The sequence below is a fragment of the Homo sapiens genome, chromosome 1, assembly GCF_000001405.40.
Source record: "Homo sapiens chromosome 1, GRCh38.p14 Primary Assembly".
Classification (NCBI taxonomy): Eukaryota; Metazoa; Chordata; class Mammalia; order Primates; family Hominidae; genus Homo; species Homo sapiens.
In genome coordinates this window covers 222,085,356-222,157,444 of record NC_000001.11, presented here as the reverse complement: position 1 = coordinate 222,157,444, position 72,089 = coordinate 222,085,356, and the positions used below count along the sequence as shown (strand labels likewise).

The window sequence follows — 72,089 nt, the reverse complement described above, 5'->3', positions numbered from 1 at the left end:
CTTTAGGGAGATTCATGGCTTTAGTGGGAAGGTGCTGTAGACACACCTTGAGTTGCTCCTCTCAAGACTTATCTTAATCCTGTTCTGATTTGTAGAATTTGAGAGCCAAGCATGCACAAATGAACATGTATTTGTAATTTAAATTGGCATCAAGCCAGGAAGGCTTCCTGATGGTGGTAGTGTAGTGTGTGTGTGTGTGTGTGTGTGTGTGTGTGTGTGTGTGTGTGTTTGTGTGAAGGGGGGTGGGTGGGGTAGGGGATGGTAGTCAAGCCCTGAGAGAGGAGAGGGACAGGAGAGGGTGAGAGCCATCCTGTATCACTCCCAGTCTCCTAAGATGCCTTAAAAGCTGTGTGTCCGGGTGCTCATTATTTTATTCCCCACACCTAGCTCAGGGCCTGACACAAATTACCTAAGCTAAAAAAATAAAAAACCTTGGCTGAATGAATAAAATAACAAATTATAAGCCTGTTGTAACATGCCTAGCTCCATGTAGGGTTTTAGAAACACAGTGAAGAAGATTCTAAGCCTTGACCTTCAGGAACTCACAAATGAGTGCCAGGCACACACCCAGGACACCAACAGTGCTATCTAACCAGGTAAGTGTGCAGAGAGACAGATATAGGAGTTCCAGCCTGGGGGCACCATGGAGCAGGCAGCAGCCACCAGCCTGGGGGGCACTAATATTCTCCTGCATTTTACTGTCTCCTTTTCCGTCTTCCTCCTAAAGTTCCAAATTTTAGTCATTTGTGTTGACTGTTAAAGAGACACATTTCAAACATCAAAATTTTGCTTTCATTCAAAGTTGAGAATATTTTCTGAAGATGACTTCAGTTTGATCTTCTCCTTGGGAAAAGCTATAGTTAGCATTCATTTGAGCACTTATGAGCCAGGTACTGTTCTAAGATTCTTCTTTAATCCTTAAGACAAACTGGTAAAGGAGGTACTGTTACTGATGCCATTTACGAGTGAAGAAAATGAGGCAAAAATAATGTGGCTAAGTTACTTGCCTAAGGCCACCAGCCAAAAAGTAGCAGGCTGGGGCTTTCAACCTGTCAATCAGGTTCGGCGCCCACCCTTTTCAGCCCGTCTGTTGGATGTGTCTGTAAGACATTCTCCTAACTCTTAAGAGACTGTTCCCCCACCTTCCTGCCTTCTGGAAAAAGCTCAGAACTCTTTCAGGTCAGCATGTGGATAATTTTTGTTCTTTTCATGAACAGGCTAAACTCCAAAATTAAAAGAATGAATGCAATTTGGGACACCTGAGTATTGAGACAGTTCATACCCACAAATATATATGGAGCATCAGCAGTGTCCCAGGCACTGTGCCAGGCTTTAGGAATTCAAAAACAATAGACAGGTTTTCTCTCCCCCTGGAGCCAGCAGGAAGAGGTTTGGGAAAAGACCCTTGGGTAACATGAATTCACTCCTTGTATGCTACTACCTTCTTAGGTACACAGGAAGGCCCTGTCTATAACTTTTGGAGTGTGTTAAATTATTTATAAGAGCTTAAGTTTTATTTTTCTCAAGGAATTTTGAAACTTGAAGGAAAGTAAAAAATGTTCCCAAGTGGTTTCTTTCAAGTAGGCACAGGCATGAAGTATTAGGATAGCAGTAAGAACCGTGGGGGTCTAGGGATGTGCCATAGCGCTCTCCTGGCACCAGACCTTATTTGATCCACTCTATAAAATGCACCCAGGACTTTTTTTTCCTGAAATAAAACTTTTCCTAAACAAGAACATGATGTCTTTATTTTCCAAACAAGAAGGCAGATCTCAGAGTTCAGGAAAGGTACAGAGATGTGAAAGGAGAGGGGATAGTGGAAAGTCAGCGGTAACCCAGGGATGACTTTGGAGCCAGATGGAGTGGCTGGAAATTCTTGCCTCCGTCACCTATTAGCTTTTTGAGCATCAACTACCTTGACATTAAGTGATACAACTTATACATTTCAGAATTTTGGGAGATGTTTGAAATAATTTTTATTGAAGTGCTAGGACATAAGAGGGGTTTAGTGAATATCCAAATGAACTCTCAGTCTTTGATTTGACCCCATTTCTTCTTGTTCATTCCACCACTTTGGATAGGGAACAGTGATAAATATTTTCTTCCATGAGAAACCTGGAATTGGTAGTCAACTCCCAGTGTTAAGTTATTCTGGATACATTCCCAGAAGTTCTCCCCCAGGTAGGGTTGCTGGATAAAACACAAGATACCCTGTGGAACATACTGACAAAAGAAAAATTTTTTTAAAATTTATCTGACATTCAAGTTTATCTAGCCATCTCATATTTTTACTTGCTGAATCTGGTAACCCTACCACCAAGGCCTTAGTTTTCTAACTTCCCACTTTTAAAAGAGCTCATGGCCCATGGCTTCTCTTCTTGAGAACTTCTAATACCAAAACAATACTCTCTGGATTCCTGCCTATTTCCAGGTCTCCTTTCAGACTTCTTCCTTGGTGGATCAAAGTACCTCTGTTGACTTTGTATGTTTCTTTCCATTTCTAAGGTCAATTTTCTTTCTTTTCTCTCTCTCTCTCTGTTTTTTTTTTTTTTTTTTTTTTTTTTTGAGACGGAGTCTTGCTCTGTTGTCCAAGCTGGAGTGCAGTGGCGTGATCTCGGCTCACTGCAGCCTCTTGGTTCCCAGGTTCAAGCAATTCTCCTGCTTCAGTCCCCTGAGTAGCTGGGACAACAAGTGCATGCCACCATGCTGCCCAGCTAATTTTTGTATTTTTAGTAGAGACTGGGATTTGGCATGTTGGCCAGGCTGCTCTCGAACTCCTGACCTCAAGTGAGCCACTCGCCTCAGCTTCCCAAAGTGCTGGGATTACAGGCATGAGCCACTACCCCTGGCCACTAAAATCAATTTTTAACAGCTTTGATCTCTTAGAGCTCTCAGTCATATCCCACTTGTGCATTAGAGACATATGCTGGGATTTGTCAGCTTAAAAAGAGGGCAAATCCTTACCCCAGAATTCTTGATATGGGAATGGTTTGCTTTGGGGAAAAGAAGGCACAGACAGTACTTATTTGATATCCTCCAGACTGCATAATATATCCGTGCATTCTTAGGCTTAAAGTTGTTCCACCAACTCTTTCCTTGAGCAGTTCAGTTCATCATAATTGAGTGTAATCATATGCCAGGTACTCTGCCAATATCTGTGGAGACAAAGAGTAAGACACTGCACCACTCTCGAGGATCTCACTGAGGAGGAGGGGAGACAAAGAAGCGAACAGAGGATGCGATGCTGTGTGTGGTGCAGGCTCTGGCAGAGGAAGGCTGAGGACAGTGCAGGAGCACGGGGTGGCGCCAGGCCTGACACGGAGCGCCGTGGAGGAGCAGACTCTGTTGACTAACTGGTGAGATACCAAGTGAAAAAAGGTGGTAAATGCATTCTAGAAAAATGAAACCGTATAAAGGCATGGCTACACCAACAACCAGACGTAAGCCAGGGAACTTCGTTATTCACACTGAGATCCATGACTAGCTGCTCCGAGTCAGGTTTCCCACAAGTCTTATTATTGTTATTATTATTTTTACTTTTATTACCTGCTCCCAAAACAGAGACAAAAAGAAGAGAAGAAAAACTATTGAAATTGTATATCCTTATATCCTTTTTGTCTTACACTATATTATCTTACACTATAAATTATCTTACACTATAAGTTCTTAGAAGATGAGAAACGAAGAATGTGTATTTTAAAAGTACCTGAGGGTCAGAGAGAGACCTGTTTAAGGGAAATACAGGGAACAACGTGACAGGTAACTAGCTTACTCAAAGTTTCCTTGGGTCACAGCATTGTGATGTCATATCGTCAAATCAGAGTGACATAAGCATTACTATGACCAGCTCCTGCCCTTGTCACTTGCTTGAACTCTAGTTTCTTGGGAGTTGGTGGTGTTAGGCTGTTCCTCAATGTATACATCCATCCCAGGTCTGTGCCTCTTTCTCAAACATTTGAAAGAACTGAAATCTCAAGCCAACACTTAGTCAATCCCCTTATATCCAGCATGGATCATCACAAAGGATTTGTAGCATCTCTCTCTCTCTCTCTAAATAGATAGTCTCACTCTGTCACCGAGGCTGGAGTGCGGTGGCACAATCATAGCTCACTGCAGCCTCAAACTCCTGAGCTCAAGTGATCCTTTTACCTCAGCTTCTTGAGTAGTTGAGACTACAGGTGTGGACCACTACACCTGGCTAATTTTAAAATATTTTGTGGAGACAAGATCTTGCTATATTGCCCAAACTGATCTCAAATTCCTGGGCTCCAGCAATCCTCCTGCCTTAGCACATCCCAGCACGTCTCAAGGTGCTGGGATGACAAGCTTGAACGACTGTGCTCAGCGACATCATCCTTTAAGCCTATGTGTGGAGGGCTGCTGATGTGCAGGACACAATGATCGAATGGAGTTATAGTGACAAGTGTGACATTCCAAGATCTGTGACCTTGCATGGTCTGCTTCTTAGGAAAAGAATAGATGAAGACATGGAAAAGAAGATACTTTATGGAATGATCCAAACTCATTAGCAGAACATCCTGCAGCTGGAGTAGGCCCTGGAAGGGCAGAGTGCTGAAGTGGAGTTGCATGGGATTGGGCAAACTAACGTTTCTGAGCCTCAGTTTCCTCCTGTGTGCAATGGAGACTATAGTGCTTATCTCTGAGGAAGAGTTGTGAGGATCAAAGGGGGTAAAAATGCTTGCTCAATGCTTAGCAATATGTCTGGAACAGAGTTAGAACATAATTCATGTTAGAGTGCTTTATTAGAATAGTCTGAGGTTGCATATTCTTGAGCCTGTGGGAATCCCAGGTTCTGCACCCCTACTGAACTATCCCCTTTCTATTACTTAAGCCAGCCATCTGCCCTCCTTTTACCCCTGTCTTAGTCTGTTTTTTGCTGCTATAACAGAATACCTGAAACTAGATAATTTATAAAGAACAGAGACTTATTTCTTACAGTTCTGGAGACTGGGAAGTCCAAGATTGAAGGATCGCATCTGATAGGATGCCCTTCTTGCTATGTCACTCCATGGTGGAAGGTGAGAGGGCAAGAGAGAGCAAGAGTGGGCCGACCTAACTTTTATAACAAACCCATTCCCATGATAGTAGTGACATTAATCCATTCATGAGGGCTCTGCCCTCATGACCCAGTCACCTTTTAAAGGTCCTACCTCTTAACACTGTTGCACTGGGGATTAAGTTTCCCGTGAATGAACTTTGGGCACGCATTCAAACCATAGCAACCCCAAACACATGCACCCCCAATCTAATGCCACATTCAACATGTCCTCAAAGTCTCAAACTCCTAATCAGAGTAGTCTTCTCTTGAGGCCCAGATTATTTAATTTGACACTTCAATGTCCAGGAATAGAAGACTGCCTCATACAAGATGTCTTTGTGGAATGTCTTCTGGAAGGTAATTCAGCTGATTGATTGCAAGCACTGTTGTACATTTCATGTCTGTCGTGTCAAAAATATAGGGTCAGAATACATTTACACTAATTAATTGCACTAATTTTTAAATATGTGAAGTTAGGGCCACTTGAATGTATTATTTAGATTTATGTGCAATAGATTAAAATGGCATAATTATCATACTCTTAATTACAATTATATATATATTTTATACTTTAAGTTCTGGAATACATGTGCAGAAAGTGCAGGTTTGTTACATAGGTGTGAAAGTGCCATGGTGGTTTGCTGCACCCATCAACTCGTCGTCTACATTAGGTATTTCTCTTAACGCTATCCGTCCCCTAGCCCCCCACCCCCCGACAGGCCCCGGTGTGTGATGTTCCCCTCCCTGTGTCCATGTGTTCTCATTGATCAACTCCCACTTATGAGTGAGAACATGCAGTGTTTGGTTTTCTGTTCTTGTGTTAGTTTGCTGAGAATGATGGTTTCTAGCTTCATCCATGTTCCTGCAAAGGACATATACTCATCTTTCTTGTCGGCTGCATAGTATTCCATGGTGTATATGTGCCACATTTTCTTAATCCAGTCTATCATTGATGGGCATTTAGGCTGGTTCCAAGTCTTTGCTATTGTGAAGAGTGCCGCAATAAACATACATGTGCTTGTGTCTTTATAGCAGAATGATTTATAATCCTTTGGGTATATACCCAGTAATGGGATTGCTGGGTCAAATGGTATTTCCAGTTCTAGATCCTTGAGGAATCACCACACTGTCTTCCACAATGATTGAACTAATTTACGCTCCCACCAACAGTGTAAAATAATTCCTATTTCCCCACATCCTCTCCATCATCTGTTTCCTGACTTTTTAATGATTGCCATTCTAACTGGTGTGAGATGGTATCTCACTGTGGTTTTGATTTGCATTTCTCCAATGACCAGTGATGATGAGCTTTTTTTATATGTTTGTTGGCTGACTAAATGTCTTTTTTTGAAAAGTTTCTGTTCATATCCTTCACCCACTTTTTGATGGGGTTATTTGTTTTTTTTCTTGTAAATTTGTTTAAGTTCCTTGTATATTCTGGATATTAGCCCTTTGTCAGATGGATAGATTGCAAAACTTTTCTCCCATTCTGTAGGTTGCCTGTTCACTCTGGTCATAGCTGCTTTTGCTGTGCAGAAGCTCTTTAGTTTAATTAGATTCCATTTGTCTATTTTGGCTTTTGTTGCCATTGCTTTTGGTGTTTTAGTCATGAAGTCTTTGCCCATGCCTATGTCCTGAATGGTATTGCCTAGGTTTTCTTCCAGGGTTTTTATGGTTTTAGGTCTTATGTTTAAATCTTTAAACCATTTTGAGTTAATTTTTGTATAAGGTGTAAGGAAGGGGTCCAGTTTCAGTTTTCTGCATATGGCTAGCCAGTTTTGTCAACACCAATTGTTAAATAGGAAATCCTTTCCCCATTGCTTGTTTTTGTTAGGTTCTTCAAAGATCAGATGGCTGTAGATGTGTGGTGTTATTTCTGAGGCCTCTGTTCTGTTCCATTGGTCTATATATCTGTTTTAATATCAGTACCATGCTGTTTTGGTTACTGTAGACTTGTAGTACAGTTTGAAGTCAGGTAGTGTGATGCCTCCAGCTTTGTTCTTTTTGCTTAGGATTGTCTTGGCAATATGGGCTCTTTTTTGGTTCCATATGAACTTTAAAGCAGTTTTTTTCCAATTCTTTGAAGAAAGTCATTGGTAGCTTGATGGGGATGGCATTGAATCTATAAATTACCTTGGGCAGTATGGCCATTTTCACGATATTGATTCTTCCTATCCATGAGCCTGGAATGTTCTTCCATTTGTTTGTCTCCTCTTTTATTTTGTTGAGCAGTGGTTTCTAGTTCTCCTTGAAGAGGTCCTTCACATCCCTTGTAATTTGGATTCTTAGGTATTTTATTCTCTTTGTAGCAATTGTGAATAGAAGCTCACTCATGATTTTGCTGTTTGTCTATTATTGGTGTATAGGAATGCTTTGATTTTTGCACATTGATTTTATATCCTGAGAATTTGCTGAAGTTATTTATCAGCTTAAGGAGTTTTAGGGCTGAGACGATGGGGTTTTCTAAATATACAATCATGTCATCTGCTAACAGAGATAATTTGACTTCCTCTCTTCCTATTTGAATACGCTTTATTTCTTTCTCTTGTCTGATTGCCCTGGCCAGAACTTCCAATACTATGTTGAATAGGAGTGGTGAGAGAGGGCATCCTAGTCTTTTGCCGGTTTTCAAAGGGAATGCTTCCAGCTTTTGCCAATTCAGTATAATATTGGCTGTGGGTTTGTCATAAATAGCTCTTACTATTTTGAGATATGTTCCATCAATACCTAGTTTATTGAGTGTTTTTAGCATGAAGTGGTGTTGAATTTTATCGAAGGCCTTTTCTGCATCTATCGAGATAATCATCTGGTTTTTGTCATTGGTTCTGTTTATTGATTTGCGTATGTTTAACCAACTTTGCATCCCAGAGATGAAGCCGACTTGATCATGGTAGATAAGCTTTTTAATGTGCTACTGGATTCAGTTTGCCAGTATTTTATTGAGGATTTTCACATTGATGTTCATCAGGGATATTGGCCTGAATTTTTCCTTTTTTGTCATGTCTCTGCCAGGTTTTGGTATCAGGATGATGCTGGCCTCATAAAATGAGTTAGGGAGAAGTCCCTTTTTTTCTGTTGTTTGGAGTAGTTTTAGATGGAATGATACCAGCTCCTCTTTGTACCTCTGGTAGAATTCGGCTGTGAATCCATCTGTTCCTGGTCTTTTTTGGGTTGGTGGGCTATTAGTTACTGCCTCAATTTCAGAACTTGTTATTGGTCTATTCAGGGATTTGACTTCTTCCTGGTTTAGTCTTGGGAGGGTGTATGTGTCCAGGAATTTATCCATTTCTTCTAGATTTTCTAGTTGATTTGCGTAGAGGTGTTTATAGTATGCTTTGATGGTAGTTTTATTTCTGTGGGATCAGTGGTGGTATTCCCTTTATCATTTTTTATTGTGTCTATTTGATTCTTCTCTCTTTTCTTCTTTATTAGTCTGGCTAGTGGTCTATGTATTTTGTTAATCTTTTCAAAAAACCAGCTCCTGGATTCAATGATTTTTTTGAAGGGTTTTTCGTGTCTCTATCTCCTTCATTTCAGCTCTAATCTTAGTTATTTGTTGTCTTCTGCTAGCTTTTGAATGTGTTTGCTCTTGCTTCTCTAGTTCTTTTAATTGTGATTTTAGGATGTCAATTTTAGATCTTTCCTGCTTCCTCCTGTGGGCATTTAGTGCTATAAATTTCCCTCTAACCATAGCTTTAGCTGTGTCCCAGAGATTCTGGTACATTGTGTCTTTGTTCTCATTGGTTTCAAAGAACTTATTTATTTCTTCCTTAATTTCATTATTTACCCAGTAGTAATTTGGGAGCAGGTTGTTCAGTTTCCATGTAGTAGTGCAGTTTTGAGTGAGTTTTTTTAATCCCGAGTTCTAATTTGATTGCACTGTGGTCTGAGAGACTGTTTGTTATGATTTCCATTCCTTTACATTTGCTGAGAAGTGTAGATTTCCATTAGGCCCACTTGGTCCAGAGCTGAGTTCAAGTCCTGGATATCCTTGTTAACTTTCTGTCTCATTGATCTGTCTAATATTGACAGTGGGGTGTTAAAGGCTCCCATTATTATTGTGTGGATGTCTAAGTCTCTTTGTAGGTCCCCAAGGACTTGCTTTACGAACCTGGGTGCTCCTGTATTGGGTGCATACACATTTAAGATAGTTAGCTCTTCTTGTTGCATTGATCCCTTTACCATTATGGAATGCCCTTCTTTGTCTTTTTGGATCTTTGTTGGCTTAGTCTGTTTTATCAGAGTAGGATTGCAACCTCTGCTTTTTTTTTTTTTTTTTTTTTTTTGGCTTTCCATTTGTTTGGTAAATATTTCTCCATCCCTTTATTTTGAGCCTATGTGTGTCTTTGCATGTGAGATAGGTCTCCTGAATACAGCACAGTGATGGGTCTTGACTCTATCCAATTTGTCAGTCTGTGTCTTTTAATTGAAGCATTTGGCCCATTTACATTTAAGGTTAATATTGTTATGTGTGAATTTGATCCAGTCATTATGATGCTAGCTGGTTATCTTGCCCATTAGTTGATGCAGTTTCTTCATAGTGCCAATGGTCTTTACGTTTTGGTAAGTTTTTGCAGTGGCTGGTACCGTTTTTTTCTTTCCATATTTAATGCTTCCTTCAGGAGCTCTTGTAAGGCAGGCCTGGTGGTGACAAAAATCTCTCAGCATTTGCTTGTCTGTAAAGGATTTTATTTCTCCTTTGCTTATGAAGCTGAGTTTGGCTGGATAGGAAATTCTGGGTTGAAAATCTTTTCTTTAAGAATGTTGAATAACGGCCCCCACACTCTTCTGGCTTGTAGGGTTTCTGCAGAGAGATCCACTGTTAGTCTGATGAGCTTCCCTTTGTGGGTAACCCAACCTTTCTCTCTGGCTGCCCTTAACATTTTTTCCGTCATTTCAACCATGGTGAATCTGACGATTATGTGTCTTGGGGTTGCTCTTCTCAGGGAGTATCTTTATGGTGTTCTCTGTATTTCATGAATTTGAATGCTGGCCTGTCTTGCTAGGTTGAGGTAGGTCTCCTTGATAATATCCTGAAGTGTGTTTTCCAACTTGGTTCCATACTCCCTGTCACTTTCAGGTACACCAATCAAACGTAGGTTTGGTATTTTCACATAGTCCTATATGTCTTGGAGGGTTTGTTCATTCCTTTTCATTCTTTTTTCTTAATATTGTCTTCATGCTTTATTTCATAAGTTGATCTTCAATCTCTGGTATCCTTTCTTCTGCTCAATTAATTTAGCTATTGATACTTGCGTATGCCTCACGAAGTTCTTCTGCTATGTTTTTCAGCTCCATCAGGTCATTTATGTTCTTCTCTAAACTGGTTATTCTAGTTAGCAGTTCATGTAACCTTTTATCAAGGTTCTCAGCTTCCTTGCATTGGGTTAGAATATGCTCCTTTAGCTCAGAGTAGTTTGTTGTTACCCACCTTCTGAAGCCTACTTCCGTCAATTCATCAAACTCCTTCTCCATCCATTTTTGTTCCCTTGCTGGTGAGGAGTTGTGATCCTTTGGAGGAGAAGAGGCTTTATGGTTTTTGGAATTTTCAGCCTTTTTGCACTGGTTTTTCTCATGTTCATGGATTTATCTACCTTTGGTCTTTCATGTTGGTGACCTTCGGATGGGGTTTTTGCTTGGTCTTCCTTTTTGATGTTGATGCTATTGCTTTCTGTTTGTTAGTTTTCTTTCTAACAGTCAGGTCTCTCTTCTGCAGGTCTGCTGGAGTTTGCTCGATGTCCACTCCAGACCCTTTTTCCTGGGTATCACCAGCGGAGGCTGGAGAACAGCAAATATTGCTGCCTGCTCCTTCCTCTGGAAGCTTCATCCCAGAGGGGCACCCACCAGATGCCAGCCAGAGCTCTCCTGTATGAGGTGTCTGTCAACCCCTGCTGGGAGGTGTCTTCCTGTCAGCAGGCATGGGGGTTAGGAACCCGCTTGAGAAGGCAGTCTGTACCTTAGCAGGGCTTTAGTGCTGTGCTGGGAGATCCACAGCTCTCTTCAGAGCTGGCAGGCAGGAACGTTTAAGTCTGCTGAAGCTGCGCCCACAGCCACCCCTTTCCCAATGTGCTCTGTCCCAGGGAGATGGGAATTTTATCTATAAGCCCCTGACTGGGGGCTGCTGCCTTTCTTTCAGAAATACCCTGCCTAGAGAGGAGGAATCTAGAGAGGCAGTCTGGCTACAGCGGCTATGCAGTGCTGCCGTGGGCTCTGCCCAGTTCAAACTTTCCCACAGCTTTGTTTACACTGTGAGGGGAAAATCGCCCACTCAAGCCTCAGTAACGGTGGATGTTCCTCCCTCCACTAAGCTCGAGTGTCCCAGGTCGACTTCAGACTGCTGTGCTGGCAGCAAGAATTTCAACCCAGTGGATCTTAGTTTGTTGGGCTCTGTGGGGGTGGGATCCACTGAGCAAGACCACTTGGTTCCATGGCTTCTGCCCCCTTTCCAGGGGAGTGAATGTTTCTGTCTCGCTAGCATTCCAGGCGCCACTGGGATATGAAACTCCTGCAGCTAGCTTGGTGTCTGTCCAAATGGCCACCCAGTTTTGTGGTGGTATAGGCACCCGAGGGAATCTCCTGGTCTGCGGGTTGTGAAGACCATGGGAAAATCATATTATCTGGGCCGGATAGCACCATCCCTTATGACACAGTCCCTCATGGCTTCCCTTGGCTAGGGGAGGGAGTTCCCCAACACTTTGAGCTCCCCAGGTGAGGCGACACCCCACCCTGCTTCTGCTCACCCTCCATGGGCTGCACTCACTGTCTAACCAGTCCCAGGGAGATGAACCGGGTACCTAAGTTGGAAATGCAGAAATCACCTGCCTTCTGTGTTGGTCTCGTTGGGAGTTGCAGACCGGAGCTGTTTCTATTTGGCCATCTTGCCTGGGAATTATTGCCCAGGCATTATTCAGATTTATGTAAAATAGATTAAAGTGGCATAATTATCATTCTTTTAATTACAATTATAATACTGGCTCTCACCCAAGAAAAGTGGTTTGAAGACTAAATTATAATTCTCTTAAAGCTTGGCTTTTATCAACAGAGACATAGCTTAAACCTTTCCAATCATCTGTTCAACTGATTTCTATGTAGGCCTAGTATTTGAAAGGCAAGTGACAGTTTCAGTCACCTTTCTAGTAACCTTTCATATCAAAGAGAGACACAGATGTATAACACAGCATAAGGAAGGTGAGAAGAAAGCACTAGGGTAAAGAATTAAGTGAATATGCTTTATCATCTGGGTATAATATTCAAATAGCTGAGAAAATCTACAGATAGATCATCTTTTAAGCAAATATGATAAAAATTTAATGTAATAAAACAGACAGATTAGGGAATGAATAATTATATTAAAGATGAATGCTTTGCTTTACAAAACAATTCACCATAGGATACACAAATACCACTTTTCTTGGTATATTTAAAATGTGACTACTATTTAGAAAGTAATTAATACACAGATTTGCAGAAAATTATATAAAATAATCTAACTGGTGTAACTATATAAGATATGTATTTTATTTGCAATCCAATTGGAATTATGGATCAAGGATGGCCCTGAAAGAAAAAAGTAAAGAAAAATACGAACTTGGCATTGCCTAGATGGTAAGAATAGGAAGTTAGTATTGTTATTTTTGTGTCTTAAAAAATATGTGCAACAAACAAACATCACTCAATAACTGAGGAAGCTGAGATATTTGAGAGAAGCTGTTGTGATTCAGTTTGCAGAAGAAAAGACTGAGAAAACCTTTGTGAGATTCGGGTCAGTGAGGGCTTAATGCAGAGAAAGGCTACCAGCTGGGCCCCTTACTATAGTGCTCCGGTAATGATGACGGTCATGGCTGGAAGTGGTGGTGACATATATCAAGAACTTACAGTGTTCTAGGAACTGCGTTGGGTATTTTAAATAAATGATTTCTTTCAGCTCCCGCAGCAACCATTGAGTTGGGATAATATTGTTACCCTTTTCTACGGCTGAGGAAACTGAGGCTTAGGAAAGTTTTCCAAGACATCATCAGCAAGCCCAGATGTGTTGACTCCAAAACCTAGTGCTTTCAAACATTGTATAGAGAGTGTAGACATTTTATTGTGAGACCCAAGGAAGACTGTCCCAACAGTGAGAGATTCAAAATTCTAACACACTGCTAAATATTCATGGTAATATTTGTTGACAGAGAAAGCATACTTAAAAAGAGATTGGCTCTTAGTTGCCTTGGGTAATCTAGATGAGGATCAGGGTAGACATAAAAGGATTTTGCAACCTTCACATGTGGTGAGTCTGTAGCAATTAGTGGCTGCACCTCTATAGTAATTCTTTTATTCTTTATAAAATTTATTATTTTTTATTTTTGTGGATACATAGTAGATATATAGATTTATGGATTTATTTTGATACAGGGATACAGTGCATAATAATCACATTTGGGTAAATGAGGTAGCCATCACCTCAAGCATTTATCCTTTGTGTTACAAACAATCCAATTACACTCTTAGTTATTTTTAAATGTACAACAAATTATTGTTGACTATAGTCACCCTGTTGTGCTATCAAATACTAGATCTTATTCATTCTGTATAATTATTTTTTGTACCCATTAAACATCCCCACTTCCCCTCTCCCCCACTACTCTTCCCAGCCTCTGGTAAACCATCCTTCTACTTCCTATCTCCATGAGTTCAATTGTTTTAGTTTTTAGCTCCCAGAAATAAATGAGAACATGCAAAGTTTGTCTTTCTGTGCCTGGCTTATTTCACTTAACATAATGGTCTCCAGTTCCATCCATGTGGTTGCAAATGACAGAATCTCATTCTTCTTTTTGTGGCTAAATAGTACTCCATTGTGTGCTATTTATGTATGACATTTTCCTTGTCCATTTGTCTGCTGATGGCCACATAGGTTGCTTTCAAATCTTGGTTATTGTGAATAGTGCTGCAATAAGCATGGAAGTGCAGATATCTCATTATTATATTGATTACTTTTCTTTGGGGTAGAAATCCCCCTAGTAGTAGGATTGCTGGATCTTATGGTAGCTCTATTTTTTTAGGAACTTTGAAAATATTCTCCATAGTGGTTGTGCTAATTTACATTACCACCAGCAGTGTGTGAGGTTCCCTTTTCTCCACATCCTCGCCAACATTTGCTTTTGCCTGTCTTTTGGATAAAAGCCATTTTAACTGGGGTGAGGTATCTCATTGCAGTTTTAATTTGCATTTCTCTGCTGATCAATGATATTGAACACCTTTTCATATACCTATTTTCCATTTGTATGTCTTCTTTTGAGAAATGTCTATGCAGATATTTTTCCCATTTTTAAATTGGATTATTACATTTTTTCCTATAGAGCTGTTTGAATTCCTTATATACTCTAGTTATTAATCTCTTGTCAGATAAATTGTTTGTAAATATTTTTTCTCATTCTGTGGGTTGTCTTTTCAACTTTGTTGTTGTCAATCAACTTTGTTGATTGTTTCCTTTGAGGTGCAGATGATTTTTAACTTGATGTGATGCTGTTTGTCCATTTTTGCTTTGGCTGCTTGTGCTTGCGGGATATTATTCAATAAATCTTTGGCCAGTCCAATGTCCTGGAAAGTTTCTGTAATGTTTTCTTTTAGTAGTTTTATACTTTGAAGTGATATAGTTAAGTTTTTACTCCATTTTGATTTGATTTTGGAATGTGATGAGAGATGGGGGTCTAGTTTTATTCTGCATGTGTATATCCAGTTTTCTCAGCACCGTATATTGAAGAGACTATCCTTTTCCCAATGTGTGTTCTTGTCACCTTTGTTGAAAATAAGTTTGCTGTAGATGTATGGATTTATTTCTGGGTTCTTTATTTTGTTCCCTTGGTCCATGTGTCTGTTCTTGTGCCAGTTACCATGCTGTTTTGGTTATTATAGCTCTGTAGTATAATTTGAAGTCAGGTATTGTGATTCCTCCAGTTTTGTTTTATTTTTGCTCAGGATAGCTTTGGCTATTCTGGGTCTTTTGTGGTTCCATATACATTTTTTGATTGTTTCTTCTATTTCTTTGAAGAATGTCATTGGCATTTTGATATGGATTGTGTTGAATATGTAGATTGCTTTGGGTAGTATGAACATTTTAACAGTATTAATTGTTCCAACCCATGAATATGAAATATCTTTTCATATTTTTGTGTCTTCAATTTCTTTTGCCAAAGTTTTATAGTTTTCATTGTAGAGATCTTTCAGTTCTTTGGTTAATTCATAGGTATTTAATTTTATTTATAGCTATTGTAGGTGGAATTACTTTTTAAATTTCTCTTTCAGATTGTTCACTGTTGGCATATAGAAATGCTGCAGATATTTGTGTGTTGACTTTGTATCCTGAAATGTTTATATTCAGTTTATTCAGTTAATAAACTCAATTTGTTTATTAGTTCTAATAGTTTTTTTGGTGAAATCTTTAGGTTTTTCCAAATATAAGTTCATATCATCTTCAGACAAGGATAACTTGACTTCTTCCTTTACAATTTGGATGCCCTTTATTTCTTTCTCTTGACTCATTGCTCTAGCTAGGACTTCTCCATATTGAGCAACAGTGGTGAAAGTGGGCATCCTTGTTATGTCCCAGATCTTAGAGAAAAGGCTTTCAGTTTTTCCCCATTCACTATGACACTAGCTGAGAATCTGTCATGCATGGCTATATAGTGTTTAGGCATGTTTCTTGTATACATAGTTTTTTGAGGGGTTTTAATCATGAAGGGATGTTGAATTATTGAATGCTTTTTCAGCATCAATGCAAATGATCATATGGTTTTTGTCCTTCATTCTGGTGATGTGATGTATCATATTGATTGATTTTCATATTTTGAACCATCCTTGCATCCCTGGGATATATCCCACTTGGTTATGATGAATGATCTTTTTAATGTGTTGTTGAATTCAGTTTGATAGTATTTTGTTGAGGATTTTTGTATCAATGTGTATCAGGGATATTGGCCTGCAGTTTCTTTTTTTTTTTAATTTGTCTTTGTTTGGTTTTGGTATCAGGGTAATACTGGCCTCATAAAATGAGTTTGGAAGTATTCCTTCCTTCTCTATTTTTTCAGAATGGTTTGAGTAGGGTTGGTATTAGTTCTTCATTAAATTTTTGGTAAAATTCAGTAGTGAAGCCATCAGATCCCAGGCATTTCTTTGCTGGCAGACTTTTTGTTACAGGTTCAATATTGTTGTTTGTTATTGGTTTGTTCAGATTTTGGATTTCTTTATGGTTCAATCAGGTAGGTTGTATTTATCTAAGCATTTATCCATTCTTCTAGGTTTTCCAATTTCTTGGCATATAGTTGTTCATAGTATCCTTTAATGATCCTTTGAATTTCTGCAGCATTGGTGGTACTGTCTCCCTTTTCATCTTTGATTTTATTTATTTGACTATTCTCTCTTTTTTCTTAATCTGGCTAAAGGTTTGTCAATTATGTTTATTTTTTTAAAAAAACAACTTTTTTGTTTTGTTGATCATTTGTATTGTTTTCTTCATTTCATTCTTGTTCATTGATTTTTGTTATTTCTTTTCTTCAACTAATTTTGAGTTTAGTGTGCTCTTGTTTTTCTAGTTCTTTAGCGTATATCATTAGTTTTCTTATTTGACATTTTTCTACTTTCTTGATGTAGGTGCTTATAGTTATAAACTTCCCTCTTAGTACTACTTTCACTCTATCCCGTAGGTTTTAGTATGTTGTGGTTCTATTATTATTTGTTCCAAGATATTTTTCAATTTATTTCTTATTTTTTTCATTGACCCACTGGTCACTCAGAAGCATATTGTTTAATTTCCATGTGTTTGAATAGTTTCCAAATTTCTTCTTTTTATTGATTAGTAGTTTTATTCCATTGTGGTCACAGAACATACCTCATATTATTGCAATTTCTTGAATGTTTTATTACTTGTTTTGTGGCCTAAGACATGATCTGTCCTTGAGAATAATCCATGTGCTGAAGAGAAGAATGTGTTTTCTGCAGCTGTTGAATGAAATGTTCTGTAAATATCTATTAGGCCGATTTGTTCTGTAGTGCAGATTAAGTCTGATGTTTCTTTGTTGATTTTGTGTCTGGATGATCTGTCCAACACTGGAAGTGGGCTGTCTCCAGGTATTATTGTATTAGAGTCTGTCTTTCTCTTTCTCTTTAATAATATTTGCTTTATATATCTGGGTGTTCCAGGGTTGGGTGCACATATACTTATGACTGTTATATCCCTTTGCTGAAATGACCCCTTTATCATTATTGTCTCTTTTTATAGTTTTTGTCTTGAAATATATTTTGTCTGATGTAAGTATGCTACTCTTCATCATTTTTGCTTTCTATTTGCGTGGAATGTCTTTTTCTATGCTTTTACTTTCAGTCTTTATATATGTGTTTCTTTACAAGTGAATTTTTTTTGCAAACAACAGATTGTTGTGTCTTGTTTTTTAATCCACGCATTCATTTCATGTCTTTTGATTAGAGAATTTAGTCAATTTATACTGACTATGTTATTACTGAGAAGTAAGGACTTACTCCTGCCATTTTGTTGTTTGTTTTCTCATTGTTTTGTGGCCTTCTCCTCCTTCTTTCCTTCCTTCTTGTCTTCCTATTAGTTAAGATAATTTTCCCTGCTGGTATGTTTTAATTTGCTGCTTTTTATTTTTTGTATATCTGTTTTATGTTTTCTGATTTGAGGTTACCATGAGGCTTTCCAATAACATCTTATAACCCATTATTTCAAACTGATGACAACTTAACATTGATTGCAAAAACAATCTAACAAGCAATGAGAAAATCAATAAAAACTACCCTTTAGCTTTATCCCACCATTTTTTAACTTTTTGTTGTTTTTATTTATATCTTATACTGTCTATGTCTTGAAAAGTTGTTGTAGTTATTAGTTTTGGTATGTTCATCTTTTAATCTTTCTATTCAGGATATGAATGATTTACACACTACAATTACAATGTTATAATATTCTGTGTTTTTTGTGTACTCACTATTACCAGTGAGTTTTATACCTTCAGGTGATTTCGTATTGCTCATTAATGTTGTTTTCTTTCAGATTGAAAAATTCCCTTTAACATTCTTATAGGACAGTTCTGGGTTGATGAAATTCTTGAGCTTTCATTTGTCTGGGAAAGTCTTATTTCTCCTTCATGTTTGAATGTTATATATTATTTATTTAAATTTATTGATTTTTATTGATTTTCTCATTGCTTGTTTATTAGATTGTTTTTGCAATCAATGTTAAGTTGTCATCAGTTTGAAATAATGGGTCATAAGATGTTATTGGAAGTATATATGTGTGTATATATGTATATATAAGTTGTCATCAGTTTGAAATAATGGGTTATAAGATGTTATTGGAAATATATATGTGTGTATATATGTATATATAAGTTGTCATCAGTTTGAAATAATGGGTTATAAGATGTTATTGGAAATATATATGTGTGTATATATGTATATATACACATATATGTGTATATGTATATACACATATATGTGTATATACATATACACATATACGTATATGTATATATGTGTATACACATATACGCATATGTATATATGTGTATATACATATACGCATATGTATATATGTGTATATACATATATGTGCATGTATGTATATATGTGTATATACACATATATGTGCATGTATGTATATATGTGTATATACACATATATGTGCATGTATGTATATATGTGTATATACACATATATGTGCATGTATGTATATATGTACATATACACATATATGTGCATGTATGTATATATGTACATATACACATATATGTGCATGTATGTATATATGTACATATACACATATATGTGCATGTATGTATATATGTACATATACACATATATGTGCATGTATGTATATATGTACATATACACATATATGTGCATGTATGTATATATGTACATATACACATATATGTGCATGTATGTATATATGTGCATATACACATATATGTGCATGTATGTATATTGTATATATACACATATACGTATATACGTATATACACATATATGTATATATGTATACATATACATATATACGTATATACGTATATATACATAAACGTATATATGTATACATATACGTATATACGTATATGTACACATATATATGTATACATATACGTATATGTGTGTATACGTATACATATATACGTATATGTGTGTATACGTATACATATACATATGTGTGTATACGTATACATATACATATGTATGTATACGTATATATATACGTATATGTGTATATATGTATATATATACGTATATGTGTATATGTATACATATATGTATATATGTATATATATGTGTGTGTATATATGTATATATATATACAGCAGATATGCTATTCTAGGGCACTTTTTTTTTTCTTTAGCTTTTTAAATATGTCATGTGACTCTCTCCTGGCCTGTAAGATTTCCATTGAAAAGTCCGCTGCCAGCTGTGTTGGAGCTCCATTATAAGTTATTTGTTTGTTTTCTCTTGCTGCTTTTAGGATCTTTTCTTTATCCTTGATCTTTGGGAATTTGATTATTAAATGCCTTGATGTAGTCTTCTTTGGTTTATGTCTGTGTGGTGTTCTATAACCTTTTTGTACTTGTATATTGATATTTTTTTCTAGGTTTGGAATGTTCTCTGTTATTATCCCTTTGAATAAACTTTCTACCCATCTCTCTCTCTCTACCTTCTCTTTAAGACCAATATCTCTTAGATTTGCTCCATTGAAGCCGTTTCCTACATCTTGTAGGCATGCTTCATTTTTTTATCCTCTTTCTTTTGCCTCCTCTGACTGTATATCTTTAAATAGCCAGTTTTCAAGCTCACTAATTCTTTCTTCTGCTTCATCCATTCTGCTATACAAAAGAAGATTATACTGTACTGATTTCTCTGGATCTAATTGTTCTCTTGAGTGCTGGTGAATTTGACTTTTTCTTTTCCTCATATATACTTGTAAAAATGCATAGAATTTTTAATATTTTATATGTAAATAATGCTTCTTTTTGTCTGACTGAAGACATTATCAGCTTGAAATGCTAATTTTTTTGTATCACAGCAATTCAGTAACTAGAAGATTTCTTATCTGAAAGCAGTTTTTAGCCTCTCAAGAAAGAAACAGGTTAGTAGAAGAAACAGGCTATGCTTATTTTCTCCACTAGAAGAGCATTTTCCATTTGTATTAAGATTACATAAAACTAACCATTAAAAGTAGCTTATTTAAAAAGCAATTTATTTAAAAAGACAGTTAGTGTAGTCTGTGCCAACATAAACTCAAATAATTGACTCAGTTAACTGAGGCAAAATTTAATAGTGTTTAGCCTGAAAAACTTGTTTGGGAGTGGCCTGCTTTGGAGAAGGGGAGGAGTAATGTTAAATCCCTTTTTATGACTAGAATTTTTAATTCATTTTGAAGTAACCTGGTTTGTAACAATGATGCTTTCTGTCTTAAAGACATTAGCTCCCCGACTTCCTTTAGGTCACAATAATCCTAATATATCTTTTTCTGTCCTTTCAAATTTTCTCTGTCCTTCTGTTTTTGGTTGGTCTCTATTTATTTTTTATACAGTTTAACAATACAGGGGTGTCTCATTTTATTTTATGTTGATATATTGCACTTCTCAAATATTGCTTGTTTTACAAATTGAAGGTTTGTGGCAATTCTGCAGTGATAAGTCTCTTGGTACCTTTTCCCCAGCAGTATGTGCTCACTTGTCTCTTGCCACATGTTGGTAGCTCTTCCAATATTCCAAACTTTTTCATTATTATTATATCTGTTATGGGTATCTGTGATCACTGATCTTAGATGTTACTATTGTCATTGTTTTAGAGCATCATGAACCTTGCCCATATAAGATGGTGAACTTAATAAATGTTGTGTGAATTCTGACTGTTCCACAACTGGCTGTTCGCTCATCTCTCTCCTTCTTGGGCCTATTTCCTGAGATACAACATATTGAAATTAGGTCAATTAATAACCCTACAATGGCCTCTAAGTATTCAAATGAAAGGAAGAGTTGCACCTCAGTAACTTTAAATCAAAAGTTAGAAATGATTAAACTTAGTGAGGAAGGCATATTCAGAGTTGAGATAGGCCAAAAGCTAGGCCTCTTGTGCCAAACGGTTAGCCTAGTTGTAAATGCAAAGAAAAGATTCTTTTTTTTATATATATACTTTAAGTTCTAGGGTACATATGCACAATGTGCAGGTTTGTTACATATGTATACATGTGCCATGTTGGTGTGCTGCACCCATTAACTCATCATTTACATTAGGTATATCTCCTAATGCTATCCCTCCCCACTCCCCCAACCCCACGACAGGCCCCAGTGTGTGATGCTCCCCACTCTGTGTCCAAGTGTTCTCATTGTTCAATTCCCACCTATGAGTGAGAACATGCAGTGTTTGGTTTTCTGTCCTTGCGATAGTTTGCTCAGAATGATGGTTTCCAGCTTCATCCATGTCCCTACAAAGGACATGAACTCATCCTTTTTTATGGCTGCATAGTATTCCGTGGTGTACATGTGCCACATTTTCTTAATCCAGTCTATCATTGATGGACATTTGGGTTGGTTACAAGTCTTTTCTATTGTGAATAGTGCCACAATAAACATACATGTGCATGTGTCTTTATAGCAGCATGATTTATAATCCTCTGGGTATATGTCCAGTAATGAGATGGCTGGGTCAAATGGTATTTCTAGTTCTAGATCCTCGAGGAATCACCACACTGTCTTCCACAATGGTTGAACTAATTTACACTCCCACCAACAGTATAAAAGTGTTCCTGTTTCTCCACATCCTCTCCAGCATCCATTGTTTCCTGACTTTTTAATGATTGCCATTCTAACTGGTGTGAGATGGTATCTCATTGTGGTTTTGATTTGCATTTCTCTGATGGCCAGTGATGATGAGCATTTTTTCATGTGTCTTTTGGCTGCATAAATGTCTTCTTTTGAGAAGTGCCTATCCTTTGCCCACTTTTTGATGAGGTTGTTTGATTTTTTCTTGTAAATTTTTTTAAGTTCTTTGTAGATTCTGGATATTAGCCCTTTGTCATTTGGGTAGATTGCAACTCAGGATTAAGAAACTCACTCAAAACCACTCAATTACATGGAAACTGAACAACCTGCTCCTGAATGACTACTGGGTACATAACGAAATGAAGGCAGAAATAAAGATGTTCTTTGAAACCAATGAGAACAAAGACACAACATACCAGAATCTCTGGGACACATTTAAAGCAGTGTGTAGAGGGAAATTTATAGCACTAAATGCCCACAAGAGAAAACAGGAAAGATCTAAAATTGACACTCTAACATCACAATTAAAACAACTAGAGAAGCAAGAGCAAGCACATTCAAAAGCTAGCAGAAGGCAAGAAATAACTAAGATCAAACCAGAACTGAAGGAGGGAGAGACACAAAAAACCCTTCAAAAAAAAATCAATGAATCCAGGAGCTGGTTTTTTTGAAAAGATCAACAAAATTGGAAAAGGTTCTTGAAGGAAATTGAAGTGCTACTCCAGTGAATACACAGATGATAAGAAAGTGAAACAACCTTGTTGCTGATATGGAGAAAGTTTTAGTGGTCTATAGAAGATGAAATCAGCCACAATATTCCCTTAAGCCGAAACCTACTCCAGAGCAAGGCTCTAACTTGCTTAAATTTTATGAAGGCTGAGAGAGAAGAAGTTGCAGAAGAAAAATGTGAAGCTATCAGAGGATGGTTTATGAAGTTTAAGGAAAGAAACCATCTTGATTACAAAAGTGCAAGGTAAAGCAACAAGTGCTGATGGGGACGGTGCTGCAAGTGTATTTCAGAAGGTCTAAATAAGATAATTGATGAAGGTGGCTACACTAAACAACAGATTTTTTTTTTTTCAATGTGGATGAAATAGCCTTATATTGGGAGACAATGACATCCTGGACTTTTATAACTAAAGAGGAGATGCCAATGCCTGGCCTCAAAGTTTCAAAGGATAGGATGACTCTCTTGTTAGGGGCTAATGCAGCCGATGACTTCTAATGAAGTCAGTGCTCATTTACCATTCAAAAAATCGCAGGACATTTAAGAATTATGCTACATCTACTATTCCTGTGTTCTCTAAATGGAACAACAAAGCCTAATGACAGTATATCTGTTTACAGTATGATTTACTGAATATTTTAAGCCTGCTGTTGAGACCTACTGCTCAGAAAAAAAGATTTCTTTCAAAATATTACTGCTCAACAATGCACCTCATCCCCCAAGAGCTCTGATGGAGATGTACAAGGAGATAAATATCGTTTTCATGCCCACTAACACAACATCCATTCTGCAGCCCATGGTCAAGGAGTAATTTTGACTTTCAAGTCTTATTATTTAAGAAATACGTTTTGTAAGGCTATCAGTGCCATAGATAATGATTCCTCTGATGCATCTGCCAAGTCAATTGAAAACATTCTGGAAAGGATTTACCATTCTAAATGCTATTAAGAACATTTTTTATTCATGGGCGGAGGTCAAATTATCAACATTAACAGGAGTTTGGAAGAAGCTGATTCCAACTGTCATGCACAAATTTGAGGAATTAAAAACTTCAGTGAATGAAGTAACTATAGACATGGTGGAAATAGCAAGAAAGCTAGAATCAGAAGTGGAGTCTGAAGATGTGACTGAATTGCTGCAATCTCATGGTAAAACTTGAATGAGAAGTTGCTTCTTATGGATGAGTAAAGAAAGTGGTTTCTTGAGATAGAATCTACTCCTGGTGAAGATGCTGTGAATATTGTTGAAATGACAACAAAAGATTTGAATATTATGTAAACTTAGCTGATAAAGCAGCAGCAGGGTTTGAGAGGATTGACTCCAATTGGAAAGAATTTCTACTGTAGATAAAATGCTCTCAATCAGCATTGTCAATCAGCATTGCATGCTACAGAGAAATCTTTAGTGAAGGGAAGAATGAGCCAATGTAGCAAACTTCATCATCTTCTTTTAAGAAATTGCTACAGTCACTCCAACCTTCATCAACCACCATCCTGATCAGTCAGTAACCATTGATATCAAGGCAAGACCCTCCACCAGCAAAGAAGATTATGACTCACTGAAGGCTCAGATGATTGTTTGCAATTTTTTAATCAAAAAAGTATTCTAAAAATTAAAGATATGTACTTTGTTTATATAATGCTATTAGATACTTAGTAGACTATAGTACAGTATAAATATAACTTTTATATGTGCTAGGAAACCAAAATGTTCACGTGACTTGCTTTATTGCAATATTTGCTTTATTGTGATGGTCTGGATATAATCTGCAATATCTCTGAGGTATGCCTGTATTGTTCTTATAACTTGAGAATTTAGTTCCTTTATAATTAATGTATTAGTATATATGGATTTATATGTACCATTTTATTTTGTGCTTTCTTCTTATCCCACTTTTTTTGGTCTCTCATCACCAGCCTTCCTTCTTGCCTTTCTTTAGATCAATTGAAATCTGTCTTTAAATCAATCTAGATATTTTTTCTTACTGTTTTTCCTTCTTTATATTTTGAAGTTACATATGCCATGCTATGTTTTTTTAATGGTTACTCTAGCCATTTTAAAATATATGCTTAACAGAATCTGAGCTTATCTTTACTTACCTTGTGATACACAAGACATTTTCATGCTGATAGCTTCCTATCAATATATTTGTTTTTCTAGCTCAGTACTTTAGTTTGGTTCCTATTTTGTTAACTTTTCACATTAGACCTTATTATTTTGTTTAATATAGTTAATTTTTAGGATAAACCACTTATTTACCAATATTTTTACTTACTATCCATTTTTACATCACATAGCTTCCATATAGATAGTTTGCCTTCTATCTGAAATACATCCTTTAACATTTATTTTACTGATGTTCTATTGGTTATAAATTCTCTAATTTTTTCTCTAAATGACTTAATTTTGTGCTTCTTGAAAAATCAGTCTTCCATGCATATGCATTTGGTTAGCAGTTATATTCTTTCAGTACTTTGAAGCTATTGATTTTTTAAATTGCAATTGACAAGTCTTATTAGTCTAATTGTTACTCTTTTGTAAGTGATCTGTCTTTTCTCTCAGGATGCTTTTATAAATTTTTTCCTCTAATGTTCTGAAGTTTTTTTTTATTGTAAATTTACAGAACTCTGGGAAAGTTAGACTTCCTGAATCTAAGAATTGATATCCTTTAACAGTCTTGGTCATTATCCATTTGAATGTTGCCTTCTACTCAGTATCTTCTGTATTCATGTCTTTGGAAGCTCCAATTAGACTTTAGTAGACTTTATCACTCAGTTCTTTATATATCTTCTTCATATTCTTCATCTTCTTTTCTCTCTGTTCTACATTATGAGGAATATTTTTCAATCTCTCTTCCAGTTCACCAATTCTGTCTTTAACTGTGAAAAATCTCAGATCTAGTCTATCTAATAGGTTTTTAGTAACAGATTAATATATTTTTATTTCTTGACACTTTTGGTTTCCTTTCAAATTTGCTTCATTGTTCTATATAGTATCTGTTTATTGCCCCTATTTTAAAAGGACCATTTAATTAAAAATATTAAACACAATTATTTTGTACTCTATGTCTAGTTATGCCCAATTAAAAAAGTTTTGGTAGTTTGACTGTGCTGATTATTTTTTCTGTTGGGTATCAACCCCGGGCCTTATTTCCTTGTGTGTTTTGACCATATGATATTTATCTTCTTTTGGAATTTCACCTGTGGCTATTTTTTGAGGCCTGGATTAGAGGTTATTCCTCAGGAGAAAAATTACAACTGCTTTAGACATATCCCTGCACTCCCTTCTCTCCCAGGGCACTTTGAATTAAATTTCACTAGAAGTTTTTTGAATAACATATAATGCATGACTTTGGATAGAAAGACATTAAGAAACTTTTTGTTTATAAATTCCTAGGTAAGACTTTTTTTTTCTTTTTCTACCCAATGCTAGTTTTAAAACAGATGTGTCTCTTATTTGCATGCCAACTTTATTGCTCATTAACCTTTACACTCAAGGATAACGCTTTGAAATTATGCCCCCTCTTTTTTGGCCCTCCCATTAAACTTCCCTCTTCATCAGCCTCTAGGCTTATATTCTATTCCCACTTCTCTCTCTATAGTTCTCCAAGCAGAAGCTCAAAGGCTCTATATTTTAGCAAAGATAGTAAGGACAAAAGATGACCCTACTGCTCACTTACCTCCTTATGTGTTTGCTCAATTTTTCTTACTAGTACTGTAAGCTTAGCAATGTGTTTCTAAAGTGCATTTTTATTGTTTTTATTGAGAGAATCATTTGAGGCATCTTATCTGCCATGCTGCCAGAAACAGACACTTCTAACTTCTCTGCCAGCATCATGAAGAGAGTGAAGGAAACATTATTATCTTAGTGATATTCCACTTAGAGTTTATCCTTCTGTTTTAGTCCATTTTGTATTGCTATAAAAGAATATCTGGAATGACACACACTGGGGCCTATCAGAGGGTAGAGGGTGGGAGGAGAGAGATCAGGAAAGATAACTATTAAGCCCAAGTATTAACTGGGCTTAATACCTGGGTGATAAAATAATCTGTTCAACAAACCCCCATGAGATAAGTTTACCTGTGTAACAAACCTTCACATGTACTCCGAACTTAAAAGTAACCAAAAAAAAAAAGAAAAGAAAAAGAAAAAGAGATTTATTTAGATCATGGTTTTGAAGGCTGAGAAATTCAAGGGCATGGCCCTGGCTTATGGCTCACTACATAGTGGAGAATGTGAAAAAGACATGTGAAGAGAGGGAAATCTGGGGGCCGTGGCAGCTTTGTAACAATCCACACTTGCAGGAACTAATCCTTGCTTGCGAGAGCTAATCCAGTCTTGGGAGATCGAGAACTCACTCACTACTGTGAGAAAAGCACTAGGCCATTCCTGAGGGATCTGCCATCATAACTCAAACGCCTCCCACTTGGCCCCATCTCCCACTACCACCACCATATGGTGCTCAAATTTCAACATGAGTTTTGGTGGAGACAGACAAATCATATCGAAGCCATAGCACCTTTTCCTAATCAGTTCTCCACACACTGCCAGGTCATATCTGTGAGGGGAGGCCCAGAATAATTCTTTTCAGCTGGTGAATAAATTGTAAAATTTCAATGGTTAAGCTCTTGACTAAATAATACTTTGTGATGACTTCCGTTTTCATTAAACTTTCTTCCTGTGTGATCTCTAGGCAAAACACGTTTGTCTGACATTTAGGAAACACTGAATGAATAAATAGAATGACTAACTACCTTTTAAAAAATTATATTTGTTTTTAGTTACATATTACACTTTAGTCATTTTAAATTAACAAATAGAAATTGTATGTATTTATGGTATCAACATGTTTTGATGTGTGGATACATTTTGGAATAATTAAATGAGGCTAATTAACATGTTCATCGCCTTAATACTTATCAATTTTGGGGGGTGAGAACAATTAAAATGTATTCCTTAAGGAATTTTTAAGTACCCACTACACTATCATTAGCTATAGTCACCATGCAGTACAGTATATCTCCAGAATATGTTCCTGCTATCCAACTAAAACTTTGTATCTTTTGACCAGCAAACATCTCCCATCCTGTCTCCACCTGCAACCCCTGGAAACCACCATTCTACCCTTTACTTCAATGAGTTTGACTTTTTCAACTTTTACAGATAAGTGAGATCATGCACCACTTTTCTTTCTGTGTCTGGCTTATTTCCTTCACTATCATGTCCTACTTGTCCATCCATGTTGTTGAAAATGGCAGAATTTCCTCCTTTTTAAAGGCTGAAGAGTATTTCATTTTGTATATATAGAGAACCAGATTATTTTTAATCCATTCAATTGTTGATGGACATTTAAGTTGATTCCATATGTTGGCTACTGTGAATAACATTGCAGTGAACATGGGAGTGCAGACATCTTTAACATACTGATTTCATTTCCTTTGGATCTATACAAAAAGGGGAATTGCTAGATCATATGATAGTTCTATTTAGAATTTTTTGATAGACCTGAATTCATACTGCTTTATGTAAGGGCTGTGCTAATTTGCAATCCCACCAACAATGTGTGAGGTTTTCTCTTTCTCCACATCCTTGCCAACACTTGTTATCTTTTGCCTTTTTGATGAAAGCTTTTCTAACAGATATGAGGTGACAAAACCACATCTTATTATGGTTTAACTTGCATTTCCCTGTTGATTAGTGGTATTGGGCATTTTTTTCATATACCTATTGGCCATTGTTATCTCTTTTTTTGAGCAATGTCTATTTAGGTCCTTTGCCCATTTTTAAGTTGGATTATTGTTTTCTTGCTATTGAGTTATTTGAACTCCTTATATATTTTGGATATTAGCCCCTTATCAGACATATAAATTGCAAATATTTTCTTCTATTCTATAAGCTATGTATTCGCTCTGTTGATTGTTTTCTTTGCTATGCAGAAGATTTTTAGTTTGGTGCTATTCCATTTGTCTATTTTCGCTTTTGTTGCTTGTGCTTTTGAGGTCATATCTAAGAAAATCTTTGCCAAGATCAGTGTCAAGAAACTTTTTAAAAGTAGAGAAAGAAATGCGAATTCCACTCCAAAGCTTCATTTGCCAAGTTTTCTTAGAATGACTTTTACCAATTTATGAATTATTGTAAACAGAATCTATAATGGAAATACTGAAAGACTTTTGCCTAAAGTGGCATTATTGAATGCTGCTGTGATGCTACTGTAATGTAATAAATTATTAAATTGTTGCAAAAAAAACCAAAAACAAACAAAACATTTTTTTCTAGTTACAACTACCTTTTAAAAAAGCAGTTTCAAGGTGTCAGGCAGTAGACATTTAACAGGTTGCAGGTTGCCAGAGAAGTCCAGAAAACACACACACACACACACACACACACACACGCACACACGCACGCACGCATATATATTTTGCTATAGGGATGTGATTGCTATTACAGAAGAAAATACTTCATAGTGCATCTAAGTATAGTTGAAATCTTAATGATTAAAACTTTTTCAAACTTCTCCCTTTCATTTCCACTTTTCTTTCCAAACATACTTTTCTCTAAGTGAGATTATCATAGCAGCCTCTTGATGGCTGCCAGTATGTTAGGTCTCCATTGTAATGAACAACATTGCCAAAAATTGCTCAGTGCTTTAACTCCCTACCACCTTATGAAAAGTTTTTGCCTCTACTTGGTACCCCTGGTAGCTTTTTGACTCTTACTTATCCCTATACTGTTTAACTGCTTGCTGTCTTGACATTCCTTTATTTGTGTAGCCCGGATCCTGGCCTTGGCTCTCTGTCCAGCGCCTTTGAGTAATGCCTATTCCATCTGTGGGTCTCTTTAGTCTCTGTGCATCATCCCTGAGTGTTGCTTTTTGTATTCCTGTCTGTGTTTTGAAAGGCCAGATCTTCCTCCAGCCTCGGTGGCTCAGCACTGGCCACCAGAACTAAGGCTGAATACATCTGCCTCCTTCCCTGTAGGATCTGGGTGATTCAGAAAAGGAGAGAGGACAGTTTGGGGAGATGAACACATTTGCCTTGTTCACTTCTCTCATTCTCATTCCTGTCTCTCCTTCTAGGAACAGCAGTCTTTCCTGGGATGTGCCAAGGGATTCCAGAATCTCAAAGCTGAGTTCCTTTCATTTCACCCTGCTGATAAAGCTTTAAAGACCCAACTAGAATTGAGGAAGCTCAAGCTTAAATAAACAGAGGATTATCTTGTCTCTACCCCCTGCCTTTTTTTTTTTTAAAGCTGGAAACCTTCTCTGACATTTTATGTCCTTATCTTAAATCTCTGAAGGTATTTTAAAAAGCTGTGCTCCATATTGACCCCTTGTGATAGACAGAGATTTTTTTTTCTATTCATGAATTCATCAAATGTTTATTGAATGCACAACACCCTGTAGGCACTGTTCTGAGAAGAAGAACAGTGTGAATAGAACCAAGAAAACAAGCAAACAAATAAACAATACCTTGGCTCTCCAGGAGCTCACATTCTTGTGAGACAGAAAAAAATCAATAAATACACCTATAAAGTGATTAATTATTAATTACGTATTAATTGTTAGTAATTATTAATTACTAATGATTGCTGTGAAGAATAGAGCAGGATAATGGGCTAGAGAGTGGTGAGTGTGCATTAGTGTGTGTGCATATTGGCATATAAAGTAGCTAGAGAAAGGGTCCCTCATAAGGTGACATTGGAGGGGAGATCTGAAATAGGTGAGGGACATTCAGATGGCCGGGGAGGAGTGTCCTTGGCAGAAGGAGCAGCAAGGCTGAAGGCCCGGGGAGGAAGTGTTTGGAGTAGAACAAGCAGGCCAGTGTGGCTGCATGTGGCAAGTAAGGGGGAGAGTGGGAGGACTGTGGTGACTGAGGTAGCAAAGGGTCAGATTGCCTGGGTCTGGAGGTCCAGGAAGCCTAGGGCCATTTGTTTCACAGGATTTACATAATTTTTATATTTAATTGATAGAAACATCTGTATACTGCCAGAACATTTTGACCTCATTGTACCCATCAGAGTTAGCTGAGAAGTTCATTGAAATAAAAAGTCATGGGCTTCACTCCATGTATTAACTAAAAATCTCCAGTGGACTTGGGAATCCATATTTTTAGCAAGCTCTTCAGGTGATTCTTAGGAAGGCACATCAGCACTGCTCTGTAGACTGGCATTTGAAGATCACTGCAGATGATGAGAGTTTAAAAATGGCCTTTTGAGAATACCAGCTTTAAATGAAATCCATTGCAGGGAATATAAATGTATCCACATTCTGCCCTTTTAGGTAATGGCTGTAATGATTTGTTGTGGGGCTTGGGTTGGTATAGTAGAAGAGGTATGTGGATCAGAAGAGCACTGGAGCAAGAAGCTCAAAGTTGTAAACCTTTGAGCTAAGCTTAAGGTTTAACGGCTTCTTCCCATGATGCCAGTGGACATTATGAACTTAACAAGGTATCACAAATCTCTCTGAGCCAGAGGGCCAACCATCTTCAACATATTACCAGGGCCCCTGGGAGGCCCTGGCTATAGGGAGCTTGCCAGCAATAAAATATTTGCCATTCGTCTTTCTCATCCATTGACGGAAACGAAACAGTGCAAAGTCCAATATAGCTTAAACCAAGATAACAAAATAGAGGAAGTGAATTGTTCCTGTAGTAGGTTGAATGGTAATTCCCAAAGAGGTATTTCTATGTCCTAACCCCTGGGGCCTGTGAGTAGGTCTCATTTGGAAAAAAGGCTCCTTACAGATGTAATTCAGTTAAGGATCTTGAGATGAGCTCATCCTGAATTATGCAGGTGGGCCCTAAATCCCATGACAAATGTGCTTATAAGATACAGAGAGGAGAAGGCACAGACACAGTGGAGGAGGCCAGGTGAAGAGTGAGGCAAAGATTACAGTGATGCAGCCACTGACCAAGGAATGCGTGGAGCTACCAGAAGCTGGAAGAGCCAAGGAAGGTGTCTCCCCTCGAGGCTTCTGAGGGAGCATGGCCCTGCTGACACCTTGATTTCAGACTCCTGGTCTCTAGAACCCTGAGAGAATACACTTCTGTTGTTTTAAGCCACCAAATTTGCAGTAATTTTTTATGGCAGTCACAGGAATCTAATACATTTTCCTCTACCTTCTAACGTTAATCTCATGGCAATAGTGGTACCTTTACCCTGGCCTGTTTCAACCTTGACACAATTGTGGTCATACATTTTTTCCTTTTGTCTTTGAGCAGTCAATATCTTTTTATATGCAATTTGAATTTGTAATGTTTTCCTTCTTATATATCCAGAGTTCTTTCTTCCAGTTTCTTTCTTAGGATTTTCTTTCTTGTTTCATTTTGTCCAAAGACATGCTTCTACTAGTTTATTTCTAGAAATATACCTTTTATCAATTTCCCTCGTGGTTTTACGCAGTGGCTAATGTCTCCCATAGAACCCTTAGGAAAGGGACTGGATTGCCTTTGACTATAGGGTTATGGTTCTTTCATCCCTGGAGGACTAGGGACTCCAATAGTTCTCTGAAGCCACCTACCTTTTCCTGGAAATATTGCCAAATTATCAGTGGAAGAACAGAAACATCTGCAGAAATGCAGATGGTGACAGTGTTTGGACTTGTTTGGGGCCTAGTTTGGCCATAGCTAGCACACACCTCTGTCCTAATTTCACAGACTGACATTCAAGGTGGCCAGGTTTGGGCTGCAGCCACTCTTCCAACTTTCCAGACTCCTCTCCTGCAGCTCCCCTCTGCGGGTGCCTTGGCTCCATTGCTTCTCATATCTAGACTACCCCTTCCCTCCTGTCTACTCACCAAAGTCCTATTTATCCTAAACAGCCCATTGCAAATCTCATTTTCTCTTGGGAGATGATCTTGACTTCCCTTGGATCCAGTGATCTCTTACTGCTCTGGACTGGCTCATAACTATACAAACTTGGTTGGCATTGATATGGTCCCTTGGGTTGTTAATGTCCTTCTCACTCTTGATAGACTGAACTTTAGAGGTCAGAGGCATACCTTGCCCTTTGTATCTCTCCTGCACCATCCCACATTTAGTTGGAGCTCCTCCTTGTGGATTGAGCCAACCCCTGCAATGACTCTTTTCTCTCCTGCTTGGAAAAGGGCTAATCATAAAGACAGATGGTAGCCCCACTTTCTAGTTGGATTACAAACCTTGGTGCTCTTCTGGGAATGCCTAATTGTTCTTCACGGGTAGTTAAAGCCTGCTTTATTTGTTTTAGCACTAAATAACATCTCTGATTTGTAGGAGTTCAGTCAGGCAGCCAGCCATCGGGTAGACTGGGTAACTGGCAGTGGCAGCTCTCTACCACAGCCTGGACCAACAGCAGCCCCATGGCCTAGACTTTCTTACCTGTCCTCCTGCCAGCAAGGGTTCTATGGGTGCACCTACAATGACAGCTGGGTACTGACCTTCCACCAGACTGGGTGCTGGGGAAATAGAAAACACCAACACATTGTCCTTGCCCTGGAAGGCTTTGTTGTGTTGTCAGTCTCAACCCAAAGATTCAGGCTGATTGCCCCTGGACCGTCCTCTGCTTGGGCAAGATTGTGGATGCTCCCTGTCAGGTGGGGGTGGGGTGGGACAGCATGGAGGCCTGGGTCACATCATGGCATGGGCTGCGGAGTTAGAGGGACTGACTTCCACACTAGCTATTTGACTTCTGTGATGTGGATGTTCCTTACCTGTAGAATATAGAATTATAATAGCTGCTTCCTGTAATGATGAGGAATAAATGAGATCATGGATTTAAAGCACTGGAAAGAAATGTAGTCAATGGCAAGCCTTCAATAAATGGCCACATCAAAATCATGGTGTTCTCACATCATAGCCTCTTGGTCTGTGCCTGCCCCTACTCCCATCTGTCTGGCCTTTTGTACATTTTGTCTGTTATTCTCTCTGACTCCCACCCTTCCCCACGGCTTGCCAGCTCAGATATTTGAACCCCTTCTCTCTTTCCCTCTCTCTCTCTCTCTCTTTTTTTTTTTAAGAGACAGAGTCTTGCTATGTTGCCCATGCTGGACTCAAACTTCTGGGTTCGAGGGATCCTCTCACATCAGCCTCCTGAGTAGGTGGTACTACAGGCACATGCCACTGTGCACAGCTCTTAACCCTGTTCTTACCTCTCATAGCTGCATGCTCTTGTCCTAACTTCCGCAACTACCTTTTTCAGTTGGCATTATCTTGGTGACCCCTGCTTCTCTTCTGTCCAGAGGCCTGTCATCAAAAGGAAATGGTGACGTCTTTCTTCCATTCCACTCCTTCAAGAGTCTTGCCATTATGAGAAAGGTGCATCCACTTTAAAGTGGGAGAGCTTTGACTTAGGGTTTGGATTCCTTGTCAATATTCAGCCATGTCATCTCACAGCATCCTTAGAAAGGGAACAATTTTGGTCCATTCTGCCCTAAAAAATTACAGCTTAATACAATTTCTTTAATGTGTGTGAGCCAGTGATAAAAGTTCTAATCTCTGCAAAGCATGAGAAGTGTTAATACAGCTTGGGAAAATACCCGCACATCCTCAATTTCCTGGCATAATTCTGTCCCTTGCCAGCGCAGAGCTTATCTCCAGAAGGCAGTGGGTGCCAGAATGACACTTTTTAGACCAAGAAATGGAATATATTTTTTCTTTGCCTGCAGTTTCCTTTCAGTATTTTGGGGAAGCAATGGGACTCTCAGAGGGGAGAAACTTGATTGGTTTGGCTATCTCCTCCTTCCATGTCCTTTCCTGCTTGCATTTCTTGCAGTTTTACTAGTCGTTGGCATCCTATAGGATTCTAATTTTGAGAGAAAAAAGGAAAATGCTTGAAAAGACCTTCCTAGAAGGAAACTAAACTATGTAGCTGGTGAGCTGGACTCTTTAGTACCCAATTATTATGGTCACTCTCTCCTTGTATGTCCTATTAGGTTACTTAATAGGACTTACCTATACACGGGTTCAGTAAGAGCAGGGGCCATGTCTTATTTATTTATGTGACCTCAGCACCTAGTCTATTTATTGGGGAGGCATGTTGAGAGAATGAATAAATGATTGAATTAGAAATAGGTCCAAGAACAAGCTCGTCTTTAGCTTTAATTGGCTTTCCCATGTAATTAGGTGTTTAGGTAGGTTTTTATTCACTTACTAGACAATCTTTGAGCATCTCCTGTGTGATAAACACTTTGCCAAATGCAGAGGAATCAAAGGTAAGACAAGGCCCTTGTCCTGGAAGAACTTGTTATGAATTCTCCTGCTTTCCTCAAAACTATTCCAGATCTGTAGTGTTTTCCTTTAAAATGTTTTTCTATTAAAAAAAAGAATTAAAAATTCAAAGTAATGTAAAAATCCATGTACCCTGGTAACATTTGGTCGTACAGTATATGCTTTAATTTCCTAAAAATAAAGTATTATCTATAATACCGAAGTTGCCTATGTTCTCCTTAGTCCAGTTTTTCTCCCTTCCAGATCAACTACTGTAATGAATTTGTGGTATATTCAGTTCACAATTTTTATGCTTTTATTACTTAGCAAGTGAGTATATAATAAATTATATCGGAGATAAATATTTTTGTAAATATTAAGCCAAGGTCTTTAATTTTCATCTTTTAAATCTTAAATACTTGAAGCTGGCTGTTGTATTCAGGGCTCACAGTTATTTCTTCTCAGCACTTTGAAAGGCTTACTGTGTTCTTTCCATCAGCCAGCCCCTGCCTTTCTTCAGTTACGGAAAATTCTCAGCCTGTGTCTTTTTGAATATTGCTTCTCACCACTCCTCATATTCTCTCCATCTGGAATTCACATCAGGTGTATTTTGAAAACTCTCATTCTAGTATCAAGGCTTATTAAGTTCCCCCTTTCCTTCACATTTTTATACTTTTATCTCTGTGTTTGATATACAGGACAAATTCCTTAGTTGTATCTTCAAATTCACTACATCTCTTTCTGACTGTATCCAGCCTAGAGTTTATACCATCTCTTGCACTTTAATTCTAATTACTACATTTTCGCAATTTCTGGATTTAAAAATTGGTTCTATTTTATACCCATTTGTTCTTGATTCATATCTCCCTCTTCAAATGTTTATTTTAAAATTATTTTGATATTGCTTTATTTTTTATTTAATTGGGCATGATTTTGTTTTCCAATTGATGAGTGAATTATTTTTCTTAATATTCATTTTCTTCATGTACTTTGGAATTATTGACTGTAGGGCTCATCTTGAGTAGGAGACTCTTTTTTTCTCTGCTTATTACTCTGCTTACTACTGCCTGTGGTGAAACTGGGCCTAGGGTCCAGATCTCAAAATATCCATCCTACCAAATGTTTACTCAGCACTAACAAATATCTGCAGGTGTTTTATTCCTTTCTGTGGTGTCTTTGGTTGATACATAACTAACATTTCCATTGATAACTCCTTCAAACATATAGCATAATAACACATTAAATTTTCTGAATGGAAGCCATCCCACCTACAGACTTGTAAACAGGTCATTTAGAAAGGATGAATAGCCCGAATTTTTAAAACATTTTTAAAAATTTTTAAAAAATCACAAAGCAAGAACTAACCGAGATGAGACAAAAGATTTATTGTTTGGCATACTTTAGGATTTAGAATCTGTTAATGTTGTTGTTGATGAGGTTGAAACTAACTTCCAAAACCAGGGTGAAAGAAGCAGGACATGTGGCCCAGGCTTAGGTATTTGACTCCTGGATAGAGGTTGCCCTGGCCAGCCTGGCCTTTCCTCTCCAGTTTCTTCACTATCAAGGCAACTCTCTGGCATTCATTTGGCCAGCTGTTTTTGTTGTTGTTGTTATGCGTTTTATGTTACTATGTTTACTCTAATGTTACTATATATTATGCCTTAAATACAGACTGTTTAGACTAAGGCAGATACATTAAGACTAAGGCAGATACATTAAACATAACATATAGGAACAAAGTATCATAGATTGGATAGCTTATAAAGCAAATGAAATTTATTTCCTACAGTTTTGAGTCTGGGAAGTCCAAGGTCAAGGTGCTGGCAGATTTGGTGTCCGATGAGGGCCTGTTTCCTTTGCAGATGGACCTCTTCTCAAGGTAACCACACATGGCAGCTAGCTTTCTGTGGTCTCTTTTTTTTTTTTTTTTTTTTGAGATGGAGTCTCACTCTGTCGCCCAGGCTGGAGTGCAGTGGTGCGATCTTGGCTCACTGCAAGCTCCGCCTCCCGGGTTCACACCATTCTCCTGCCTCAGCCTCCCGACTAGCTGGGACTACAGCCGCCCGCCACCAGGCCCTCTGTGGTCTCTTTTATAAGGGCACTAATCACAACCATGAGGTCATGAGGGCAGGGTCCCATGATCTAATCATCTCCCAAAGTCCCCAGCTCCTAATACCGTCACCTTGAGGGGTTAAGATTTCAACATATGAATTTTGAGAGTCACAGGCATTCAGTCCATAGCAGTATTACTTGCCCACAGTAAAATTCACCTATGTTAAATGTATATTTGATAAATTTTGGAATTGTGTGCATTTTTTTAACCAGCAGCAAAGTCAAGATATAGACTATCTCTCTCACTCTGAGAAGTTCTTTTGAGTCTGTTAGGAATTAATCCCTCTCTCCATGCCTGGCCCCAAGAAACCACTGACTTGCCTTCTGTTACTTGAGCTTTGCCTTTTCTAGAAATTCATATAAAAGGAATCATAGCTTACATAGTTTATTGTGTTTGCTTTATATCACTTAGCATAACGGTTTGGAGATTCTTCCATGTTGTTGTGTGTATTAATATTTTGTTCCTTTTTATTGTTGAAAAGTATTCTATAGTATAAATATACCACAACTTCAGATAATCTATTCTCCAGTGGAGAAACATTTAGGTTGCTTCCAATTTAGGGCAACTACAAACTATACTGCTATGAACATCAGCATATACATCTTTGAACACATGTTTTTATTTCTCTTCTGTGAATTCCTGGGTCATACGGTAAGTGTGTGTTAAGTGTATTAAGACACTGACATTTTGTTTTCCAAGTGGCCATAGCATTTTGCATTTCCACCAGCAATGTATGAAAACTCCAATTGTTCATATCCTTGCAAATATTTGGTATTATTAGTCTTTTTAACTTTAGCCACGCTAGTGGGTTGTGGAATGGTAATTTAGAGTGGTTTTAATTTTTGTTTTTCTGATTAGTGATGTTGAGCTTTCTTCATGTGCTTATTGGCTATTCATATATCTTCTTTGTAAAGTGTTCAAATCATATGTACATTTTAATGGGTTGCTTGTTTTCCTATTACAGAGTTGTAAAAGTTCTTTATGTATTCTGAATACAACTATTTAAAATTATGTCCTGTAAAAGTTTTCTCCTGGTCTGTAGATTGCCTTTTCATTTTTTAAACTCTGATTTGAAGAGCAAAAGGTTTTAAACTTGATGGAGTTCATTTTATCATTTTTTCATAGTTTATGTATTTGTCCTGGTTAAAAAATTTTGCTTAATCCAATGTCAAAGATCTTTTTCCTTTGTTTTATTCTAAAAGTTTAATAGTTTTAGCTATTGATTTTACAAACTTTAAAGGAGAAAATGAGAAAACAGTTTATACTCACAAGGATGGCTATAGTTGAAAAAATGCTAAATAACAAGCATTGGTGAGATATGGAAAAACTGGAACCCTCAGACATTGTTGATGGGAATGTAAAATAATCAGCTCTTATGGAAATAGCTTGGCAGCTCCTCAAGAAGTTAAACACAGAATTACCATATGACCTAGCAATTCCACCTCTAGATATATGCCCAAAGAAATGAAACCAGAGACTCAAACAGTTACTTGTGCACCAGTGTTCATTGCAGCATTATTCATAATAGCCAAAAGGTGGGAACAACCAAAGCGTCCATCAAACGATGAATGAACAAACAAAATGTGGTATATACATACAGTGTAACAGTATTCAGCAGTAAAAATGAAGTTCTGATGAATGCTCTTACGTGGATGAAGTTTAAAAACATTAACCAAATGAAATAATCCAGACACAAAAAGACAAATATTATATGATCCACTTATATGAGACACCTAGAATAGTCAAATTCATAGAAACAGAAAGTAGAGTAGAATTTATCAGGGGGTGGGGGGAGGAAGGAATGGGAAGTTATTACTTAATAGTTATAGAATTTATCTTTGGGGTGATAAAAAAAGTTAGGGGAATAGATGTTGATAAAGGTTACATGACATTGTGAATATAATTAATGCCACTGAATAGTATTCTTAAAAATGGTTAAAATGGCAAATTGTATGTTATGTATATTTTAGCACAACTGGAAAAAAAGTAATATACCAAACAACATGAGTTTAGTACAAATTAAATGGGTATACTTTTACAATTTGGTACTTTTAAATGGATGAATTATATGGTATGTGAATATATCTCAGCAAAGCTTTTCTTTCTTTTTTTTTTTCAAAGCAAACCTACCTGGGCTGCACTTTTAGACACAGAATGTATAAGCTGAGGGACAAGGTGGATCTCCTTGACCATTTACCAGGCACAACAAACTTGGGGAATTCTTCTTTCTCCAAGGCCCCTAGTTTAAGAGGAATGCTGTTAAGCTCAAGTGTGTTTGGGGGAGAGGGTCTTGGTAGAGTATCACATGACAAAGGTGAAAAGAACTAGAGATGGTTACCGTGGCTGGTAAGAGAAAGAGGAAGGGACACATGAGCTTTTCTTAAATGTCACATGGAAGAGGATTTAGAAAACTTATAGCAGACAGAGAACCAATGCACATGGGCGGGATTGTAAGGAGGCAGATTTCAATGTAATAAGAGAAAGAACACCCCTGAGAAGTGGAGGGAGGCACTAACCCTGTGGGGCAACAGGGGACGTTCTTGGAATTCCTACTAATCAGTCCACAGCTGAGCATGATTCTAGTCAGAGGTATGTCATATAGATAGAAGAGTAGAGTCTAGTCCTTCAGGGGCATTTGTTGAAAGCTGTGAGAGCCCCCATCAAACAGGCTAATGTATGGGACAGGGATCTGGTGAAGGAGGGAAACTAAGGTAGAATCCTACTTGCACTGGAGCAGCAGTGGTGGGGTTTAGAGGAAGACAGTGCCTGAAGTGTACTCCAGTCCCAGGAGGGACTTGGATTTTGCCATAAGTCACTCCTACCCTCACAATCCACCACTTATGAAGGAGGGGCTGCTAGGAAGGGATGATGGGTCTCATACCATCTTGTCCAACTAAATTTCCTTTTATTTACCAAAGATTCTTAGAAGATGCCCTCCCTCTGCCTTTATTCATGGCCTCAGGCAAATTACTTTCCCTTTCTGGGCCTTTCTTTCTTTCTTTCTGTAAATTTGGGCTATTATTTCTCATCACTGTTGCTTCATGCCTGATGTTCCAGACCTACCAAATGTGTTGTTGTCCTGGGTTTTTCTATTAGATTCTGACCTTGAGGTCAGAGATCGTAGCCTCTTCTTTGGGAGGTTACAGTGTCCAATACATGTCATGTTCATGGAAGCTCTCAGAATCACTGATAACCTCCAACAAGCTCATTTACTCCAAGGGAGAGGAGAAAGGTCTTTGACGTCACCCAATCCTACTAGTATTCTTGTGCCTTAGATTTCCTCATAAAGAAACATCAAGAGGCTGACTATCTTCAGCTTGAACACTTCCAGTGAGAGGAAGCCCAGTCCCTCCAGAGACAGATGTTTTATATTTGAAAGCACTGCATAAGCTTAAATAAGGACACCTCAGGTTGCAATTGCACTGATATTAGGATAACCATATCATTTCTCACTAAACAGGACATTCTGATAGCCAAAGGGGATACTACTAATAATTACAGTAGGACAACAGATGTAAACTAGGGCTGTTCCAGGAAAACTGGGATATACAGTTATTCTCACCATTAGAAAAGGGAAACTTTCCTATATTCAGCCAAAGAGTTTTTTCAGAGTCAGGAAACTTTTGAAGAGGGTGATCCTTAGCCCTGGATATCCTGGATTTTCTCTTTATGTTAGTGTGTGTGGTGGGGTGGGGGCATGAGGTACAGGAGTAATGGAAGACTGCAATTGGGGCAGGAACTGACAGCCCACAAGAATATTCCTCCCACAACCCCCAGAGCAACCAGGCAGACACCCCCATTTCCTATAATGAAAATAACCCCATCATGGTGCCCCCTTCTCTACTGTCATTGATGAAGGAGGTTCCTTCTGTAAACAGCCAATTCTGAGCTGCCCCACGGCAGCTGTATGTCACCAGCAGAGGGATAGACAGTGGAATTATTATATCCACACAGATCTCCCGAGAACATCTGTCTCCTCCTCTCTCCACCACAGCCTTCCAACTCCCCTTTCCGTAAATTCAGGGGCTTGCAGAAACATAGAACTTTCTAGGAGGGCTGAACAGTGTTGTATAGTGCTACTGCTTTTGCTAACGCTTCTTCAAGGAATTCTTGGTTTTACACTGTTTACACTTTTCCCCTGTCATTTTTCCTGTACCCTCCTGAGAGTTGGCCTGACAACTTTGGAGAATAGAGATTTTTCCAAAAGGAAACACCTTCTGTGCATTGCTTTCCCAGGGCTCCATCTGCTGTGTATTTACTCAGCCAGATGTGAAAGCCAAGTCCTCTTTCTGTCTCTCCCACTACCTGGGTCCTTTCAGAGTTTGGGGGTGGATGGGATGACACTCCCAAAAAGTCTTGGAAGACTTCTTTGTTGGTAGCATCAAACAAAGTTTCCTTGGGGAACTGAGAAGCTGCAGTGAGTTTACAAAGCATTCACATTACCTAATGTGGTGTGTCCCATGACCTGGAGTGAGCAGCAGGTGAAATGATATGGACCCAGCTGACAGACGAATAAGGTCACATGAGTTTTCTAGACAGCAGTATAGAAAAGTTCACAACTAGGATTTCAACCTCTGTCTTTTGACTCAAAGGCCACCACATCATACTAGTCTGTAAAATATTAATATCCTTTTCCATGTGTCTAGAAATTTGAAATCTCCCTAAAAGTCCTGAGTTGTAACAAAATTATACTTGTGTCCCATAAATTTATACACATAAAATAAATAAGTAGCTTTAAAAACAAAAACAAAACAAAAGAAATTGGCAATTTAAAATCTCTACATCTTTTATTCACAAATGCTCTGTGAAGCAGGCAGGGAGAACGCATATTATATGTTACTCTATCTAAGAACGATGTCTGGTGAAAATACCCATTACTTCCCCGTACATGGCCATTAACTCTAAATGAGCTTAAGTGGACACCTCAGGTTGCAATTGCACCAATATTAGGATAACCATATCATTTGTCACTAAACAGGATGCTTGATAGAAAAAGGAGCACTACTAATAATTACGCTAGGACAACAGGCATAAACTAGGGCTGTTCCAGGAAAATTGGGATGTACATTCTGTCTCACCATTAGAAAAGGAGGGAGGAAGGGCTGGACATGGTGGCTTACACCTGTTATCCCAGCATTTTGGAAGGCCGAGGCAGGAGGATTGCTTGAGGCCTGGAGTTTGAGACCAGCCAGCGCAAAATGACCAGACCCCATCTGTACCAAAAGTAAAATTAGCTGTGTGTGGTGACAAGCACTTGTAGTCCTAGCTACTCAGGAGGCTGAGATGGGGAGGATGGCTTGAGCCCAGGCGTTCAAGGATGCAGTGAGTAGTGACTGACCACTGCACTCCAGCCTGGGTGACAGAGCAACACCCTGTTTCAAACAAACAAAATAAAATAAAAAGGGAAAGGAAGGAAGAAGGGAAGAAAATTAACATATTTAAAACCCTACTACGTGTTAGATGTTGTGCTAAGTATTTAACATAGTTTAGGTTATGAGATAGGTTTGGTTAGGTGTGCTATACATATTTGGAGAAATAAAAAAAAATTCTGGCAGACAGTATAGGTTAGTGATTAAGAGCATAGTCAGAAGGAGAGTTTCTAGCACATCGTTCATCAAATAAATATTTACTGAGCACATATATTCCATGCACGGTTCTAGTTGCTGGGGATAAAGCAGTAAGAGACAAAGAGCCTATATTAGGGGGAGAATAAAAGCAAATAGGCAAATAAAATCTATCTATCTATCTATCTATCTATCTATCTATCTATCTATCTATCTATCTATTTATCTATCTATCTATCAGCTATCATCTATCTATCTATCTGTCTATCTATCTATCATCTATCTATCTATCATCAGCTATCATCTCTGTAATTTCATAACCAGGTGGTGATGAATGTGATAAAAAAAAGAATAAAGCAAGATAAGGGGATAGAGAGTGAGGCAGTGCTATTTTCAGACTGACCAGGAAAGGGCATTTGAACAAGTCATTTGAACAGAGATCTGCTGGAAAGAAGAGACTGAACCTTGTGGGCAGTTGAGGGAAGAGTGTCCAGGCAGAAGGAAAAGCAAATGCAATAGCTCTGAGACAGGAGTTTGCTTGGTGCATATGAGGGCCACAAGGCCAGTGGTGGAATGAAGGGAAGAGGCAGAAGGGCAAGGGTGGCACGTGCTGAGATTTGGGATGTAATGAGGGGCTTGAAGACCATTGTAGGGACTCAGGATTTTAAACTGAGATGGGAAGTCACTGGGTGTTTTTTGAGAGGAGTAATATGATCTATTTGCATTTTTCAAAAACAACTTTGTTGCTATGCAGAGGTTTGGAGCAGGATGGTAGAGGTTGGGGTGGTGAGCAGTGGTTAGGTTTTGGATATATTTTGATTTTAGAGCCAATATGTTTTGTTAATGGATTGGGTGTTAAAGATGAGAGAGGCTGGGCACAGTGGCTCACGCCTGTAATCCCTTTGGGAGGCTGAGGCGGGCAGATCACGAGCTCAGAAGATCAAGACCATCCTGGCTAACACGGTGAAACCCCATCTTTACTGAAAATCCAAAAAAAAAAAATTAGCCAGGTGTGGTGGTGGGCGCCTGTAGTCCCAGCTACTCAGGAGGCTGAGGCAGGAGAATGACGTGGAACCTGGGAGGCAGAGCTTGCAGTGAGTGATCGTGCCACTACACTCCAGCCTGGGCAACAGAGTGAGACTCCATCTCAAAAAAAAAAAAAAAAAAAAAAGAGATGAGAGAGACATAGGAATCAATGATGACTCCAAGATGTTTAACCTGAACAACTTGAAGGTTGGAATTTCTATTCCTGAGATAAGAGGAAAACTGTAGGAAGAACAGATATAGGGGCCAAAACTAAACAGTTCTGCTTTGGGCATGATAGGTCCAAGATGCATGTTAAACTCCCAAATGGAGATGTTGAGTAGGGTTTACTTCCTATTTATTTCTTAAACTGTGCTTATACAATATATTCAGTCTTCCTTATGTAAAATATAGCTCCAATAAGAGAAACAAAACTTTGGAGCAAACTGGAGATGACTATAGGCGGTAGTTTCAAGAGTTTTGCTATAAGGCAAAGCAGAAACTTGCATGGTTAATTGGAAGGGCTTGTAGGTGTCAAGAAGGTTTTTTTGTTGTTGTTTTCCTTTTTTTTTTTTTTGTAAGATGGGAAGTGTGTTTGGGTATTGTTGGGAATTACTGAGCACATAAGGAATAACTGTTGATGCAGAAGCAGGAGAGGAAAATTGCTGGACCTGTGCCCTTGGATAGGTGAGAAGGACTGGGTCCAAAGGGAACAAAAGAAGAAATTGGCCTGTGTCAAAAAAGCTTGGGAAAGTTAATCCTTAGCAACAATGGGAAAGGGACAGTTTATGGGCATAGATGCAGGTAGGTGAGTAGATAGTATAGGGGACACTTCCTGAAATTATATTCTGATTGCTTCAGTTGTCACAGTGAAATAAGAAGCAAGATTATCATCTGTCTACGAAGAGCAGAGGGAAGATAGGAGTTACAGGAGAGTAGAAGGTAAGGAAGAGTAATTTAGGAGAGTAGAAAAACAAATGGACTAGGACTACATATGAGCCCAACTGACGTTAAAGCAAGACCATTCAGTATGCCTATGTATTTTTCTCTAGCTATGTGCTGACTGAAGGAACACAAAATAAAGAGTTTAATTTAACCAAATTTGAGATTTTGCCAGTTTAGAGAGAGGCCAGAGATTTGAGAGTATATGCATGTCTCTATTTTGTGTTGCCATAATATAATACCACAGACTGGGTAATTTATAAACAACAAAAGCTTTTTTTGGTTCATAGTTCTAGATGCTGGGAAGTCCAAGAGCATGGTGGCAGCATCTGGTGAGGATCTTCTTGCTGCAGCATCTCATGGAAGAAGGCTGAAGGGCAAGAGTGTGCTTGTGAGAGAGGGAGAGAGCTCTGGGGGTCAAGGTTGCTTTTGAAATATACCTACTCTCTTGATAGTAAAACCACTTCCTTAGTAATGACAATAAGGATATTAATCTACCACTTTTTGAAGGCCCTACTTCTCAACACTGTTGCATTGGGGATTAAATTTTCAGCACAGGAACTTTAGGGGACACATTCAAACCATAGCAATTCAACAGAATGATTATAATTATAGGTTAAGGAGGGAGGCAAACACATGAGAAAGGTGTGGGGTGGTGGTGGGGGTAAGAAAAATGTTATACATCTAGTGGATTAGAACTTTCAGTGAGTCACAGCACTGTTGAAGCATGGAATTCATGGGAGGGAGCAGGTATAGTGAGTGTGGGGCATGTGAAATTAAGATCATGGTAGGGCTATAGTTGCTGCTAATGACAAGGTTTATGGTATAACCAAGAAAGCTGGTAAATGAGGTGAGGTAGAAAATAAGATAATTGGCCGGGCGTGGTGGCTAACACCTGTAATCCCAACACTTTGGGAGGCTGAGGCAGGCAGATCACCTGAAGTCAGAAGTTCAAGATCAGAGCCTTGCCAACATGGTGAAACCTCATCTCTACAAAAATACAAAACAAAAAAAAAAATTAGCCAGGCATGAGGAAAAAAAAATTAGCCACATGCCTGTAATCCCAGCTTCTCAGGAGGCTGAGGCAGGAGAATTGCTTGAACCCAGGAGGCGGAGGTTGCAGTGAGCCAAGATCATGCCACTGTGCTCCAGCCTGGGCACACTGCGAGACTCCATCTCAAAAAAAAAAAAAAGAAGATAATTAAAGGTAAAACCAAATTGAGAGGCCAGGGTTTTGGATGGATTGTTTATGTTTATTTTTGTTAAAATAACAAAGAATGATGACAGGAGCAGTGTTGAAAGACACTGATCACTGATAAAGACAGTGATCCAGGTAATAAAATTATCAAGAAATGAGGAAGAGTGATTCAGAAACCAGCAGATCTTTGCTACTGGTACAATGGGAGGTCCCTGGACCAGCAGCACCTGCATCACAGGGAGCTGGTTAAACCGCAGAATCTCAGGCCTCCCCCAACATCTACTAAAGCAGAATCTGCAGTTTAACAAGCTCCCCAGGTGATTCACATGTGCATTTTTAAATTTGAAAAGCACCTCTGTAGATGAGTCCAACAATGAGAGGTAGCAGCAGGTCTGATGGCCTCAGCTTCAGAACAGCTGAAAATTTTAGGAAGGAGACAGAGACTATTGTCTAAAAGCAGCAATAAGGAACAAGGACACCTGCCCCACATCCAGACCCAGAATTTAAAGGGGTGTGGGGGCCAGGCATGGTGGCGTACACCTGTAATCCCAGCACACTGGGAGGCTGAGGCAGACGGATCATGAGGTCAGGAGCTCGAGATCATTCTGGCCAACATGGTGAAATCCCGCCTCTACTAAAAATACAAAAATTAGCTGGTGTGGTGGCACGTGCCTGTAATCCCAGCTACTTGGGAGGCTGAGGCACAAGAATCGCTTGAACCCAGGAGGCGGAGGTTGAAGTGAGCTGAGATCGCGCCACTGCACTCCACCCTGGAGACAGAGGGAGACTCCATCTCAAAAAAAGAAAAAAAAAAGGGGGGAGCCTGTAGGAAAGAAAATAGCCGCTACTTTAGAGGTTTGTAGGAGAATTAGCGTCTTCAGTGGATAGAGTTGTGTTTTAATTGGTGCAGGAGTAGATGTTGGGTCTGTGGGAGATCTTGCTAATGATTGACCATGAGTTTCAGATGGAAGGTTTAACGGTTGAAGAGAAAAGGGTAATGGGGTGAGATTTGGTGACATATGGAATATATGGGTATAGAGGCCAGGAATTAGAAATGACCTGTGGTTTTGTGCTTTGCATGGTGACTGAGGGAAGCATGAATATTGGGCAAGACTGGATTAAGCCTGATGATTTCTTAGGCAGCTGTGGGTGTTAGGGTGGAAAGGCACTTGTGAAAAGCCTTGCCAGGACAAATGTGGAGGTCAGTGGGTTCCCCCACATGTTCAGAACTTGCTCTCTCTCTCTCTCACTCTCTCTCTCTCTCTCTCTCTCTCTCTATATATATATATATATAGAGAGAGAGAGAGAGAGAGAGAGAGAGAGATTTTATATATATATAAATTTATATATATATATAAATTTATATATATATAAATTTCACATCACACACATACACATACACAGTTGGCCCTCTATATCTGTGGGTTCCACATCCGTGGATTCAACTAACCTCAGATCAAAAATATTTTGAGAGAAAACAATAACAATAACAATACAATAGTAAAAATAATACAAGTAAAACAACTAATACAATATAACAACTATTTACACAGCATTTTCATTGTATTAGATATTGTAAGTAATTTAGAGATGAGTTAAAGTATACGAGAGGGTGTGTGTAGCTTATGTGTAAATACTACACCATTTTATAACAGGCACTTGAGCATCTGTGGATTTTGGGATCCATGGGTGTCCCGAAGCCAATCCTCTGGTGATACCAAGGGATGACTGTATTCTGTTTCTTCTTACTGCCAGGCAACTCGCCAAGTAAATACTGGAGTTGGGCTTCCAGGGCAGATGTATCTAACCAGTAAGTTGGTGCCCTACCCACCACACTAGTGGTTTTAAAAGTTTAGTCTTCATCAGACACTTGACAAAACACAGATTGTTGAGCTTTGTCCCTAGAGTTTCAGATTCAGTAGGTCTGGGGCGGCATGGAGATTTGTGTTTCTAACAAGTTCCCAGGTGATGATGACACTGTTGGCTCAGGGACCATATACTGAGAACCACTGCACTTCCCCAAGCTGTTTTCCAGAATCCTTTATATTTCTTTCAAGGCAAGGCCATATCAAAGAGCAGGTGTTCACTTCCCAAAGGGGAAACTGAGGACATCAAGGTATCCGTGGGTTTAGAACCTTTCTTCTGTGGAAATTCCTTCAATGTTGTTCATACGCCTGCCAGTTGGTAATTGGGCCTGTCACCACGGGACACAATACTTGATCTATTGATAGAGGGGTAGCCCATCCAATGGCCTATTCTTCCCATAACTGCCACAACCATCATTATCCACAATCATTTATTAAGTACACAATTCAGATTTGCTCCTCTGTATTTGTTTCTTGTCTAAGCTAAGCTACAGGACCAGACAAGGGGGTGTGTTCCTTGGCTGTGGTCACGTCTATTGGTGCTTCTCACACCTGTGTCCCAGGGTTTAGAAACCTTCATATTCCTGAAAAACAGGGTCAAGACTAATGTGAGGCTATGGGCAGACCTGGGAAAAGACTGATGAGAGGAATGAAAGGAGAGGAGTCTGGAAATTACACCAGACTTAGAAGATCTGGGTTCTAGTCTTGGCCTTTCCTTTCAATTGGCTGTATAATCTTAGGCAATGCCACTTTACCTCACCTGGCCTCAGTTTCATCAACTTTAAAATGGTGATGATAATAATAATAAAATCATGCTATAGCAATCTTACAATTCAATAGACACTAAGTACTCACTGCACGTTAGATGTTGTGAAACATGGCAGGGATGTAACTGTGAATAGGACCTAGACCCTTTCTTTCCAAGTAAGATGGACGAGCACTGGCCTCACAGAGTTAGTAAAACATTCATATGAACATGCTTTCTTTGGCACCGTGTAATTGTAAGGTGCAATAATTAATAAAAAGATTGGAACAAAGTAATGCATAGGCTGAGATTAGCAGAATGAATTGAAGAGTTGATGTGTCAGCAGGAAACTACCTATCCATTATAATTATCTGGAGAGTTTTTAAAAAATAAGAATACATGGACTTAAACCCCTAACATTCTAATTTAATTGGTGGTGGTGGGAGAAGGGTCTAGATAGTGATTTTTAAAAACACACCATGTGATTCTAATGAATATCTAGGGTTGAGAACACTGCTTAAAGATTTGCCCACCTGAAGGGGGAGGAGGCTTTTGCTCCCGAGTACTGAGACCAGATTTAACCAAGAGGTCACCTGTTCCCTGATTACCTGGGCTTAGATCTCTGCCCTCAACCTTAGGGCTCTGTGTCTCTGGGAGAGGTGAGAATTTCCATTGCACCTTTGAATTAAAAGGAAATTGCTTGAGACTGGAAGGTGATGAGAATGCCTGAGGAGCCAGCCTGTCAGTTGCCATGAATCCAAGGCAGACGGAGAGCTTCAAAGCAGTTCTTACAGGAACTGGGTTGCCAAGAAAGGAAAGTGAGCAAAATTCATCCTCAGTAGCTAGGGAAACGATGTCCTGGAGAGGTGAAGTGGTTGGAGTCATGTTCCAGATAAAGAGATGGAGGCTCTCAGACCAGCACCGGGACAATCGAGGAGTCTGCAGCTCTGGCCAGCAGCTCTGTCTCTCACTGGGATGTGGGGAGTCCAGGAGTCCAAGAGCCTCAGCAGGCAGAGACAGAAGGCATGTCCTGAGTGATTCCCTGCAGCACCCTGCAGCAAGAGGCACTGTTGCCCTCCTAGCAGGGCCCCTCAGCTCTGTTCCAGATTACCCAGACAAGGGCAGGGAGGAGAGAGGAGGACTTTGATGAGACCAGACCGGCCACAATGGCAGGTCACCTGGCCCATCTCCTCCTGCTCCCTGTCAGCCCACTTTATAGACCCTGGTGTCTACTCTGATGTCTTTCTTGCCTACCTGTTCCCTGCTTGGACTAGAGTCCTCCTCTGATGTTGGCTCTGACACTCTGCCCAGCTTATGCTTGTCCCTTCTCTGTCGGTGGGAGTGATGCACTGCCCCGTTCTCCAGACCCTGGAAGGGGAGCAGTCCCATTGACAATGTAAGATCACCCTCAACTTTGATGGCCACACCTACCTGCCCTCTCTCAGGCCAACACAACCACTTTGAATGTCCTGGGTGGTAAAATTATCTGAGCTCCCTGTTCGGTGAAGCCTAGAGAGCAAAGGTTTGAAACAGGCTGGCTAGAGGTGTCTGGGGCTAAGCCTCAGGCTCTGAGGATGTGGATCAACAAGAGGTGGGCCATATTCACTGGATCCCCACCTCCCGGAGCAGGGGCTAGACCTTGTAGCCCGGTGAGTGTCCTGTCTGGACCAAATGCCCTGTCCTACAGAGTTGCCAAGAATGTGTCCTGTGTCATTCACAGACTAAGTTACGCCGTTACTCCAGGATAACATCATCCCTGCCTAGGGCACCAGTGAGCCTCTGAATACAGATGAGATCCTGCATATGAAAGTGCTTTGTAAACAGCATAGTGCTGCGTGCATGCAAATTGTCCTTACAAATTGCACATATTTACTTAATTACAGTGAACTTTCCTCTTTGGTCCAGCCTGTCTTGAAATCCATCAACCTGATACCCAAAGTGGGATGATTCACTTGTTTGAAATACGGTAGACTGGGCAGGGGGGTGGGGGGTGCATTGAGTTTATCTTCCTCCCAAGCCCTGCCCTTCGGTTACATTTTGTCTCCCATTTCTCCTTCGTTAAGTGAGAAAACTTGGGGAGCGATTTTTACTATTTCTTTTTGCATATGCATTTATCTGACCAATTCATCCTGATTTTCTCTCAGTAGCTCTTCCTTCCCCTTCCCTGGATCTCTGTTGTAGAAACAAGGGCTGTGGATCTGGGACTGGAATTTCCAGGGTCAGCTAAATCTTAGCTGTGAGACCCCAAGCCAGTCTTGGATCTTATTTTTTTTTCTTTTTTTTTTTTTTTAAACCTGTGACTCCTGTGACTCTTTACCTAGAAGATATAAACTAGGTAGAGTGCTAGTCTATAGGCTGTAATGCACTCAGTCAATGTAATGCAAGGCTCATTCATCTAATAAGCCTTTTTTGTTGTGATAAACATTATTAAGCTTATCAGGACATACATCAGTATTTCTGGCTCTCCTCCCTTTCCTGGCACATGGGTGTCTACATTTCCCAGCTCCCCTGCATGAGCTGGAATGGGAAGTGACATGTGTCATTTCTGAGTGGAAGCACTTAAAAGCAGGGACACAAGTCTCTCGCTGTGCCCATCGTGGAGGCAGGTGTTGGAACAGAGGTGCTGCAAGAACACCAGGGGCGCTGAGCCACTCCATGTGACGGCTGCCTCAAGAGCTACCCAGACCCACAGTTGGCTTCGTGTGGATGAGCAAAAAGCTTTTGTTGTGTTAAGCAATTGCCTTTTGTTGGTGTTTGTTGCCACAGCTACCTAATTCATTTATTTCTTGTCTTCACTGTGACAGGAGTTTTCAGTCAACCCCAGAGCCTTCTGGGTCCCTGGGGGTGTTGTTGAGTTGCCACGAAGGAGGGAATGAGGTGGCCAGGGGAAAATGAGATGCAGGTTCTTCTCCAACCAGACTTCCACTTTTATCTCATCTATATATTGGGGTTCCCAGGAAGAATACTTTTGAAAGCAAAGCTCAATTTCTAAAAAGTTGAGAGTCACTGCATTATTACAATAATTTCTTCTTAACTCTGCCTTTCTGAAGCCACTAGAATTTTCTTCCATCCTTGACTTTATGACCCATGTTGCATCCATGTTCTTATTACAAGCAAGACTTTAACCCTTTAGGCTTTAAAGCCTCCCCTTCCCCCGCTCCCGATGCCACACTGACCATCCTCATCTCATCCGCTATTCTCTGCCCTGGCTTCTTGGTCCAGTGCTTCCTGTGTAATTGCAGGACAGTGGGACTGGAAGCAGAGAGGAGTGGAGATCAGGGACCATCAGGAGATAATCCGGGATCAAGGCTTGGATTTGAGGTGGGAGATCAGTGGAATGGTGTCTTTGGTATAAAGTCATAGAATTTGGGAGTTGCCTACAGAGAGTAGCACATTGAACACAGGGTGCCTGGAGTGCACTCTCATATGTCACACTTCATGCAATGAAGAAGTGTGGCTCTGTAGGAAACCCCATGTGCCAGTTCCTCTCTGGACTGCACACCTTCTGCTTGGAGGTGTGGGTTTGGGAGAGTGGAAGGGAAGGGATGGGTAGTGGCTCTAACCAGCTCTGGGTCACAACAAGCCACAGCCCTGCCTCTTTCAAGGGAACAATAACCAGAACCAGAGGACAATGGGACTTTGTCATGTCCTGAGGTGGAGGAGGTAGCTGTGCTCTCCTTTGCTCCCTGGGTGGCGGTAATGTCATCAATGACTCAGAGCTGGCACTGTCACTGAAGGCACCTGTAATATAGCAGGAGCAGCTCTCTCCTTCCCCTAATCTTCTGTTTAGCATTTGCTGGGTATCATTAGGTCCTTCAGATGAACAAAGCAAGTATTGGTAGGGGGGACAAAATGGGACAAGACTGGGTTTCTGGCATGAATCCCACAATGCAGTCTTCACACAGGCTGAGAATAACACGGCATGGAGGCTTTTACAGAAGTGTCACTTGTGGATTGCACTGTAAGCTGCAACCCCACCTCCTGATCCGGCTTGGCAGCAAGTGCATTGTGTACATCTTAGAATAATCTCCCAGTGCAAGCAAAGAGTCTGGCTGCAGAAAGAAGCTATGATGAACATTAACGTAAATAATTGAGCAAAAACCTCACTGTTGGACTGTTTAAATCTTTTTTGTTTTCTGCTTACAGGTCAGCTGTTGGGCCCAGCCTCACATACAGACACAGACCTTTGAGACTAAAATAGCCATGACTAGGCAATGTCACTGGTTGTCTTAATAACTGCCTTCAGTCATTAAGATGCCTGAAATGGATTTATCACCAACGATCAGATCAATTACTTGGTGCTCAACTGCAATCTAAGTCTTTAAGTCTTTCTGTACCTCCACTTCAGTTATTTCATTAAGATGGATGGGCTGGTAATGCCACCCCGGGGGGAGGTCAGGCTAGAGAGTTCTGCCTGAATGGAGCCTTAGGGATGAAAATAAACTCAACATACAGGGGCAAAGAAGCAGAGAAACACGATTCTTTGTTCACCTCCCCTGCTGCACAGGGAGCCACTTGGTCTGCAGCTGGTGGTGACAGATCACACAGAGGGGCTACAGGCACTCACGCAGGACTCCCCCTCAAGGGTTGTGCATTTGCTGAGCATGAACATGGCTTCATGGAGGGCATGGAGATCTTTAGAGCTGTTTGTCCCAGACCTGGCCTTCTTAAACTTCATCTTTGTTGCAATTTGGGTCTCTGTCAGTCCTAGTAGGTCCATCTCTGCTGTGATTGGGAACAGACTTCAGTGGAGAAACTAAAACGTTCTTCAGGTCAGTGGCCTGTGCCTGTGGGTCCTGGTGGACCTCCTGGAGTAATTATAACAAAACAGTGCAGGGAATAAACAGCTCCTGACCTCTTCTGTTTTGTAATGATTGGCATCCGCCAGCCTGGTGTTCTAACAAAGGTCCTTGCCGGCTGCTGGCCTTGCAACACTCTGACTCATCCTCAGCCCACCTACCTCTGCTGGGGCACCCTATGGACCCTTGCTGTGCAGCTAATTCATGACACTGTTGCTCCTGCCCTGCAGGATGCTGGGACCCCAAGAGGCTCCATGCTCCCCAGTCAAACACAGTCCCGCCCTTGCATGCATTTGTGTCACACTGAGTGTCCCCTTCACTCTAACTTACTTTACGATTCCCTTTGGCAGTCTGGGGAGATAGTTTTTGGGGCCTTGGCCACCCCAAGAAGACGCCACCTGTATCTCCAGGGATTTAAGTAGAACAAACATTTCCAGCTTCTTCTTTGTAGAACTGCTTCACTCAAGAGTAGCCCTGGGCTCTAGGGCTCTGTTCAGGACATTTACTCCCAAATGGCTGGCCTAACCCGCCCTGAGCCTTCCATGGTGACATGCTCCTGGGCACCTTTTGATGTTAGAGGTAGGCTTTTCTTCACAGTATAATTTAAAACTTTCTGTGGATATCATAGTTCTCGTCGTTCCTTTACTGGAATCCATAATGGGGAAACTCTGGGTGAATAACCTGCTTGGACCTGCCTGGCCCCCGGGCCCCCTCCCTCAGCACAGGGTTCTGTGGGTAGCAGACAGGCCAGGCCAGTGTGCTGGACCTTTCTTGGGAAGTAGAACGTGGCTACTCCCACCTGTGTTCCTTGTCTCATCAGTTCTTTCTATTCAGTTATAGACAGATTTCTTTTATTTTTTAAGGAAGAAAGTGTTTAATCTTTATGATTCACTCCAGAGCCTGAAAATATTGATTGCGAAAAGCCATTTGATGCTCTTGAAACCTACGGAACTTTTTAATGAGCTGCTAAAAGTTTTTTTTTTTTAATCACATAGATTGTGTTTTATTGAATCTGAACAGCCAGCCTTCTTTGAGAAAGGTCGGAAGGTTGTTTGAACTGAGGTTTTCCTCAGGCTGAGGAGGGAGATGGTTGCTTTACATGGGAAGAAGCAGGAGAAATCCTCTGTGTCTCTGGGTCAAGGGGCTGGTAATAATTAGGGCAGATTCCTGTATCCGCTACCTGCCGACACTGGTCTAGTGTATTACGTGTATGTCATCTCATAGACCCTCCTGACACCACCACCAACCAGGACGAGGGAAAGTGTCACCAGATGGAGACTTGGCACAGTCTCTGACCCCCATACATGCAATTTCAATTTCTCTGATTGAAGTGATATAGAAATTCAGTTCCTCTTGTCTCACTGTTCCAGTCCTATAAATAGCTAATTTTTTTTTCTAAAAAATAGTTAGTTTAGTTTTAGAGAAGGTAGGCCACAAAGAAGGCTTGTGTTTAAGTACCAGCCCTGACAGTTTCCATCCAGGTGACCTTGGACAGGGCAGTTTTTGTTTCTGAGGCTTGTTCATTTACGACACAATTCCTGAGTGTCTACCACTGTAGGAACTGTGCCATATTCTGTACAGCCGCTTGACAATAATGATGGTCATGACAGTTCTAATGGCAGCTACCACTTATTGAGCTGGTCATATATGTTAGGCACTGGACTGTTTTATGTGCAGCTTTTCATTTGGTTCTTCCATAAATCATTAAGATAGGCAGTATCAACATGGGGAAACTAAGGCTAAGAGAATTGAATTAACTTGTTTAACAGTCACACAGCTTATAAATGACACAGCAGAGACAAACTCAGTTCTGTTAGACTTCAAAGCCCATGTTATAACCACCAAGTCACCAAGATGACTCGTGGTAATCCTTTGTTCACAGGTTTAGAGCTTAGAGGAGCGATTAAACCTCTATGTAACTATGATTGGTGTCCTTTGAAAAATATTAAGTTATCAGACAAAAGATACTAAGAGACCAAGAATTCAGACTACAGAGCAATTGTTTCCAGCTGTGGGGATCAAGGAAGACTCTGTAGAGAAGTTATTATTTAACTTGGAAACCTGGCTATGATTTGTGAATGAGATATGTGTGCAGGTAGTGGTTAGGAAGGGGCCCCTTTCTTTCTGGGTGCTCTAGCAAGTGCTACGCTAGAAATTGGTATGGGGCAGAATAGAGGTATGGGGGAAGAAGGGGTTGGTTCTGTGTGGCATCTGGCATAATACATTCTTAGTCAAGGTAAGCATATGAATTTAAATATCTATGTTTGCCATCTACATCTATCTATACCTACATTCCTGTATCTATAGCTCATTCATCTTATAGGGCTTAATTTCACCCTTGGGAATATGCCTCTCATATGAAGATATGAATATATACTGTGATGTTTCCCACAGCATTGTCTGTGTGTTTGTCAGGGGCTGGGAAGGCAGAGAGCATGATACACAGATGCACACTGTGGCTGATCATGCCGCAGATAGAAGCCCACAGAACGATATGCATGCACCTTAAAAGCATAGTGCTGAATGGGGGGAAGAAGATAAATAATTCAATACTGTCTGTGTAAGTGAAAAATATATGTACGCCAAATAATAATGCATATTTTATAAGGGCATTTACAGATAAAAAGGTAAACATTAAACACATAGATATGACTGCCTATGGATGGGGCATGGGAATGAAGAATGGGAATAAAAGTGATAGCTAATTAAATCAAAGATTAACCCAAATCAAAGATGATGATATATCATGAACTAAGGCTCATAACTTATTCAACCCTCTGAGATTCATCCCTTCCACTCACACCTGGCTCGGGTGGGAGGGGCATCAGGAAAGCCTACACCCTGATGGCAGGTCAGGTGTCCACTCTGTGTGCAAAGAATTCCATGATCTTTGGACATGGCTCTGCTCCCAAGATCTAGACAATATGAGTAACAAATAGGCCCAGGATCTTAGAGACCGAATACAACAAAGAAGGGTCTGACCAGTAAGTTATCTGCATATGTGTTGAGTCAGAGAGAAAAAAAAATCCTCACCTGAAGGAGTGGAGCGGAGGTGGGAAGTTCTCAGAGAGGGAAGGTGGGACAGGGACAGAGCCTTGGGGAGAGTCTGGAGAGCACATGCACTACACAGGAGGATGGGGGAGAAGAGAAACATGACACCAAGGGGGCTGGGTAGCAAGCTAGAGAATGTTACCTATCTATGAAGCTTCCAGCGTGTTGCTCAAGCAGAGGTGGCCCCTTAAGGAGGTTGCTCCAGGACAAACACTGCATGCACTGCCCCAGGATCCAGATAATAAAATTGTCCAGCGATCATGAATGTATCGTCATTTGGCCTGAAATTCGTTTCCATGCTTTGCTAACCTAAAGGAAGTCAAAGATTCACTGATGTCATGCAGGGTGGAAGTGTATAGTGGGGACAGTGTTCTTTAGTCACGTCTTTCTCTGCTGTATGAATGGTCAAGTTTTCCCTCTAGGTAGTCAAGCCACCCAGCTAGCTGGGTGGTTCACCTCAAATAGCAACACCAGCTCATCGGACAGCTCCCTCAAAAAGCAGTCTGACTGGCAAGTTCTTAAGTTGACTTCTGAGTTTTCTTTTTCCACAATTGAAATTATAATTGCTTTTTGCATTTCCTCATAGAGCTCATCTCTTTTCCTGAAAGAAAAATGCATTCATTAACAAAGGCAGGAGGATCCTGGCATATTCAGTATCAGCAACAGAGAGAGTAGTATGTGATGAGGTCAGTGAGGAAGGGCCAAGGAGATCAGGTGGGAGCCGGTGGCCACTGCAAGGATGTTGGCTTTCGTCTGAGTGAGATGGAGCAACAATGCAGGGTTTAGATCAGAGGAGTGACATGATTTGAGCTGGGATTTAAACAAATTTTGGAAAATAGGGACCACGTCTTAGTCACTTTTGTAATGCTAGTGTCAGAAAATTCTTTGGAACCTGAGAAATGCTTAACAAACTTGAGCAGAGTTGCAGTACATTACTAAAGACAAGCAAAAAAAAAAAAAAAAAAAAAAAAAAGCACTGTCCCAGGTCATTGATAAGAGCACTAGTTGTGTTTGAGGTAGAAGATAAAAAGATTCGTTTGGGGAATATTGTATTTATTATTTTAAAGTCTTAATATTTACATTCTGTCCAGGACTTCAATGCCCACATGCCAATAGCTCATCCCTCAAAGGGTATCTGTCATATTGATAAAACCTCCTACAGCTCAAGAGTCTCTGTGTCTACCTTGCACCTCTACCTGGCCAGGACTGATTGGCTTTCAACAATTTAGTTTCCAATCTTCAGGTTTTGAGAAATGTGAAGCACATTCAGATGTGAATTGTATTGATAATCCAGGCCATTATTATTATAATCCCTAGGAAATCATGAAGCCAAAAGAGCTTTTTCATTCAGCAACAAAAAAGCTTTTATCCTCTATCCCCAGCTGACATACTTTCATAGAGGACTTGTCTTTGATCTGCCCTCTTTGTTTTTTGTTTGTTTGAGATGGGTTTGTTTCTTCATTCGTCAAGGCTGTGAGCTCACTAAAGACAAACTTCAGGAAGGAAAGCAAATGAAGTTCTGATTGTGAATTCCTGGTCTCTTATGGCAATTCCGGAACTGCCCCTTTTCAAAAGGATCCTAAGTACTTTGGTGGGAGCCTAGGTAGAGTTTGCAAGAGGGGCAGCCTGTTTTAGGGCTGTAGCTTGGATTTTCAGGTTTAAACATTAAAGTTTCTGCCTTGTCTTTGCTATGCATAAGCTGATGACCTGGGCAAGGCAACTCATCTCTTAGCACAAAGGGAGGCAGAAGAAGCATTCACTGAATTCCATTTATGGGCTCACACTAGGCCAGGTGCTAATGATGCATGATAGTCTAACCCTTATAACAACACTATGAATTGAATATATCTCCTTCTTACAGGAAAGGCAACAGAGGCTCAAAGAGCTTCAATAAGTGGCTCAAAGACATATGGCTGATGAGTGTTAAAACTAGAATCAGCATGTTTCCAAAGACCACACACTTGCCCTGCCTCCTTCTGAACCTGGGCTTATTCATCTCTAAGATGAGTTCCTTAGTTTTCCTTCAAGGTCTTTCCAGCTTCAAAAATTTGTGATTGAGTGAGGTTGGATTCTAACAGCACAGGAATTCATTATATAGGGCTGGAACTCAGTTGGGTTCATAGCAACCCTCCTCCTTCTTCTAGCTAAGACTTTCCATTCATAAAGGTTGGTTCCCACCTCCAACGTGACACCCCAGTCTCACTCCTCATCACTCTTCTTTGCACTGCACTAGAAATTCTTGCTTTCATCTCCCAAACTTGCTCATTTGCCTCTTCTCCTTCTGCAGAAACCTCTTTCTCTTTTTCTCCTCACATAGTTTTTCCCTCCTCCAACATAGCTCTCTGAAAAACTTACCTTCTCTTTTTCCAGGCATATCTTATTTCTATCTGAAAGGTTTCCTGGTTAAATAAACAATTCGAATGGCTTTGGAAAAGTCACTTCACTCGGCATTTAGTTCTCATTTGTGAAGTGAGACTGCTGTATTACATGGTCTCTGTAGGCTCTTCCAGTGCCAAAATTCTCATTACAAATAAATCTCGAATCTCTTTCTTTCCCTAGCAGCTGTGGGCTTTGTTTCTACATTAGGTCAATGTGCAGTCTCTACCATACTTCTTTGTTTTTATTCCTGGGTTTTTGCCACATGCAGCATTTAGGTGGTTCTAACTGAACTGTAAACTCTTGAAAAGAGGGGACCTTGTGACTTCCTTCTTCCTAACCCCTCCACTCCTATCTCTGGTCCACAAGACTAATCCACAAACTCAGGGGTTATTCAAATAATGCCATCAACTGTTGGACAGATGACAGATGGCAAGTGCCATCCACAGCCTTGTTTTTCTGGTGTCCCTGTCATATTGTCGACATTCAGCTTTTTCAAAAATATCTTTAGTTACTCATTAGTCTGAGAATTAGGCCTTAGCTGTTGGCTATTCTATGAATGGCTCTTTCGGTACAAACTAACTGAATCTGTGTCTATGCCCTTAATTGGAAAGATAAATTTAAATGGAACTGTCTCCTTGTGATGTCCTCTGAATTTCAGAAATGAAATTTGGGTCCTCTCAGTCTGATGGAATGCATAACACTTCCAGAGTTATCAGGAACCTGTCAGAATCATTATGGTTAGATATAAGTGTTTTTCTAAATGCTGCTATCCATGGAGTCTGATGTTTGAATTGCAGTGGTGGAAGACAGTATTTATGCAGTCATTCATTCAAACATCATTTTATTGAGCACTGACTATGTGTCAGACACTGGGGTAAAAGGATAAGTAAAACTTGGTTCTTGCCCTTAAGAGGTATTTGGCCAAAAAGGAAAGGGGTACTAAAACAGTTACTATAATGCACAGAGATACACTGTTATAAAGTATATAAGAGTATAAACAGACAGGGAGAGTCTCCAGGGATGATAGGAATCGAATCAAGTTGAGCAGTCAGTCTGGTCAGTCTGTTTTACAGCCTCCTGCCCTGCAGCCTGTGTGGAATGCAGTCACCTTGTTGGTTTAAACCAGGTCCTGACTGATCCTGGCAACTTCTAGATGAACTCGAGTGAACTTTCCTCATTACTATGCCAAAGTCTCCACCCTGGGAGGAGCTATACCTGCATTACCATGACATGCAACCCATATGCTGGCATGATGACTCATCATGTCTGTGCAACTGGGACCCCTCCTCTACCTGCCATGATGCACCCTTCTCCATTGCCGCATAAAACCCTCCTGTCCCCTTCTCTCCGGGAGACACTGCTTTGGAGAACACTCCCAGTATCCTCCTTACTTGCACCAAGTAATAAAACTCTTATTGATCAAAACCTGTGTTCTCGTGGAGTTACTCACCAGCTGAACAAATCCTGTTTTATTGAGGGTAACAGAGGTCCTGAAGAGGTAGGAATTGGATATAACCAGAGGCATCACAGACGATGCCACAGAGTATGTGAATTTAGGGCTAAGCTTTAGTAAGATCTGGCAGCAAAAGGCAGAGGGCATTTCAGGGAGAGAAACACCCAAAGGCACAGGGTAAGTATGGAGAATGAGGGCATGGGTGAAGGGACTGGCGAAAATCAGATTAAAAGGTAAGCAGGGGCCAGATAGTGAAAGGCTTTAAATGCCCTACAGAGGAAGCTCTATGCCAGTGGCTCTCCTGCTGTAGTGGGCTGAAGGCTTATAAAGGGACTTGGCTGAACATGTAGATTTCTGGGACCTACTGATTTGATTCAGCTGGCTTGAAGTGGAGCTTAGAAATCTGCATTGTAAGCCAGCCTCCTGGATGATTCAGATGTAGGCAGTCTGCTGGTAATCTTGTGCAGATATTGTTGTCAGCAGTGGAAAATACAAAGAGTGACATACAGCCTCATACTGGGCTTAGAAAGACAAGTCTAGCAGGTGAGTATGGCAGCTGAGTTGAGGGAGAAAGGCTCATCGTGATGTGGTCAGTTAGCATTTCACTGTGACGGTTCACACGAGAAACGCCCAATGCCTCAACTGTGGCAGTAGGCAGTGGTAATGCAGAGACAGAGGTGAGAACTCTTGCAGAGGGAGAATCCTCAGAATTCAGCAAATGAATGAAAGTTGAGGGGAGAGAGAGAGGGGAGAATCACAAGTACATTTAGTAGTTCTCACAGGAGTAATTAGGGTCTAGTGTCATTAATGCAAAGTAAAATATGTTTGAGTGAGAAGATAAAAAGGTTGGGTTGGGGCATATTGAGACTTCAGTGTCAGTGGAAGCTACAACTAGAGATTTAATTCAGGTCTTCTCCAGGTTTGCTTTTGGGGAATATGAATATATGTAGGGGATAGTTGAAGCCATGGGATTCTATGAGACAAAGTGATAACTTTGGGATAGAGACCAGAGAAAGTCAAAGACAGCGCCTGAGGCACCTCTGCCTTTAAGGGAAGAGAAGATGGGGCGGGACCTAGAACTAACTTAGGTGAGTGAATCTCACCTAAATTAAAGGGAGGGGAGAATTTAACTGAGGACTTTTTCAACATCAGGCTGAGACTGAGGCACAGTTTGCCCCCTAGAGGCAAGGAGGGGAATTGCGGGGAAGAGCCAGATGTGCTGAAAGGCAGAGGGGGGAAGTCCACACACACAGACGAGGGCTAAGAAGTGAGCTAATGGACGTGTCAATATATGTTTGTATGCACACGCATATACCTGTGCATGCATGTGTGCACCTGGGTGTATGTGTGGGCATGAAATTTGTGTTCATTATGTGCTACATAGGTAAGAGCCTTCTTTGTGACAGGTATGTGACAATCCTGTGAGTGAGGTGGGGGAATAGTAGCCAAAGTGTGCAGGACACCAAGAGGTCAGAAATCAAAGAGCAAGGGAAAGTAAGAGCCAGGAGCTGTGGGGCAGGGCTGGAGGAACTCCAGGGAGGGGCGCTGACACATATTGGCAGGCCGGGGGAAATTGAACATGGCCAGAATGAGACTCAGCAGAAGACAACAGTGCCAAATGCAACAGAGGGATTTACAAAACTGAGAAATGTCCTGGAGATTGCCACTTGGAAGGTCATTGTGACCTTTGACAGCGTGGTTTCTGTGGGGTCTAACTGAAGAGTGAACAGACGGTGAGAAGGTTGTTTGAGCAAAAGGAAGGAGAGAGCTAGTGACTCTGAAGTTAGAATCAGTGATGATACGAGATGAGGCAATTTTGCCCATTAAGCATATTGGTGCATCTTGGGGACTTAAAAAGATTTGTTTTGGACGACTTGCACTTCAAAAATTAGTCTTTTTCCTAAGAGGATAATAAAACTTAAAAGTAGCAAAACATGTTTTTCTGCAATATTTAAATAGCTTTTGATCCTGTCTGTTGTTAACAGTTGCTTCTCCAGGAATTTTAGGCCATTGGCAATAAACCAAGTAAATATTCTAACTAGAAAATAAAATGGCCCTTTACTACTGAAGTGTTGTTTATAAATAGCTCTCTCATGTTAACTCAGACTCAGTGGGCATATGTGTGTGTGTCTGTTCACACACAAGTGTAGATGTGGGATGTCTGTGTGCTCATTTAATCAACTAATATTTTTCACCTTCTATATGTTAGGCAGTGTAGGTGCTGAGCATATACCAGTGAATAGAAAAGCCATGATTAAGCTAATTATTACAGTGAGTTGAGATATGTATGTGCATGGGCAAATCCTTTCATGTTGTGTTGGCAAGGGAAGAAGACTAATCAGGAAAATAGGGCAACTCAATGGGCCAAAAAATTAAAAAAAAATTTCAAGATGCCATCTATTTCTACATAAAGATGATCTTATGCAGTGGTGTGCTGGTAAACTGGCTCTCTAGGAAGTGCAGGGAGAAGCCCTGATATGTAGCATTTACCAATTATCATGGTGTAAATATTTTCACTGGGGCTGATTTCAAACCTCCAACTTGATGTCATTGAATGAAGCTAAAGGAAGAGATGTACACAGTTAAGAGATATACACAGTATAAGCCAGCTCCAGCATCCCACTAACCCTTTGTGCAGGCAGAATAATAATAATGCTTTCTTTCATTTATGGAGCTGTTTGAAATTAACAAGGTGCTTTGACATATTTTCCTTTACCTGCACCTCACCCTGAGTGTGATGTTAGAGGATATGGTTTGAGGAATATGGAAAAATCTCTTTGGCTAGCCACAAAGCCTTACATTACCACTGAGGTAACTCTCTTTGGTATAGCATTCATGAATGAAGACCATGCCTTTTAAATAGTAAAATACAAGATATGTAAGTGTTGTTAATCCAGGGTAAGACAAGAAAGATCTCAATTACAGGATACTATTGGAGAAAGAAGTCCCAAAAGAAGCCATGGAGAAGGAGGATGGGTAGATATGTAAGGAAAATGGTCAAAAGAGAGATCCAAGGATATTAAAGACATTTTTTCTATGTCATAATTTTGCTTAGGGTATGACCTACTCCTAGATCATAGATGTTACCAGATATAGTTCATGCTCCATTATCTGCTCTAATGGAGGAAAATTGGACAATATAATTCAAAACAATGAACAACCTTGAAAGATATATACAATTGGACTTGCAGAGAAGATAATGACTGTTTCTTGGTATCTGTAGCATCCTGTGAATGGTTTACCTATTCTACCTCTGAGCTTAAAGAATCTACTCATGACGAGGCATATTGCAAGGAATTGACAAGTGTCACATAATTAGTACCAATCTAGACTTTGTTGTACAAATGAGTGCAGGATTCGGATGGTTATACTTCCTTTTAAGTGATTTAATGAAGTATCATTTTAGAGTTAGTTCTAATTAAAAGATTTTTAAAAAAAACTCTTACTGTGTTGTCCTAGAAATAAAAATACTTTTTCTGACAGAAACATAATTAATTTGATTATAAGGTTTAAAGTGTATTCTGTGTGTGTGTGTGTGTGTGTGTCTGTGTGTGTGTGCACACATATGCATAACTTCAACTGCTGCTGAATACAAGAGAAATCAATATCTGGCCACTGGTGGTCATAGGCTGTAATCACTTGGCAACCGTTGATATATTGGTGGCCGGCAATGAGGAGAATGGTGGGTGTGCATCCTATCAATTTTAAGAGCATATTTTTCCTCTACCAGTAGCAGTGGCTCAGCATTCTATTTGTAATTTCTGGCCTTGAAAGTAGGAGTTAATAAATGACAATAACTTTTAGCACACCAAGCCACATGCTTTTTCCTGTCCTGCAGTTTAGCTTCAGTGTGGAGGGAGAGAAAGAAAATTTTGAATCGATAATGGAAGTGGGGCACGGGGTATTGGAATGTAAACTTGGATATAAAATGCAAGCCAAGTGGTGGCTTCAGTGAAAAAGGCTGCCATTTGATGGCTGCAAACCATATGCTGAAGTTTCTTTCTTTTGTTTGTCATTAATGAAAAAAAAATTTTTTTATTCTTAGCTCTGTGGTCCCAGCCACCACCAATCCAATCAATGACCAACTTTGACTTTTTCTCTTCAGTGCATTTTTCCTGTTTCCTCTTGTCAATGTTTTTTTGCCTCCACTGCATTCCAGGATTTTATTACCTCACATAGGGATAAATGCAAAACCTTTCTAAAGGTAATAATAATAATCACAGTAACTAGTACCTAAAATCTGGGTAATGTTCACATTTGGCTGAGGATGTCCACCTACCTTGTCTCGTTTAATCCCTATAGCACTCCTGGGATATTGGAAACTGAAGCTCAGAGTGGCTGAGTGATGTGCCTAGGCTTACAGAGGTAGCATGTGTGGGTGAACCTTTACCTTTTGACTCCAAATTAAGTGCACGAGCCCCTACTCAGACTGTCCCAGCCTCTCTTTGTGCTCTTACTTTCCCCTTGTTCTGAGAAAATATATACACAGTTGCTGGAACATTCATCCATAAACTACTTTCTGTGAGAATCCTTTTCCCAACAGATCCAGCTCAACTCCCTTTGCCTCTTTCCTGAGGCTCCCCTGAGCACTCAGCGGTGTGCTAAACAACCATTGGCCACTGGTTTCTTCCTACACTGAACATCAAACTTTTCTAGCCTATGTCGAGGCTGAGAGCAATTAAAATCCCCACATCTTTTTCACGAGAGCTTATACATCTTTTGGTCATGTAACAGTAAGTGCTGATAGTACTGATAGGAAAGTTGTTCATCAGAAAGTCCTATAATCTCTATTTAAAAATATTCTTCTTTCGTTCATCTCTATGATGAAAATCTACTCATCCTTCAAGGCTTATATCAAAAGCTATTTTTTTCCCATGGGATATTTTCCTGATTCTCCAATCAAACACAATTGCCCTATCATTTGACTTCTTTCTTACTTGTTGTGTTGCAATTGTTTTCATTGTCTTATGCCCTTTAGCAATCTGTGTAATCCTTATAGTCAGGAAGAAAGTTCACAAATAGAAGATGCTCAGTAAACATTTGTTGAATTCAATTAAAATTAATTAGTTTAAAAGCACTTCAATTACAATAGATGCTCTTTTATCCAGTTACTGTTACAGTATTTTTTGATTAATCAAAAATGTTATGTTAACATGGACAATCATTTTACAAAAAATAAAAATAAAAAAGCCCTGTATATACCATAAACCCATTTAACTTAAAACCTACATTAATTTGTCAGATTTTTGAATGCAGAGTCAAGGATCCTCTTTGAATTTGCATTCATTGACTCAGGTTCCTGGTTTCCTTTCTTGTTTCAGTCATATCCACAGTGAATAATTTGACATTTCCAATTTGAGTTTCTTTATTGTGGAAAGACAGCTTACAGACACTTGCAATGCAATCTGAGTATTGTAACTATTAAAAAGTTCTATCAGGTTAGGCAACATAGGAAAACACTGTATCTACAAAAAAAAGTATTAGTTGGGTATGGTGTCATTCACCTGTGGTTCCAGCTACTCAGGAGGCTAAGGTGGGAGGATCCCTTTAGCCTAGGAGGTTGAGGCTGCAGTGAGCCATGATTGTTCCATTGCTTTCCAGCCTCGGGGATAGAAAGAGACCTTGTCTCAAAAAAAAAAAAAAAAAAAAAAAAAGATTCCCCCAGTTCATAATAGTTGTCTCTATTAACTAAATGGCAGTTCTATAGAGTTGCTCTGTCCAATATAGTAGACATGTGCCACATGCGTTTACTGTGCATTTGAAATGGAGCTAGTCAAAAGCAAGGGATGGCAGAAATGTAAAACACCCACTGGATTTCCAAGATTTAGTACAGAAAAAGAACATAAAATATCTCAATTTATATGATTATATGTTGAAATAATGGTTTGAATATGCTGAGTAAAATACAATAGATTATTAAAATTAATTTTATCTGGTCCTTCGTACTTTTTTTTGAGATAGGGTCTTGCTCTGTTGCCCAGGCTGGAGTGCAGTGGCACAATCATAGCTTACTGTAACCTTGAATTCCTGAGCTCAAGTGATCCTCCCACCTCAGCCTCCTGAGTAGCTGGGACTACAGACACATGTCACATGTCTGTCTCCTCTTTTTACTTTCTAAATGTGACTACTAGAGAATGTAAATTTACATAAGTGGTTTGGATTTCATTTCTCTTGGATAGCACTGCTTTAGAGAGTTATGGTTATTGATTCTTCACAAAACACCCATTGTCACTTTCACAGAGATGACTACTCCTTCCTTTTGATACTAAAATTTCTTTTTTTTTTTTTTTTTTTTTTTTTTTTTTAAGACGGAGTCTCTCTCTGTCGCCCAGGCTGGAGGGCAATGGCGCAATCTCAGCTCACTGCAAGCTCCGCCTCCCGGGTTCACACCATTCTCCTGCCTCAGCCTCCCGAGTAGCTGGGAATACAGGCGCCCACCACCACGCTCGGCTAATTTTTTTTTTTTTTGTATTTTTAGTAGAGACGGGGTTTCACTGTGTTAGATGGTCTCGATCTCCTGACCTCGTGATCCGCCCACCTTGGCCTCCCAAAGTGCTGGGATTACAGGCATGAGCCACCATGCCTGGCCCTAAAATTTCTTAATTATATTTAATATTACATTAAATTACATAATGATAGTAAGAAGAACAACTATTATAATCAGGTTTGGAAGCAAGTGCAACTGAATTTTGGCATGCTTACTTTTCAACTTATGGGAGCAGAAGTCCATGGGAATTCAGAGAGTCACATGTTGTGCCTTTAGGTGCTTCCACCTCAGTTAGTGTGATGTTGAACAGAGCAGAAGGGGAGTGTAGTTTATTTACCGAAGCCATTAAGTGGAAATTGGTTAAGAGAGCTTCTTCTGGACTCCGTCATCCTAATATATAAAAGAGCAGCAGCTTGGAGATGTTCCCTTTTTGTTATGCTGTTTTAGAATGACAATATCACAGCTCACTTCCCTGACATGCTCAGAATTGTAGATGTGAGAAATGAATTTCAGGACTAGCCTGACTAAATTGAACACAGATTAATTCTATTATGGGAAATCAAGCAAATAATGGTTGTCTTAATGACGACATATAGCTGATATATTGAGGGTAAGAAGTTGTCCATATCCCACTAGCAAGTTAGTCCTTAAGAGGCTGTTGGGGTTTGGGTTTGCTTTCAAGCTGCAAGGATAAGGAAAGAGGCATGAGGGCGCTCAGAGAGGAATTTGCTTTTGGTCAGGATCTGGCCTGCAGCATAAAGTCACCCCTCATCCCTCTGACTCCATCGTGGTCTGCTGGAGTCATGAGGAAGCACTGACTTTCATATAAGAAGACAGCTCTCTTCACCCACATCCTCTTCTGACTAGAAGGGGTGACTAGGACAAGCCATGTAAGTGTCTTTACTGTACTGGCGATGTGCATGAATTGGGTGGAAGATGGAGAGCAGGGAGGTGCGTATGCACTGATCCATCCGTACCTTACTTCTCTGTGTCTGGCAGCCTTTCACTGTGGTTGAGGGCCTATCCGTGAAGCATCGCAGTTCTACTGTCTCCGCAGGCTAGCATGTTAAATCTGAGTTCACCAGCAATAATGGCAAAGAAAAGACAATGGTTATTTCCTCAGCAACTCTCTTACTTTCTCCCCGAGTATCCAGTTCTATGGGAATGAATGTTTTAAAACTAGATGAGGTGGGTGTCATGCAAATCTAAACTTGATCTAAGCAAATGTCAGGCCCAAACTACTGGACTCATTCAGGCCACTAAATTGAACAGTTTTAGCAGCATGTACCCAAAACTGATTTCAGGGAAAGAACATTTGTTAGAACATGCTTTTTGTTGAGCACTGTTGGTTTGCTTGCAAATGACAACAAAGAAAATGATAACCAGAGGAGAAAAGAGTATAAATGCAGTTCTCTCTGTCCTACTCTGTTTTGTAATAAATAAATGAACCAAGCATATTGAATCTCTCGGTACTGTTTATTTTACAGTTGTTCCACTCCATAAGTTCCCTCCTGGAGGATGTGTGAGACACCAGGCTGCATGTTAGAAACGGCTGTGCTCCGGAAGGCTACCAGGGTCATCGTGAGGGCCTTGCAGATTTCAGAAATGAAGTGACCTGCCTTGAGTCTTCCCTCAGCCTCCTCACTCCACTGTAGTCTCAGGAGAGTGAGGACAACAAAACTCTCTTCTCCCCACATTACCACTTCAGCGCTGACCTGTGGCTTGAGAATCTAATCTGTGTGCACCGTGGCAAAGTCTTGGTTTTACAGGTCTCACCTGACAGCTAGTCCTGATTTTTCCATGATGTGTGGGTAAAAAGTGGGTTCTTGAAGGGAAACCTCAATGTAGCTTAGCTCTTGAGAAAACAGTATGTGCATATGCTTCTTGGATAGAAAAAGAAAAAGGAATGAGAGAGGAAAACGAAGTCTTATAGAAAAACCTGGCCGGATGCGGTGGCTCACACCTGTAATCCCAACACTTTGGGAGGCCAAGGTGGGCAGATCATGAGGTCAAGAGATCGAGACCATCCTGGCCAACATGGTGAAACCCCGTCTCTACTAAAAATACAAAAAGTAGCTGGGTGTGGTGGTGTGCACCTGTAGTCCCAGCTACTTGGGAGGCTGAGGCAGGAGAATCACTTAAACCTGGGGGCGGAGGTTGCAGTGAGCCGAGATCACGCCACTCCACTCCAGCCTGGCGACAGAGCGAGGCTCCATCTCAAAAAAAAAAAAAAGAAAAAAGAAAAAAGAAAAACCTGCAAAACATTAAGAAGGAAGTGATCATTAATACTGAGACAAACTGCTTTCTTCTATATTAAGTATATGAGAATAATTTTGTGATTTGTGATTTGTTTCTCCATTCCAAACCTGAGAAAGGGGAGGCAAATTATTTTTATGTTGCTATTCATATATAGGCTGTTACCTGTATAAAGTTTAAATATATAATTCTGATACTGTGGTTAAATGAGATTCTAAGACCAGTGAGTAGGGGCAGGTGTTAGGAATGGTCAAATCAATAATGTAGACATTGAAATGTTCACAAATGATAGACTGTGATATTTACTCTTATACTCATGATTTTTTAGTGGCTGTGGAATTTGGGGCAGTGTTTCCAGTCCCATTCTGTCCATTTTATTTGTTAAGGTAATCATCCAAGACCATACCTGATGGGGGAAAGTGTATATGGAGGGATGTAACTTTCTAAGAGGTTGTCTTAAAAGGAGGACTGATGACATTCCTTCTCCTTAATTTATATACTGTGTGTTTACTGTTCTCAACTTAGAGCTCAGGTTACTCCAGTCAAGACCACAGCAAATTTGGGAAGAGAAGACCTCTAAGAAATTGCCTAGCATGATTGTTAATCAAAGTACTGCTAGTAATTCTATTATTATTACAGACATTTCTTATGTTCCAGGACTGGCTAAACACTTTATATACAAAATTTTATCTCATTTAATCCTTACAACAGTCCAGAAAAAGGCATTGTAATCCTTGTTATACAGATGAGGAGATTAAGGTTTAGAGAGGTAAGGTCATTTGCCCAAGGTCACTGAGCTTGGAAATAATGAGACTAGGATTTTAATCCAAATACTTGTGTTCTTAAGAATTACACTGCTTTTACATTAAAGCTGCTAGAAACATTTTTTTTAAACCTATATTTCAAACAAGAGTCAAAACAAAACCAGAAAAGTCCAAAGCCAATTTACAGCCTGATTTCTTCTTGGCCTTGTAATGCTGAGTGAAAATTGCTGAGCCTTTGGTTTGGGAGAAGCATTTGAAATGCAATACAGGAGAAAATCTTGATGCCAGGAGTTGCCTCATGTTTGCCTTTAAACCATAATGGCCCCGAGCTCCAGTACTAGAGTCAGATTTATTAATCACCCATTATGTGCCAGGTCCTGCAGTTCCTTTGGGTGATGGAAAGTGTCGGCTTTACAGTTGACAGAGCACACTTGCCGACATAAATCCCCACACCGCGCCCTGGAGCCAATTCAGTGTACACGCCAAAGCAGGAAACTGAGGCTTGGAAAAAATAAGGTCCAGGCTTAGAAAGTGTGAAAGAAAGGACTCAAATGAGGTCATTTGCTCCCTGTCCGAGGGCTAACTGTACTGCTTCAGGCTCCATTATGAAAAACGCACACAGAGTTCACCCATACCTCATGCCCTGTCCCTCCCATTTTCAACCTGTCATCCGTGACAAACCTGCTTTTTCTTCTGTTGCTTTCTGAAACTTCTTTTGAATTTGCTTTCTCAGCATCAGTAGGGTCAATGTGAACTGACTTACTTTGTAAGTTGTGAATAAATGTTCATTTTTTTTCTAAAAAATACAGTGCAATGAGAATGATGGACTGTGCTTTTCTATTTCTTTTTGATTCTTGCTGTAGAATCTAACAGAGCTTAAAACTGTTTAATTGCCTCCCGGAATATAATCTTTATCCAATTTTCCTTCTCTTTTAGACACAGTGTCTAAGAGACCAAGAAATCAGTTAGCATCCCAAGGAGCCCTGAGTTGTGTGCGTGGCTTTCTGTGTGATGCCTGTGCTTGTGTCTCTTCTCTTCCTGCTTCTTTGAAAATGTGCATCTCCCTCAATTGATGTAGCCCTCTGCCTTTTAACCTCTTTAAATATCTGTTCAGTTAGATATCTCCTTTTTATTTTTTATCATAGAAAAATTTGAACATATACAGAAATAGAGAAACTAGTATAATGAAGCCAGTGTACCTGACTTCAACAATGATCATTATTACATGGATAATATTCCATTATCTGTATTCCCACCCATCCCCAGCACCTGCATTATTTTGAAGTAAATCCAAAATGTCATCTCATTTCTTCTATAAATATTTCATATGCATCTCTAGAAAATGAGGACTATTTAAAAAAGCATAACCACAATATTGTCACACCTAAGTTAATAGTAATTCTTTAGTATAATTAAGTATCCACTCATTGCTCATATTTTACTGGCTTTTTAATTGTTTTAATTTACTTGAATTGGTATCCAACAAGGTCTCAACTGTGTCATTGGTTGATATGTATCTTTAAATGTCTTTTACTTTACAGATTTCCTCTCCATCTCATTTTTTTTTCTTATGGTTGATACAGAAGAAAATGGCTGCTTTTGCTGTAGAGTTTCCACAAGGGATTGGATTCTGCCGAAATCCCTTCTAGTTGACAACTGCCCACCATGCTTCTGCTTTCCAGTGGGTACCTGCGAATGGTTTTGAGTTCTGTTTCCAGGGCTGTCTAAAGCACAGTTGCCTTCCCCCCACTCCCTCTTGCACAAGTGCTGATACTATGAGGGTTTTGTACCTATCAATGGTTAATCTCCATGTTGACATAAATCCTTTTATTTCAGGATTCACCTAGTTTTGTTGTAGCAGTTTTCAAATGTATCTCTGATTTTTTTGAATCTATTCTAGTTGCTCTACTTTTTATATGTCAAATTGAACATTTTCAATAACGCATAACAATAAAACCCATTCAGGTTTAGGTGAAATGATGCCATGTCATTGAATGGAGTGATTCAAAGGTATAATATAAAGACCCTTTTGCTACTACTCAAAATGTTTGAAAAGTGCCTGCTAACATGCACTGGAACCAAACTGATCAGTACTATTCCTTTACTGTTTTATGGCATGTTTTCTGATAGACAACTTCCAGCTGTTAGGTCAACAGGCAACAGCTCAGATGTGAATGCACATATGCATGTGTGTGTTTGCATGTGTTTGTGTATTTAAGAAACTGGTGTTAATATTGGCTCTAGATTTTTCTGTGTTGTGCTCTAAGCTCATGGAACTGTTGGTTTCTGTGGCTTATGTACAGAAGATAGTAGACACTCATGCAGTTGCCCCCCTTAACCTATTTATGTGCTAGTCTCTGTGTAAAGAAATTGTAAACATAATCTAGAACTGAAATGTACATTCCATAGATATTTATTGTTATGGCATAGGTTCTTTGTGCAGGTCAAAATACGTATGTACAAACAGAGGCATTCTGGGAAGATGGAGGTGCCTGCAAAGTTGTTAAATGTCTTTGAATATCCTCTTTAACACAGTCAGAGAAAATAGATAGCAGAACACAAATCCCATGGATAACATTTACAATAAAACTAACAGGATAGACTCCTGAACCCCAAAATGCAACTGGGTAGAAAGAAATTGCCAAAAGCCCCAAGACTTACATGAGAGCATTGTATC

General features: G+C 39.7%; 1 long non-coding RNA gene across 1 annotated transcript, besides 2 other annotated features; it reads left to right on the top strand.

The window, feature by feature from the left end:
- Positions 3,155 to 3,324: an enhancer, noted in NCBI's record as "experimental_5024 CRE fragment used in MPRA reporter constructs". NCBI's record gives its function as "activates a minimal promoter by MPRAs in K562 erythroleukemia cells, with activity observed for the non-introgressed 1:222327548 variant allele {active_cell/tissue: K562}" and the evidence as "EXISTENCE:reporter gene assay evidence [ECO:0000049][PMID:34662402]".
- LOC124904518 (uncharacterized) lies at positions 36,563 to 70,216 on the top strand. The gene is made up of 2 exons (XR_007066886.1): positions 36,563 to 36,652; positions 67,880 to 70,216. It is a non-coding gene; the product is annotated as an uncharacterized LOC124904518 (long non-coding RNA).
- Positions 58,471 to 58,671: a silencer, noted in NCBI's record as "peak711 fragment used in MPRA reporter construct". NCBI's record gives its function as "represses an SCP1 promoter by STARR-seq MPRAs in K562 erythroleukemia cells {active_cell/tissue: K562}" and the evidence as "EXISTENCE:reporter gene assay evidence [ECO:0000049][PMID:32103011]".
- Positions 70,217 to 72,089: the final 1,873 nt, after the last annotated feature.